Below are 72,089 nucleotides of genomic sequence, written 5' to 3' on the forward strand. Positions count from 1 at the left end.
GCTAATATACTGTAATTCTTAAAACAAAACATGAATCACTCAATCATTGCACAATATTTTACCGAATAATTAAGTACCATATATCATGCTGAGTTACCCAAGAAAACAATAAAGCCAACTAGACTTCGTTCAGCCATATGAACTAACTATTCTTTAACATTTCAGTTCAACTAATATACAGCTTGTGCAATAACAATTTGTTCAGCCACTTACTGTAGTTTACAGACTAAGTAAGTATCCTGCAGCATGCTGTGTTACGCAGGAAAACAAACAAAGAACCATATTCCATTCAACTAACAGAAATTCATGGTATGTTTTACTAAATGAACCAGACGCATGCGGAGAATCAAAAATTTATGTAAACCTGTTATGTTTCACTAAGTGAAACATACACCAATCAGTTAACAGGGATTAATCTGAACATGTTAAGTTCTACTGAATTAAACATACTCAAATTAGTATAACAGAAGTTACATAAACCATGCTATATAATATTAAATGAAGCCGACTCAAAAGATTGGTTAATCAGCGAAATAACACCAAATCAAGGAGATAAATAGGTTAGATTTTACTAAATTAACCAGACTCAAATTAGCATAACAGGGTTACATAAACAATGCTAGGTAATATTAAATGAAACAGACTCAAAAGATCGGCTAACAGGAGCATGTTAAGTTTAACTAAATGAAACAGACTCCAACACACCCAAATAACACAATAAAGAAAATCAGAAAGATCTTGCAGATCAGAACAATATTTCTAGGTATTTCTCGTCAATCAAAAATAGTATATTTTTTTTTCCATTGATTAAACCAAAAAATTAAACAAGAATTGGCACCCCTCATCAAGTTTTACCTGATACTACAATAAAAAAAAACCTTAAAAGTATGGGTTAAAATTTCGGGGTGTTACAGGCGACCTCCTGCCGACGCCTCCAGCGAGAAAAACAACAAGAGAGGTGAGAGTACAGAGAAGAGATATACTTGAAAACCACCGGCGTCGGGGTTTAGGTGAGGTGTTGCATCGAACGAGGAGTGCCGAGAAGGATTTCGGTGAGGTAGTGCCAGCCAAAGATAAAGAGAGCATCTTCGGATGGTCGGAGGGCACATAGAAGAAGAAGAAGAAGAAGAGAAGGAGAGGTAGTGCCAGACGATGTTGTCGCCAGTCACCAACGGAAGTAGAGAAGGGGAAAGGGAGATCAGGGGTGGTTGGTGACAACAGGAATACCTAGCAAAGGGGCAAGGGGGGTTAGGGTGCCCTGACGGGAGGGTGTTGATGCAAGCAGAGAGAACACATGGGGGAGATAAAGAGAAGAAGAGGAATCCAACAGGTTCCCCTAATTCACACCTAAGCTTCTTCAAAAAAATCCACCCATCACCAGATTCCGGCCATCTTTGATGCATTGATAATACCCAGAAAATTGTTCCCTACCAAACATAGAAAACCCCACCCTCTCTCAATCTCTCAATTTCGACGATGGTGGCGATGAAACTCGGGCCTCCGGCGCCCCTCCAGCGTCAGAACACCATCTTTGCAATGGATTTTGGTGACACCAACGTATTGATCCGGACGCAGAGCTCGAGCTTTTTTGTCGGCATTGGCCGCGGAGCCTTGCCCACAGAACTCGTCGATTGGAGCCTCATCTCCATCCACTCGCTGTCCTACATGAGACTCAAGGACCTCCTCCATCTGAAGCCGGCAGAGACCCAATCCCCGAAGGTCGAAGACCGGTGCCCCCGCGGTGGAGCCGCCAACAACGATGACCCAAAGATCTCCATACACAACTGGCTGGTGAAGCAGGCCGCTTGGGCGTACCTCCAACCGATGGTCGCCTTGCCGAGCACTGTCGGTCGGAACTTCTGGCGAATCAGAACAATTTTCTTCTCCGGATACATCACGGATTTGACGACCTACTGCCTCAGCTTCCTCAAGGAGTTCGTCTTCTCAAGGCGTCCGCCTTAGATTTTTTTTTACGAGCTCTACATGATGCGTACGCCTTAGAAGCGAAGCATGCCTCGACACGAGGCATGCACTTCACCCATGTAAAGCGTGCGCTTCAAGACTGCAAATGCCTCCCTACAACGCCTCGATTCCTTGAGCTTGTGCTTCGCCTCTGAGGCGTACGCTTTAGGTACTGAGGCATACGCTTCAGGTACTGAGGCGTTCACCTCTAACAACACTTATTGGATCAATAAAACTTGAGAGCTCTTTTTTGTAGTTGTTTTGGCTGAAAATTATTAGTCTTTTGAACTAAGTTCATTTGGCCAAATAAGCCTCAATTGCTTAAGTTTTTTGAAAAATATACTTTTAACTTTATGAAATTTATTTACTCCTACATTGATCATTTTTAGAAATATAATGGATTTAAAATGTATAGAGGACTCAAATGGCAACCCCTTGAGGGGGCTTGTCAATTGAACTTTGAATTTGGCTTTAACTTTGGACGGATTTAGATTTGGATTTGGTCAAGGTTAGTCATGGTTTTGATTATTAATGTCTTAAAAGTTTGACTAGCTAGTCAAGAGTCATTAGGAGCCAATATTGGGTGTGTCACCTAGATTTAATGGTTAGCCCAACATTAGATGTTGGTGAGTGCATGTAGAGCTTTACGGAACATTAATAGGTGCATGCAGGGTTTTAAAAAGCCATTATAAGTTCATGCAAAGCTTTAAGAGCAGCTATGAGGCATGCTAGATGTTGTGGTCAATGAACTTTTAAGGTCCTATTGACAAACGATTCAAATAACTATCACTTTTAAGAAAGTGTCATGGTACCTGCCTTCAAGCCAATTTGGTTGTCATCACCATAGTGGCTATTGGGATCATGCAAAATTTTTAACATTTCTAACCCAATCCAAGTTCAAATTTAAATTAGATTACGTTGTATCCAATTACGATAGATTTGGAATCTTACACACATCAGACTCACCAATGTGAATTCATTCGTTGGGTAGATCTAGTTAAGATTATGCTATATCCAGTTACGTAAGATTTGGAATACAATGCTTATGTTGTCCTGATACAAATCTCTTTCTCTCTCTCTCGCTCGTTTAAGGCTTATCAATGTTGGTTTGCAATAATTGTAGAGGATCAGAGTACTTGCTATTAATATTCCATCCCCTAGTATAAAAATTTAAGAGAAATTTAGGGTATATATATATATCAGAAATCAGTAGCTGCTCATAAGTTAGGTGCAAAACGATGTGTTAAATGAGTTTTTCTTCCTTTTTTGTGTTTTTTTTGCAGTTTTGACCCCATAAATGTGTTTGGTTGACTTACGAGAAATCTACACCTAGATCATATGTTTTCAATGAAAAAATGATATTTGGAGCCTAAAAATTTTATAAAGATTTTGGTCCATTGATTTTTTTTAACCTTGTAAAAACCCAATCGAATGCTTCAAGAGCTGATCCCTATAAAATCAAGTACGTAGATCACATTTGTTTGGTCAGAATTTAAAAATAAAATTAAAAAACTTAAAAAATCCATTTAGTACATTCATTTCGTACCTAATGCGTGAGCGCCTACCAATCACTCATATATATATATATATATATATATATATATATAGAAAGAGAGAGAGAGAGCATATTAGGCTCACTTTTTTCCTTCTAACCATTAGGCCCCATAGTTTGAAGTGTTTTATGATAGATCTGAACCGTTAGATGTGTTTAAAATGCTAGATTTAGTGAAAATCGATTCTTGAGTCATGTTCTTTTTTTACAAAAAAAAATTTATTTTTATGAGCCAAGAAAAATTGATACCTTTATAGCCATTGATTTTGGATCACCAAAAAAACTATATACAGGTCAGATTTCGATGATTGAAGCGAGTTCCCACTAAACAAAACCTATAGATCACACCTATGGTGTTAGATGTGAGAAAAAAACACAAAAAACTAGTATTTTAGCAAGAGCTTAACAGAGCACAATGAGAAAGTTTGGCGGGGGGGGGGAGGTTTAATGTGTAGGTGCTAAATGAAATATGCTAAATGATAAGTGCTAAATGTGTTTTATGCTCTTTTAGTGTGTGTTTTTCGCAGTTTTGACCTTATAAAATGATCAATTTACGAAGAATATGATGAGTTGTAGAGCCTAATTCAGAGTTTTTTCCCTTATAGGAGGGGGTCCAGGGGGTCCCCCCAACGCGGGTTTCGGGGGGGGGGGGGGGGGGGCGCCTCTGGCAGGGGGTCTTAGGGGGGCAACGCCTCTCAGAAGAAATTTTTCTTGAGCTTAAGTTTAACACTCGGTTTCTTATGCATCAGACCCAACTCGTTTAGGTTTAGGGTTGTCATCCTTACGTTGTATAAATTCTTTCTTTTCTTTCTCTCTTGTAACTGTCAAAAGGAGCAATAAAGATTTTCCTTTGGGCCGCCGTGGTTTTTTATTCTCTCTCGAATTTAAGGAGAAGTTTTTTCACGTAAATATGTGTGTTCTTACTATGTTTGGTTTGATCGTTCTTGTTTATTGTTTCTTTCGGTTGTTTCTTGGTCACAATTTTTGTAACAGAATCCATACCTGGATCATGTATTTTCGATGAAAAAATGATATTTGGAGCCTTGAAAATTTATAAAGATTTTGGACTATTGATTTTGAACGTTATAAAAACCCACCGTGTATTGGATACTTAAAGAGCTGAACCCTGTAAAATCAAGTACTTTTAAAAATAAAACAAAAAAATCCTGAACTCTCTCTCTCTCTCTCTCTATATATATATATATATATATATATATATATATAAAAGCTGGTGTACCTAACTAAAACCTGCCACTCCAATCAATCCAACCAACCACTCGCAAGTCTTATCTCGTTAGGTCTTTGTTTAATGCAGAAGTGATGAAGAAACATAGTCACCAAAATCTGGCCCAATAACATTACAATATAATCTGAATGAACCAAAAAATCTAAAAATTTCCTGAAAGTTCTTTAGTACTTTTTGTAATCTTCATTTGGCTTGCATGTGATGCACCTACAGCCCAATAGCGTGGGAAACTGAAGAACAGGAAACTTATCTTGGTAAAAAGGCTGGCAAGGAGAGGTTAGTCATCCCTTGAAAGGCTTTGATAATGATCGAAGCTGTTGAGGGCATTGCTTAACTTTCAATACACATCGCCCTCTACTATTATTAGATAGAGGATCATTACTCAAATATAAAGGGCATTATTTTTAATGCCATAATCCCAATACCATCATCACCATTCGATTGCTATATCACTTTTTCCAACTTGTAAAATATATATTTGCCCCTTGACGTCACCGATTGGTTAGGGCCAATGTTGTCAGTATCGGCATTTACCTATCGATTTGGCCAACTATTCATCAGGTGAATCGGGCCCTTACCGATACTCAAGTGAATCGTTTTAAATTGATTCTTTTTTTTAAATATTATGTATCAATCAGAACGTGACACGTGTTACCTAAGATCATTCCGGTGGCTTGCCTAGTGGGTGTCCTTCTGTGAGCTAGGGCACTCACCTGGGGTTTAGTATACATAGAAGAAGAGACACCTGGGGTTTAATATCTACGCAAAAAAGAACTCATTAAGCTATCCTGTTCTTAGGCTTGTTTGGTAGGATGCACGTCACCTTGTGTTGGGACGTTGCAAGTTCAAAACTCAATGGTACCTTGTGTAACTGGTGGGGGTCTGCCTAACCCTAGCCCGATAGAGTGCAATATGATTGCACAGAACCCAATCACCCTCCTGGGCCTCAAACCTGACAGGCCCTGTCCCAAGATGGAGGGTGATCAGGTGCTTTAATGCACAAATATTTGTGCAATCATATTGCACCTATGACCATCAAATCATGGATCCTTCTGTTTTCATTTTTTATACCTTTCCCCTCTTTTGTTTATATATATTGTTCACACACACACACACGCATTTACCTTGTAAAAGGGTTTTCTTTAAAAAAATTTACAAAAGGAAAAATTTTGTTAGATAGGCTTATGGGGTTTGAGCCCTTAAGATACTACATCCAAACTAACTCCAAGACATTTGTTTGCTGCATCTTGTTATATATCACTCTACAATTGAAGTTAGGTATTTTTCTCATTCCTACACTTTCTTCCAACTCTCCACCCCACGGAAAAAATTTTCCCATTCAAAGTGTAAATATGGAAAATAATTAAACCCAATTGCTTCAGGAATTGACTAACAAAAGATAAGAAAGATAACAGCATAACTTATTATCAAAGATTTGCTTATTGGTTGGTTCAGGCAATACTCTCTCTTTTTGGGTATAAAAAATCATTAGTACTTATTTATCTTTACATACTCAATAAAAGAAAAAAAAAATCCCTGACCCTCCATCCAAACAGTCCTGTTCAACCTAAAAAAGAGCAATAAGTAGCCAAAAGGACCGATGATAACTTATCACAAAGATTGTCTAGGATCAGTGATGTTAATCCTCCAATGCCCACTAGCTAACCTAGCCTTCCTAGCATGTTTCCTGTCAGATTGCAACTCAAACTTCCTTCTTGGTCTCAGAAGGCACACCTTCTGCAAGTCATGGGCCATTTCATCATGTACCTTCCACCAACGCCGGTGCGCCACGTCGCTCGCGAATATTGTTTGGTCAGGAATGATCCAGTTGCAATCATAGTCCCTGTAACACAGCCATGGCTTGATCCCAAGGTAGTGCACCCCATAGAGCTTAGGTGGGTCAGACCCATATAGTTGGTTCTTGATCTTTGCTTCCATTTTACTGTTGGACCATTTGTTCTTCAAGTAGTTGACTCTCCTAGGCAACCTATGCCACCATGTAAAGACTTCATTGAGGAACCCTTGGTCCCCTCCATTGTAGGACACTACCCTCTTCCTCTCCTTCATCAAGATATCGAACGTACACGTGGATGGCTCGATGACCATCACACCTGAGTTGAAGATTACACCATCGTTGCCCGTTGCAGACAGTTGGGGGAAGCCAAAGAGTATGTCCAAGTTCCTGAGGACAATTATGTCCGAGTCGATGAAAACGACTCGGTCGTAGTCTGTTAGCTGCCAGAGCCTGAGCTTGCTGTAGTTGTACTCGTTATAGCTGTCCTTCTTTGCATTCGGGTTCCGGATCCGTTTGATCTCCCGGATCCTCCACCCGGCAGACTGGAGGGCGAGACGGGTCGGAAGGGTGATGGACTTGTCGATGAGGATGACCAGGTCCCGGGTTGTGTTGGTCCCGAGAAGGGTCTGGGCCAGGGTGATCGCGCCACATGCATATTGCTCCGATGAATGGAGGACCGTCGCATACGCCTCCCTTCTCTTTTGATGTGGCTGCTCCGGTCGGTGCCGCCATCCTGTCAGGCCCACGTAGGTCCGGCCGGTGGTGCTGCTCCACAAATCCGAGATCTCGTTGGTTCCTGCATCGTAGACAACTTTGGTTAGACTCGGTTCAACTGCCGTTACACAGTCTGACTCGGAACCATGGCATTTTGTCGTTTTGGGGGGTATTCTGTGGAATTGACTTCAATTTTACTTTAAATTATCATTAGAAGCTTCTCAAGGACAATGCTTGAAATGTGTGGTAAGTTGGTAACCTAATGATTAATTAATCAATTAATAGTACTAGTATCATTAAATTTTTATTATTACAATAATATTACCATATATGAATGACGAAAAAGCCCTCATCAGACAAACCACCATGTTTGTCATTTTCTCCACCAAAAACACAATTCAATTCCACTCATCCCCAATGTCATTCCTATCTTCATATACCCCACCAGCTTGGGATCTCACCGTTGAAAGTTGTTTTGATCAAATCTTACCTCACAGATGTGATCTACAAGGTTCATTTAGTGAATATCAACATTTGAACATCTCAAATATGATATTTGTATAGGATTTTATGGTAAATTAAAAAATCAATGGCTATAGACATGACATAATTTGTTGATTTTAAATAATTATATATTTTTTTGGTAAAAAAATGAAATCCAAAGGTTGATTCTTATCAATTTGTCCACGTCTATTTCATATATACCATCAGCTTCAATCAAAACGACTTGCATCAATGAGATGAGATTATGTATGGGGTATGATGATGGGACGACTTGCATCAATGAGATGAGAATATGTATGGGGTATGATGATGGGGGCCACATAAGTCTTAGCTTTATGTAAGGCATTTAATTTTAAGTTAATAGCTTCTAAACCTAACTGCACTGAAACAACAAAACCATGGTCACCCTTTCTCTGTCATGAGCTTCTATGGATGTGTTGCATCATTGTATTATGTAGGAGGCTGAATGCTTGTGTACATGTGTGTGCATACAAGGATACAATAAGGACACACGACACGGCATTTTTTTGAAAGTTTTTCATACGAGTAGAATATAAGAGAACAGGACACGAGAGTAAATTGGAGTATCCTTGTGACATAGGAGTGTCATGTGCATGTGCATATGTATATGCTTGTATTCCAGTCAAGGATCTATGTAAACACCCATTTCACAAAAATATAAAGAAAATAAATTTATAATTTATGACAATTGAAAAGTTTCTTTTTTATTTATGTCAAATGGCATTAGGTAAGAGACCAAATCGGTTTCACTCGTCCCGTGTCATCCTTATCTTCATGACCCGCCTTGGGATTTCGTTGATACAAGTAGTTTTGATCAAGTGGAACTCGACAAATGTGATCTATATCATTCATTTAGTGAATATCGCCATTGAAATTACGGAAATCTGACTTGTGTGCAGAATTTTTTGGCGATTCAAAAATCATATTTTTCCATTGAAAAAATTAGATCCAAAGGTCCATTCTTATTAAATTGATCGTACTGAACTCATTCATAGGATCAGATTTGATCAAAACAACTTGAATCATAAGTTTTTGAGGGGTGAGGGATGACATAGGGGATGAGTGGAACCCAGCTGAAGATGAACAGCATTGTGACGTTTGGGGATATGGCTTGAACATAGATTAGAATTGTGAGTGTTTCATTAGCTATGGTTTTTGTGGAGAATTGGACAAGAGTTGAATTAATGATTTGTGATGTTTTGGTGATATGGATTGAAGATAGATAAGAGTTTGGTGTTTATCGCCATATGGTTTCAGTGGATCCTACGTGATCTACGTCCATAACATCAAGTCTTGCTGACAGTACTCATTGACCATAAACACATTTACCTCACCTGACCCTAAAGTCAAAGAATCCCATAAATCCCCCGAGAGGAAGAAAAGAAAAACAGGAAATTAAGTATAGCCACAGCTGTTAAGGGCTCGCCATCGTGGGGTTTCCATCTCATGATCTTATTTTCTAGCTTGCTGTTAGTAATGATATTTTCAATAAAAGCAAGGGCCATCTACCTAATTGTCATAAAAAAAACTTTGCAGTGAGTTGGTAGACCGACTAAAAAGCGAAAACGGAAAATGATACGGGAAGTGGAAAGCGAGAAATAAAAAATATATATATATATATATAAGAATTGAATAAGAATCAATAAAAAAAAACAATATAAGAATAAAACCGAAACACAAATAAAAACTAAAATAAAAGTGACTATTCTTAAATTTCATTATTTTTAAGTGTAAGAATTAAATTTTTAACAAAATCTAAAAAATGATGACAGTCAATTTAAAGAAAACACATGAAAATGAGTGAGAAGCATGAGAAAAAACACATAAAAAACATGAAAAATAAAGTAAGAGAACATATAACAAGAATATGTGAAACATGTGAAAAGCATAGGAAAAGTGTGGAAGAATCGAGATTCTCATCAAGTTTCAGAAGCGAGAAATATCGCGCCTCAGAAGTGAGCTTCCCATCTATTTAAAAAGTTTCCGTAACTCTGGTTTGGACTCACAAAATTGAATATAGGTGTAACAAAATCAGATAAACGCTCTCTGTCCCATGTGGGCCACACCACAAAGGCAGGTGCACTTGGAAGGGGGCCACATAGAACACAAGGCATTTACCTGGTGGGGGCATAAAGTGCCTAAAAAAATTGGGACCCTTACCTTCTCTCCAGAGGGGCAGTGCCAATTTGCAAGACCCAATTGGCAGGGACACCTTCTCTTCTAGCCTCACCAAATCTGACTCATACAGCCATGCATCTCCCTCATGCCTCACCAACTCCTCACACCTGAACATCTCCACCATTGGCCTGCAGGAACTAAAGAAGAGGAAGTTCATACTTGAGAGGCCATCCCTCCCATTCCTGACCCCCAAATTAGCAGCAATGAGATGAATCTGCAGCCTAAACACATCCCTCCTCCACCCTTCTTCTGGGAACTTACAGGGCAATTTGGCTACCACCATCTCAAACTCTCTGTGGTAGCTCTCAAAATCTGGCATTGGAATCTCGGGACAAGAAGGCTCGCTGTTTTCTTCCTCCTCGTCGATCCATTCAGGGAAGATATGTTTCCATTGGAACTGCTCTGATACTCTCTCAAAGTGGATTACGCTTGTGTCTCCTGCACTTTCCCATTCTTTGATCTCAGAGTCCTCCAAATTCACTAGTGCAATCTTCATGCCTGACTTCACCTCCACCACCCCTTCTTGGTCCTCTTTGGTGTATGCTTCTAGCTTTCTGTTGCCTTCAAACTTGGGCTGCATTGTCTCAGTGTTGTTTTCCATCTGAATATCAAAATGAGTAGCTTAGATAATGGTGTAGAAGCACTGGATTTTTATGGCTTTTTGTGAATAGAAATCATATGTTAGTTCAATAGGTATGCAGTTTCCCTTGCGAAACATGAATCAAACTAATGGATCATGTTGTTCAATGAAACCAAGCCAATGCATTTAAGAATTATAATATGAAGAACATCATGACCAGTTTGTTACTAGTATACCATTATGAAAGTCAAAATGAGAAAAAGAGATCAAAAACAATTTTGTGGTGCTTTGAAGGACACCATGTTGCATTAGTTAACACTATCACGTTTTATCTGTACATAAAACAGAATATGGAGAAGGAATTCTCAAAGTTTTGCAAAAATCAGACTGAAAAACTTGCGATTTTGCAAATGAGAGATATATGAGATACATTGCAAATATAAACTACCATCCTAATCAAGAAAGTGGATGGTTTCTAAATTTTCAATTCAAAACCAAAAAAAATTTATGATTCAAGGATTTTGTGAAGGGAAACTGTACCCAATTTCTTTTCATTAATGCACAACTATGGCACTCACCTTACCTTGGTCTTTTGACAATATTCTGATGAACATCTGATCAATATCTGCCGAGTTTGGGGATACACAGAAGACGGTCGCAGCAGCAGCCCGGCATAGACAATGAGAAAAAGTGTAATGAAAACCACATTGATCCTCACAACTACTGCCTTGGAGGCCATTATCATCATCACTTTCAATGACCAACAACAGTGTGAATTGAAAGCAATCACCTCAAGCAGAAACCTTTGTACATCAAGCTCCCACACTTCTCTTCTCTTCTTTCGTTTTATATGGAACTTGAAATTGGTCTTATTTCTGTAGGTTGGTAAGTGTAGGGGAGCAATCTGTGAGCCTTCCTTTATACCCTTCCATGTACCCTTCCTTTCCTTGAGAATTCTGTTTCCCCGCCCCTTATTTGACGCCAATAGTGAAGTAAAATAATGAAATCCAGTCTGCTTGGGGGCATCTGTTGTGGGTAGAGAGGGCCATAGGTTGTCATCCTGTCGCTTTTGATGTGAAGTCAGCGTCGCTATGTTGAAGAATTGCTATTACCATCTCATCTTACAATTTAGAAAAAAAATCCATTTAGAGACTCACCTTTTGCGTGATATTTGAAAAACAGTCTCTTGTTTTAGAAAAGAACATTTCAAAACCCACATTTTAATTGACAGCATCAAATTAGAAATGTCAATGAACCGGATTTTATCTGAATACGACCCAATTCAATTCAGTTTAGATGCATTTGGTAAGCCAAAACAATATCTGATTATAATTGGATGAGGATATGTTTTTTTTTTCCTACTGAATCTGAGAAATATCCAAATTTAACCGATATCCGAACCTGTTTACATGTAAAAAAGCAGATCCAGTATAAGCTTGTCACCATCCGAATCTGAACTCAATCTGCTATCACCACATCCCATCCGAATCCGAACTGTTCACATCCCTACATCAAATAGAGGCGGCCAGATCTAGGACTTGAGCCGAGTACCTAGCAAAGTACTTAACCACTGGATGGTGCTATGCATCTTGGGGCCTATCATACCCCATGGCCGGTCAGCTAGAGGGGTACCCAAGGGGGTCTCCTACCGGTTGACCACTGTGCTGAAAATGGTTGGACCTGTGCCTCAGGACATGTGGCTCTGTTCTAGTGGGGCAGAATACTTTGTTAAGTACTTGGCCCTCGAGCACCGGATCTGCTCTCCAAATAGAGACCTAAGTTGGAGTAACTCCAAGTTAACTTTAAGTTTTGTACAGCAAAGTCATTAACTTCCCTATTGCACAGTAAAATGGGCAAACAACCTTTTCAAACCAAAGGTTAAAAATGATATCTTATATGACCCTTAACCATGAAATTGACTTCAGGTCAAAGTTTGGCCACCACCATGATTTTGCAAATGTAAATGGGTTTGATTAGCTTCACCTATAAGAATTTCTAACAGTAACAAGCATCAATAATTTCTCTTGGTTTAACCAAAAAATTATTCATTTAATGCAATTGGCTATTGAATTGATCTCCTTACCAACTCGGTTTACCAACTCGGTTGGTATACTGTCATCATCTTAATGACAATGAAGATCATTATTTTATTGAGGAACATGTAAAATTAAAGTAAGAGATGAAAAATAAGAGGGCAATTTGGGATTGGTGATTGTACTCACCAAATATATTGATGTGTACAACCGTGTTAGCATGCTAGTGTTTTAGATTTGCTTGCAAAGACAGAGGCTTTAATGCATTTCTTATCCATGTCACTACTAGTGGCATGGACATGGTGCTCCGGGAGCACCTGATTCCACATAATAGAAATATCTTCTCAATCAGACATCATAGATGCATTCAACATAGTTTATTTGATAGGAATCATGCTTTGGATCAATGTTGTCAGTATGGGTATCGGCCCTGAATCGTTTGGCCTACGATTCAGGTGAATCAGCTGATACCGATTCTCAAGTGAATCATTCTGAATTGGCTAAAAATTAATTAAAAAATATTTTGTGTCAATCAAAACGTGTGACACGTGTTAAAATTATTAATATAATATTAAAAAAACAATTCAAGTTTTTTTACATTTATAAAAAAATAGCCGATTCTGGCTAGTATCGTATCCATTTTCTGCCGATATGCCTATACTGACAAAATTGCTTTGTATCATGTTTTTGGGACACAAAAATAAGGTTTTTTAGGTCTTGAAATTTTGGTACATTGTGGGCCATCGATCTTTAAAGATCTTGAAAAAACTAGATATAGGTCACGTTCACATGATTCAAAACTTGTTTTTTACTAAAAAGGCATGTATATCTATACAGTCCGATCAACAAAAAGCCTCAAGAATTTTGAAAAAAAAAAAAATTAGGTGGGAGTAGGTGCTCCCAGAGCACCCTATATATATAATGTTTTTTGAGTTTGGTAGTATTTTTTTTTCTAAGAGGAAAGCAGGTTAACCAACGGCTGACGATTGTGTCCAACTCACAGCTTAATATTTAAGCTGAGCTAAGAGAAGGACCTTGTTTTCAGATCGTCACTGTTTGCTTCCTACTTCTTTTTCTATGCTATAAATTCTCACTTAATGCTTTGTAATTAGTTTGAGTGGTGAATGATGAAGAAGAAAACGAAAGAACAACTAGCAGAGATGTGCTTCTTCCAACAGAAGAATAAAAAAGAAGACTAACGGATAAGTGCATTCCACATGTGACAACGTGCTATGAAGAGGCAGATGGTGACGAAAGCATTTTTTGTTGATGATGACATTGCTTAAAAAGTTAGATGGTTTTTGTAATTTTATGCAAAATAAATACATAAATTATATTTGGTGGTGTTGGAGGCGCAAAACTATTGAGCTGAAAATTATAGGTTCAAGCTTTTTCGACTCAAATTTGACTACATATAGATGTGTTCAGCAAGGTGTGTTTGCTATGGATCAAACCTTGGATCGTGTTATTTCAATCTAAAAATATGTTTTTTTGAGCTGTAAAATTTTAGTGCATTGTGAGCCATTGATTTTTAAAACTAACACCGTGCTTTGGATCAAGTCAATCATTTGGAAACCTAAATTTTTATTTAACCTAGTGTGGAAGACCCGAAATGATTTTCTTTTTTGGTTCATATGAAGGCGTAGTTGTTGTTGTGGGTGTACTGTTCATTTTGAGCGGCCTCTCTCTAAGTACACATCTAAACATAATAAAACCTAATCTAATGCTTTGATAAGAATATTCATGCAAGGTGCAATGGGCGTGATTTCCATAGAAGTCAGGATACTCATGCTAGGCATGACTTCCATAAAAGTGCTCAGACTGAATTTCATTTAGGAAACTTTAATATAGGAAGGCAAGAAGGATCATGAAGGAGGAAAGCAAGATCCTTCAAAAACAGCCAATAAAATAATGTTACCTTATCTACACATCTGAATCTTGTAAACAAAGTGACTGCAATAAGGAAATTATCCCAGGAAAAATGTTGAAAGGGGATTTTCTCTTAGATTAGATGTGATATATACTGGATATCAATGGAACACCTCCTTTAGTGAGGTGAGACGTTTTTCCTCAACCATGTTAAAAAAATTGTCTTCTTCTTTGTGTTTTGGGTGTTTTCATGGTATCAGAGCTGAGCTCCTGGTGGTGATCATGTTTCAAGGTCGCTGTGGCTGCCAAGTTTTCATATCTGTTTAAGTTATGTGTCACCAACTTCGTGTCATGAAACTCAATCATACAATTTTTTTACTGTGATAGATGCAGATGCTTGGCTTTATTGAAAGCCAAGATATGAGTGGATTCATCAATGGAGAGTTCCTTATGCCAAGTCAGACCATTCAGGCACGCAGGACGACGACGAGCAAGGTGTTGCTCAATCCAATCCTGAATTTATCGCTTGGAGGAAATCTAACAGTCTTCTCCATGGGTGGATAACCGGAATCCTCTCTATTCTCTCTCGTGGTCGAGATCCAGACCTCAAAAGAGGTATGGAATGCTTTAGTTATACTGCTTTTGCCCGTAAATATGAAGAAAGAGTCTTTTCTTGTACCAAAGATGCAATATATTAAAAAAAAATTGCACCTTAAATGGCTATGTAAGGAATTTTAAAATTATTTGTGATTGGTTGAGGACAACTGCAAAGTTTTTTGGTTGCTAAATGGGCTCGGATCAAGTTATGAGTCGTTTGTGGAATCTATGATAAAACTGCCAAGGCAACCCTATCCTGATGTGGTTGCTCTTCTGTATAACCATGATGCTAGCTAGGCGTAATACCTACGCTGAAGAATCGTCCGGGTGTCAACCACCATGCTGCATTTGTTGGACAACGTGTTGGAATCAAAGAAATTGATTCTCTAACAACAACAAAAATCGACAATTTAGTTCAAAAGGTCATGAGTTTGTGCAAGCTGGCCAATCAATGAGCAAGAACCAAAATAATTTTGGTTTCAAATTTGATCTCAAATCAAATCAAACCAAGGCCTAATGGTGATAAGGGAGTGATCGATTTGCCAAATCTGTAACAAACTAATCATCATGCTATAAACTGTTGGCATAGATTTAATCAGACTTTTCAGTATGATGATATCCCTCAAGCTGCCATGAACAGACAAGTCAAAATCATACTTGGTTCCTGAATTCAGGGGCTTCCACTCAGATATAGGTAAAGTTTCTATACTAAACTCATATTCGAACTGGAAAAAATTATGATTGGTGATGGAACTAAGTTAGACATCATACATGTTTGGTTTGTAATTAAACCTAAAATGTGCATGGTGATAAGTGATTGAAATTAAAAAATGTTCTTGTTGTGCCCGAAATAAATAAAAAAAATTTGCATTTCCATTAGCCAGTTAACTACTGACATGCCATATATTGTTGAGTTTTCATGTAATGGCTTTATGATTAAGGACAAAAACAACAAGAAGGTGATAATGACGGGCAATAGATTTGGAGATCTCTCCGAGCTCTACCCTACAGTCAAGGAAGTGTTCTTTTCTTCTAGATTTTGTTCAGCAAATGAAAAGGTATATATGACACCAATGCTTGGGACATCCTCATGTGAAGGTAGTTGATTTCTTGCACAAGAACAATTTTATTTCAATAAGTCCTATGAACAACAAAATGAATGTGTGGTAGTTGTCAAATGGAAAAGATGTGCAAGCTTCCTTTCAATCTTGTTGATGACCATTGTTGTGAGTTGTTTGAGAAAAATGCATTGTAATTTGTGGAGACTTGCCTAAGTCACATTTGTTCAAAAAAATTGATTCTATGCTGTTTTTGTTGATGAATGTTCGCGATATACTTGGGGTCTATCCTTCAAGACATAAAACTGAGCTTTTCTTGAAATGTGTGGGGTAAGTTGATAAAAAATTAGTTTAATAAAAATATCAAAATGAAAGAGGTGAATTTAACAATAAGAAACTTGCTACTTATGTCAAAGAAAATGGTATTCGGCATCAAAAAGCTTGTCCAAAAGCTCCCGAGCAAAATAGAATGGTCAAAAGGAAGCACCGTACCATTACCAAACTGGGTTTAACTATGATATTTCATAGTGGGATTCCTACTCGATTTTGGATAGAAGCCTTTATGATTGCTTGTTGGTTAATTAATCGTCTAACCTTCCCCTAATTATCTCTACATGAAAACACCTTTTGAAAATTTGTTTCAAAAGAAACTTAATTACAACAACCTTTGAACAATTTGGGTGTAGATGTTTTCTATTTCTAAACGATTATACCAAAAATAAGTTTGAACCAACATTGATTTCATGTGTTTTTGTAGGATATGATGACATTCATAAAGGATATTGATGTCTCTATCCTCCTGTTGGGCGTGTTTTTATTTTTTCTTTTGATGAAAACATGTATCCTTACAAAGATCCCGGACGATTCTTTTCTGTTGTCCAAAATAATAGCGAGGTTGTGAGTTTCAAAGAATGGGAGTCAGAAAACATTTCTGATCAACTTGACAACCATGATGGTGAGATCAGGGGAAATTCTATTCAGCTCAATCAAGATGTTAGACTGCATTATAGTGCATGTCAAAACACGTCTAGTGGGATGGCATCAACTGATCAACCCGATTAGTCTATGACTGCTGATTAGCATATAGATGTTTCTATGCAGCCTCATGGTGATGTTCAATCAAATCCTACTGCACAAGAAGTATAGTTGAGTGTTGAGTCAAAATTTTTGGCCCATGGTGAAACTGCTCAAACTGAAAATTGTGAACAAGGTAATCACGTTGGAAATTCACATTTGATGATAACTCTATCCAAGGGTTGGAATTGTTAAGCCAAATCCCAAGTATTTTTTGGCCTTTACCATTCCTCTTGAACCTAGGAATATAAAAGTTGCGAGACTCTGGTTGGGTTCAGGCCATGAAAAAAGAGTTGGAGGCTCTTGCTAAAAATGATACTTGGGGTCTCGTTCCTCGGTCTAAAGATATGAATTGGCACCAAATGGGTCTATAAAACCAAATTGAAAAGTGATGGTAGCTTAGAACGGTTGAAAGCTCGGCTTGTTGCTAGAGGCTTTAATCAAATTCTTGGCATTGATTTTTTAGAAACATTCTTTTCAATCATTAAACTCACTACTATAAGATTTGTGCTTACTATAGCCTTGGTTTACAAGTGGGAGATGTGTTAACTAGATATAAAAAATGCCTTTCTACATGGGCATTTAAACCAAATTGTTTATATTGAACAACCTCCAGGATTTGTTGATTCAAATAAATTGACTTGGGTGTGTAAACTCAAAAGAGATCTCTATGTCCTGAAGCAAGCACCTCAGACATGGTATGATCGATTCAGAATTTTTTTTATTATCAATGGGTTTCTTTTCCAGTATGGTTGATTCCTCTCTTTTTATATATCAAAATAATAAAGGTATTATTGTTCTTCTGCTTTACATTGATATTATTTTGACTGGAAGTAGTTAGCTCTTTCTTTAAGAATTTATTTATCTTGTGAGTAAAGAATTTTGCATGAAAGATCTTGGGCTGCTATATTTTTTTCTTGGCATAGAAGTTCATAATTTTTTAAAAGAATTGTTTTTTAATAAAAGGCATTATACTTACATGCTTTTGGGAATAGCTCAAATGATTGGATCCAAGCCTGTCTCCACACCTATAGTTTCAAATTAGCGACCCACTAAGGATGCAGACATATATTTTTCTGATCCAACTCTATATTGGAGTTTGGTTGGGGGTTTGCAATAATTGACATTTCTTTTTTTGTCAATTATGTGAGCCAATTTATGCAAAACCCTACTGTTTTTCACTTTGAAATGGTCAAGAGGATTCTTTGTTATGTTCATAGCACGATTGATTTAGGAATTTGGCTTTTGGCCTAATCTTCACTTGAGTTGTATGCTTTTATCGATGCTGATTGGGTTGGATTCCACCTCACTAGAAGATCTACTATTGGATATTGTATCTTTCTGAGTACTAACTACATCTCTTGAAGTGCCAAGAAGCAAGCCACGATTGCTCGTTCTAGTTCTGAGGCGAAATACAAAGCTATGGCATTTCACTACAAGAAATTTGTGGATTAGCGACAGACTCAATCCGTCGCTAATCCATCGTCAATCCATTGATGTAGAGTTTAGCGACGGTTTAGCAACAGATTAGCGACATATTAGTGATGGCTAACTTTTATCACAAAATTCTAGTCGCTAATTAGCGACAGAAACTATCTGCCGCTAGTTCCGTCGCTAATTTGTGATGAATTAGCAAATGACATGATTTGTCGCAAGGTCGTCGTTAATCTGCGGCGATTTGGTTTGGCGACGGATCAAAATCCATCGCTACAATAGCGATAGATTAAAATTCATCGCAAATCATTGGCCGATTCACTTTTGCGACGGATAAATATTCATCCCTAATCCGTCATGAAATTAGACGCCGATACTAAATAGCGACAAATAATATTTGTCGCTAATCCATTGCAAACAATAAAAAAAAAATTTAAAAATTTGTTTAAAATATAAATATCAAGAAAAAATTCTCGTGATACAATTTATATTTCCTGTGTATAAAAAACAAAGTACACATAAAAAATACATATAAAAAGCAACTAAAATAATTTATCGATCCACTATAATCCTTGCCAAGTTCTAATTATTTACAAGTGAACATTTACAAAGATTTCCTTTTGAAACAACAAGAAGGTACAACAAATTCAACACATGAATCTAATCATCGCCAAGATTTTGTGCATCATCTTCTTCATTGTCTCGATATGCCCCTTCAGCTTCTCTACGGTGATTATCTCCAGCATCCTATAAGAGAAAAGAAAGGTTAGTATCGATAAACAAAATATAATGAAATAAATTATATGCAATGCACCTAAGTTAAGGCAATCAAAATAACATAAGTGAATTACATATAATCTAGCTAGCAATAAAGTGAAGGATATTAACAAAATTCAGATGTGTTATAAGGCTGACATAAAAAATTCATAATGATTCCATCATGAAATATGTGTTCTAATCATGCATATACTAGCTTGAAATCTAACGACATGAAACAAATCACATAAAACTTTCATACCTAACAGGCACCTGCAGACGAAGTTCCCTTGTCCCGAAAAAAGCTGCAAAACTCATTACGGACAACGTCGAAAATTGTTTCATATAAATAGTCACGCATTGTGTCCTTAACAAGCTGGCAGACACCATCCCAAGAATTAGGCAGGTCAGTCGGATGGTTGGAGTTGATGTTGACGGGAGAACTCTGTGAGTCGTGACTAGAGGAGGCAATGACTTGTGAGGTGTTCATATTACTCTCAAATCCGAACACACGACCCTTTTTGGGTTCACCTGTTATAGTCACCCATGCTGCAGGATCAAAAGGCAGATGCTGAGTGGAGTTATCGTCATATTGTTCTACCATCTGTTGCTTGTATGACTCCTATAAAGTAATAATTACAATGTGGATTAATAATTAAGAATTATAATATTTATGATAACTTGTATATTACAATATTTATTAATACAATAAATATATATCATTGTCGTTCTCGCCTTCTCTGATACGAACTCTCCCGTGGTCTTATGTTTATGTGTTTCAGCAAACACATCCTTGTATGGTACAATACCTCATTTTTCTGCTTCATGCGAAGTTAAATGATAAAAAAATTATTTAACAGTTATGCAACAATACTTATAAAATTGACAATATATATTAATGAGTTACCATTTTCTTCAAATGAATCTCAAAAGTCCTAGATCCACCTGTATGTAGATGGGCATCGGGCATCTTTGCTCAGTTCTGTGCAGCCTTCATTGAGCGGTTTCAAAATTCATGCCCACCCACTTGTCACACATTGCATCCCAAACATCTGACCTCATAGTAGGAGAGTCATGGCCCTTCCACTGCAGTGGATTATCTATCCCGTCAGATGCTTTTCTTGTTGTAGTCTTCATATTGTGCAACATGTCTGCAAATCGATTGGCAATCACTTTCTGCCACACCTTCCTCGCGTCCTGCTCCTCCATCGTAGTCACGAAGTGATTTGAAGCCTATAAAAAATTTCAGAAAGTTAGTAGACATGACTATAACAAAAAATTAAATATGAAACACATTAACTATGAGAAATGATTGTATACCATAAATGAGGACTACAATCTATCCAACACCTCCTTCGGATACTCTTTTCATTGAGCAACTGATCATGGTAGATGTTAAACTAGTGAATGCCTAATCTCTCGTATTACTTCTTGTGGCTCAAACCTCATACTGCACATGAATTAGTATACATTAACTATCAATATATAATATTTATAAGATAAGTATAGGATAATTGAAAATGAAATACTTACGGTCGATTATCGATATACACTATCTGAATGAGTTGTCGCATGTCAGACTGATAAGACCCTGCATCCAGCGTTGTATCGTGACTTGTATGAACAACTATTGTAGGTGGGTCATGTGCAGGCGAAACATCATTTATAGAAAAATGAGTTAGAAATTCACACAATGCACATTTAAACTAATCAAGTATATAATTAGTTAAATGATATACCTATCGAAGCAGCCCGTGAAGATGGAGGCTGAGACTGGCTACCACTGGGTGCTCGACCACTGTAACCTCCATGAACCATATTCTAACAAATAAAAAACATCATGTAATACATTCAAACATTGCAATACCTTCAAATCATTGTAATACATTTCAATACATTCAAATCATTCATATCATATATTGCAATACATTAAAACATAAGATATGACATCACTTGATAATCATGGATAACTTATCCTTAACTTACAATACAATTGGATCAGTTACACAACTCTATATCTTCATGCATACATAATCAATTCGAAAAATAACTTCATGCAAAACATTCAAATATTACAATACATTCAAATCATTGCAATACATTCAAATCATAACTCTATATCTATCAAAGATACATAATCAAATAAAAAATAACTTCATGCAATACATTCAAACATTGCAATACATTCAAGTCATTGCAATACATTTCAATACATTCAAATCATAACTCTATACCTATCGAAGATACATAATGAAATCGAAAATAACTTCATGCAATACATTCAAATATTGCAATATGTTCAAATCATTCAAGTCATTGTAATACATTTCAATACATTCAAATCATAACTCCATACCTATCAAAGATACATAATTAAATAAAAAATAACTTCATGCAGTACATTCAAACATTGCAATACATTCAAATCATTCAAGTCATTGCAATATATTTCAAAATATTCAAAGCATTCACATCAAATAGAGGTATGTATTACAAGATGTATTTCACTAGCTTAAGAATTCTTCCTCATCACTTGTTTGACTTTCATATTCTTCTTCCTCCTCTTTGTCATCTTTTTCTTCTTCTTCATTGGGTGCCCATCCACTTGGTATATCATTTGGATCACATTCTTACATGCATGTGCCATCGACCAATGGAGATATGACATGCATACCATGCGCGACATCATGACCATAAGAGAAGTCATACATATCATCTGATTGATAGTAATCACTCTCTTCGGTTAACTTGTCTTCCTATAACTGATCATACTCGAGGTATAGTTTAGACTTTACCTTACAAATTGCCCACCATTCATTTCTATCTGACTTCCTTGTACTCGGATATGAAGTATAGTAAACTTGTTGAGCTTGCGAGGCTAATATGAATGGTTCATATGTTTCAAACATTGATTTATGATTTACCTTCACAATGCCTGAGGCTTTGTCGACTCTTGTTGCTGTGGGATCAAACCAATGACACTTGAATAAAGTTACCCTATTATTTATGCCTAAGTAAGTCAACTCCATTATTTATTCTATAACACTGTAGTAGTCATGTTCATTTTCACCGTAGTTGTTACCCTTGACACACACGCCACTATTCATTGTTGACTTGTTTATACCGTAGTTTTTTGTATAGAATCGATAACCATTTACGATGTACCCATTGTAACATTACACAACTTTGGTCGAACCATTTTGTAAATCACATATTTCTTTATCTTTAACATCACCATGGCGGACCTACAAGCATAAACAATGACTGTGATCACAACCAATTAAGTAACTTACTATTGTTGACACGAAAAGAATGTATGTCATCATCCTTACCAACTCTTTCAACCATGCTATAAACTTATTTTCACGTTCTTTTTGTATTTCTGCATTAGTGAGATATGGAAGTTCTTTTCGCAACTCCAGATCAAATCGTCTGTACTTAACAAATACTTATATTACTGAACCATGTATGCACGTATAGAACTTAGTGTTACAAATTAAGTATACTTACTCGATGTATGAGTCGATCGCTGAGCAATTAAAAATGATATAGATTTGTGTTACGTCTTGCTCTTGATCTTCCAAGAGTCTTGATCGGCAACTGCCAAAGGCATGCCCAAGTGATTGAAATATTGACAGTTTGTCTCCATCATCATTACGAGGTGGAAATGTGTAATATGTTAAAATGTGAGGTACAAAGTACATAGATAAGAAATTTGAAATTTCTTCTAAAGTGTACGCCTCACAAATAGAGCTCTTTATTCTTGCTTTATATCGAACCTTTTTTTAGGTCAAACAAGCATATGTCAACAATATACATCTCAGATTGCAATAAATTTCTCAATAACATTGAAGAGTAAAATATAAAAAAATATATATCTTTCAAATGAGTACATCCACTGATATTGCACATGACCACCAACCCTTAGTTCATATGGCAAATGTATGATCAAATGTTTCATAACATCGAAAAATGATGGCAGAAATATCTTCTCTAGCTGACAAATAGTAGTGACGACAGATTCCTTGAGATTCTTTACATCAGATACTATGACTTCCGATGTGCACAATGTTTTAAAAAATCTACTCAACTCAGATAATACCCTCCATATAGGTTTGTCTAACATATCATGGAATGTTAGAGGTATCAACCGTTGAATAATGACATGACAATTATGGCTCTTCAACCCATATAATTGTCCCTCATCTATCTTCACGGCCTGAGCAATGTTAGAGACGTATTCATCTGAAAATTTCAACTGTCTCAACCATTGACATACCTGCTTTATTTGATCTGGTCCAAGAACGTACCTTGCCTTTGGTTTCATTATTTTGTCATTGTACTCTTTGAGTTTCAATTCTGGTCTTTTACATATTACTTTTAAATCTATACGAGCCTTCGAATTATCCTTCATTTTTTCTTTCACATTCATTACTGTATTGAACACAATATCAAACACATTTTTCTCTAAATGCATTACATCCAAATTATGTCGTATCAATAAGGTTGGCCAATATGATAGTTTCTAAAATATAGACTTCTTTATCCAATTGTGATCCTTTTCAAATCTAAGGAAGGGTGTCGGACTACGGGCATCTGTCAGTCCATATGAAAAGTATCGCAATCTTCTTAAAATCTCTATGCCAGACAACCTTGTAGGTGGACCTTCCATTTCAGTTGTACCTGCTCGAAACACATTCCTTTGTCATCGAAACAGATGGTCGCTGGGTAGAAATCGACGATGACAATCAAACCATCACGACTTTCTTCTATGCTTTAATTTAAATGATTTTGTATCCTCCATGCAGTACGAACATGCCAACCTCTCATGTGTGCTCCAACCAGATAACATACCATATGCAAAGAAGTCACTAATTGTTTATAGAATAACAACCTTCATATTGAAGTTTTGTTTTTGGTGGGCATCGTACATGAGAACACCATCATCCCACAGTATTTTCAGTTCATCAATCAATGACCTTAAATATACATCAAGATTTTAGCTAGGAAAGGTCAGACCAAGGATTAATAGAGACAAGAAAAGATTTTGATGCTTCATACACAAGCTTGGAGAAAGGTTGTATGGGGTGACAAATACTGGCCAACATGAGTGTGGAGTTGATCTACCCCCAAATGGATTAAATCCATCTGTACATAAATCGAGCCTAATATTTCTCACTTCCATTGCAAAGGTCTGATGAGTATGATCAAAGTGCTTTCAAGCTTCTGCGTCAACAGAATGTGTGATCTTATCTTCATCATGTCGAACTTTATTTACATGTCATCTCATATGTTTAGTTGTCCTTGAAGATATATACAATCGTTGCAATCTAGGGGTAAGACAAAAGTAGCGGAGCGACTTGTATGACACTTCTTTTGACCTCGTGCTACCATTGCCTCTTGTCTTAGGCTTGAACCGAGGATGCCCACATGACAGACATGATCTGCTATTTTTTTTATCTTTGAAAAACAACATGTAGTGATTTGGATAAGCATCTATCTTTTGATACCCCCATATCTAGAGTGTTGACCATTACCTTCGCACAATAGAAATTTTGTGGCAATTTTTCATCTGTGGGTAACATACTCTTCACAATAAAGCACAAACGGTTAAAACATGATTGACTCAAATTATACTCGGACTTTAAATCCAGTAGTTGGAGAACTGCAGGCAAGATAGTGTGACTCTCACAACCATTCCAAAGTGGCTAATCAGCATCTCTAAGTAAATCATAAAATCTACTAGCTGCATCGTTTGGTGCTTCTTCCTCTACCCAGTTGGTACATCACTAGGACCCATAGCAGAACCCAGTTTTGGTCCTACGACATCAAATATCAAATTCACATATGGATTATTGTGCACCATATCCACCCGTGCATCAAAATTGTTCCTAAATTTTTCACCATGAAATGTCCAATTCTGATAATCACTCACAAAAACCTTCTTGTATAGGTGATGTCTAACGCCATAAGGTTCTACAAATCGATTGTTCTTACACATCATGCAGAAGCACCTAATCAGACCTGTGAGATCCACTGTACTGACACTTGTCGTTGCAAATTCAATAAAACTGTTAACATCATCCATATATTTAAGTGATACCTCAGTGTCAACTATCCTACGGTACATTCATTCATGCTTTGCAGTCATTTTATTGTATGATGTTACAGATATTATCCTAACCAGTTAAAAGAGAATCATCAGAATGCTATGATGAAGAAAATATCAAATTTATCATGCATTCATGGTAGATGTAATGATTTGATATATATATATATATATCACACATACAGACACACATATATATATATTATGTCATTCAATCACAAGAACAATGATGCATGCATTGATAATGTAATATTTTCATGTGCAAAACTATTCATTTGAAGCATGTTTGAATCATTGATAACTTATCATTCATTTTCATGTGCAAAATTATTCATAACACGATACATTCATTTGAAGCTTGTTTTCATGATACAATTTCACATGGAAGTCATAATCAAATTGAAAGTAACTTCATGTAAGCATGGATACAATCACATCAAACATTGCAATACATTCAAATCATTCATATCAAAACAGTGGCAAACATGTACCTACAGCAAACACACTCTAATATCCCGCTAACTAATACCACGACTAGCATGGAATCTGAACTCCAAAAATAAGAACATTTCTATTTTTATACATTAAAATCATGCTCAGCATGATCTTCGAACTCCATCAAAGCAGTTATAGATATTCACAACTAAGTGAGTGTGTGAACAAAAAAGTGTTGCATACAAGAAATTAAATAACTTGTGATGCACATGCATCACTTACTCACCACAAGTATTTACCTAATTTGTATTGCTTTTGTCACTTACTTACCACGAGTCGCGGGGCACAAGCGGGATTCATTGTGGAATCTATAAAAGACACTGTGTTAAAATGATTGTTGGTTACCGGATGACAAGGAGAGTGATGCCCTCTGTCGAAAATGAGCCCGGACAGGGAGACACAACTCTCTGTTAAAAGCGAGACAGGCAGGGGCGTTGCCCCCCTGCCGAGGCAAAAATTTTCGGCAGGATCCGCCCCCTGTCGGGAAAACAGACAAGGGGCTTTGGTGCTTCGCCCCTTCTCAAAATTATTGAGGACAGAGGGCGAAGCCACCCCCTGCCAGGGAAAACAAAAGGGCAAGAGGCTTCTCCCCCTGTCGATCATTCTTTCACAACGGGGTGGAGCCCCACTGCTGAAGAAGTTAAGAGGACAGGGGGGGTTGTCGACATTCGAAAGGACAGGAGCGAAGACCTCTGTCCTGCCGGAGATCGGGGCAAGGGGAGGGTCTGGCAAAGGTGGTCGGGGCCTCTGTCAGCCCCCACCGACCACAGACGGGTGGGGAGGGCCCGACAGAGGCTGTCGAACCTCTATTGGCCCTCCGACAACCATAGGGGGAAGGGGGGGGGTCCAGCATAGGGGAAAGGGAGAGGGTTACCTGCCGGTGGGCTGGGGTCGTCGGCCCTCCGACAACGGAAGAGGGATCGAGAGGTCATCAATAGAGGAGGTCACCGGTCGGTAGGCAGGCGACGGGAGGTCGACGAGCGACGGTCAGGCGGGCAATGGGAGGTCGACGGGCGACGGGTGGCAGGCGGGTGACGGGAGGTAGACAGGCAGCAGGCGGGCAACGGGAGGTTGACGGTCGACGGGCGACGGGAGGTCGACGGGCGGCGGTCGGGCTGGCGACGGGAGGTTGATGGACGACGGGCAGGCGGGCGGGCAACAGGAAGTCGACGGGAGGCAGGCGGGCGACAAATGAAACAGAAAGGGAAAAGGGATTCGCAGTAGGGATTTACAGGAAATTTAGTGATGGCAAAATTCTGTCGTGCATCCGTCGCAAATTTATGATGGAGTAGCGACAGAAAATTTATGCTGATGATCCGTCGCAAAGTTGCGACGAAGTTTGAGACAAAATATTTTCATCGTGAATTCGTCGCTAAGTCGCGATGGACGAATGCGCGACAGATGTGAGACGGAATTTGATCCGTCGCTAATTCCGTAAATAATTCAAATGTTAGTGACAGATAGTTTTCTCTAGCTAATCTGTCGCAAATTTGCGACAAAAAAAATCCATACTAAATTTCTGTCGCTAATTAGAGTTTTTCTTGTAGTGTTTGCTACTGCAGAATTGACGTGGTTAACCTTTATTCTATGTGACTTTAGGTTGTATTTATCAAAATCACCCATTTTATTTTGTGATAATATGTTAGCTCATCACATGTCTATAAAACCAGTTTTTTATTCTCAAATGAAGCATGTTGTGATCGAGAGAAGGTTGCTCGCAGAAACTTAGAAACTAAGTATGTTCCCCAAGATCAGGTGGCTGATATCTTTACCAAAGCCCTTCCTAGGCAGGATCTTGTTCACATGAGACACAAACTTGGCTTATGGGACCTACCCACCTCAAGTTTGAGGGAGGCTGATAAGAATATTCATGAAAGGTGTAATGGGCACGATTTCCATAGAAGTCAGGATACTCATGCTGGGCATGATAGGCATGAGTTCTATAAAAGTGCTCAGACAAAATTTCATTTAGGAAACTTCCATGCAGGTGGTGATGCTCACACAGAAGGCAAGAAGGATCATGAAAGAGGAAAGCAGGATCCTTTCTCTCGCATAAGGAAAGAAGAGAGAAGGGAACAACCAAGAAAATAATGTTACCTTATCCATAGGTGGTGATGCTCACACAGAAAGCAAGAAGGACCATGAAGAAGGAAATCATGATCCTTCTCTCACAGAAGGAAAGAAGAAAGAAGGCCTAAACATCCAAGAAATTAATGTTACCTTATCTACACATCTGAATCTTGTAAACAAAGTGACTGAACAAGAAAATTATCCCAAGAAAAATGCTGAAAGGGGTTTTCCTCTTAGATGTGATATATATACTGGATATAATGAAACACCTCCTTTAGTGAGGTGAGATGTTTTTGCTGGCTCTGTGGACGTAGGTGTGAGATACACCGAACCACGTTAAAAATTGTCTTCTTTTGTGTTTTGCGTGTTCTCATACATATGGTTTCTACTAAGTTTCAGAGAATGCCTTTATGAATTTGGATGGAGCAAACACTGAAAATTTGTCCTTTGAAATCATTTTGGATGCTTTAGGAGCTACTATATATATATATATATATATATATATATATATACCAATATATATATATATATATATATATATATATATATATATATATATATATATATATATATTGGGTGCTAATGAAGGTACGAAACTAATGAACTAGAAATCATAGGTGCGAGTTGTATCAACTCAATCTAACCACATAGATGTGTTCAACGTTATTTGTTTGCTAAGGATCAAGCTTTGGATCGTGCTTTTCTGATGTAAAAATTGATCTTTTGAGTTATGAATTTTTTGTACTTTGTGGGTCATTGATTTTTGGACCCCTTTAAAAACCTAATTACTTGTCATAATCACATGATTCAAAACAAGTTTCCTACTAAAGAAACCATGTAAATCACATCCGTAACTTTTGATTTACAAAAAAATAGAAATTTTTGAAGAAAAGAGTGATTTTTATTCATTAGTTTTGTGCCTTATTAGTAGCCAATATTGATCCTATATATATCTATATATGTACATATATATATATATATAGAGCGAGAGAGAATCGTTTGCTGTATAAAATTTTAGGTCACACGAGTGATCTGTTGAATTGGTCTATGCAAAATGGAGAGATGATCAAATGCAATGTGATTGCACACTTGTGTGCTTCCGCACCTGATCACTCACCATCTTTGGAATGCAGCCTGTCAGTGGTAGGGCCTAACAGCAGATGATGGGTGATCTGGTTAAGCAGCACATCAAAAGTGTGCAATCACACTGCACCTGATCTACCCTCATACAAAATGCCAGAGTCGGAAGTGTTGACTTGTGAACTATCCCATCTTTGCAAGTTCCCTTGGTAGGCTATGTTACGAGTTTGATACTCGAGGTGTGCATTCTTCGTTGCAAAGCTAAAGCAGTAGGGTTCTTTATAAGTGAGGAGGATAGTTTCAGTCTTTCAGAGTTCTACGCTGTTGCCCATGGCAACCATAGCTCTGCAGGACCTACAAGGGCTCTGCTCATCTGGTAGGAGCGGCTTGTGAATGTCACCAAAGTTGACGGGACGTTACAAATTCAAAACCTATGCATGGCATCCCTTGCAGCAAGGTCGAAGCTGGGTAAAATCTCTGGAGGGCAGGGTGAACCTCAAGGGCTTTACCAAATGGAGGCCAGCCAATGTGTAGTCATTGATTGGAAGAGGGAGGAAGTTTCCTTGGATTACCCAAAAAAAACATAGCTCTGCATGACTTTCCAGCACAAAAGGTTTCCCAAACCCAACACCAGTTTTGCCATGAAATAAAATGAAAAAAAGGGGCAGCTTTGTCACTCTAAGAGTAGTAGTATGTGGGCATGCACTAATCATACCCATTCACAACCATACCTTTCAAGGTAGTCTCTGTCACTTGTGACTAATTTTGATTTTTTTTTTTTGCTTTGGTAACTTTGGCTTGATGATATTTTATTGTTCAACCACCTTGATTCCAACCATCATATCCTTTTCTCATAACCAAAATATGATCTTGTAATCAACTTCTTATATCATTCATCAGTACGGATGCTTCCTAGCATTACTGATTCAAAGTTTGAGGAATAATAAACTGGTAGGTATTATGTCAGGGAATCTTTAAGAAAGAAAGTGGGAATGTGAAAGCTCAGCTCATATACATGGGTTGGGTCAATGGTGTCTGGGTCTGTTTTGTTTTGAACCAAGGAGCACCCTGGTCAGGTTTCTGTGGGTCAAGTTTGAGTAATTTATTTAAGATGAGTCGCTAGAATATGAGAACCACTCTGTGAACTGAGCATTTCCAACACAATTTTGCAAATCCAGCCATGAAGATGTATATACGGCATGGTGAATTTGCTTGGAACAAACTGTTGAATTGTGGATTATCGATGAAAAAATATGATTTTTGAATATTTGAATATTTATAAAGATTACCAGTCGTTGATCTTAAAGACTTAAACAATCTTGTTTATGCATCATAATCGGATGATTAGGGCTGGTCCTTATACAACCAATCATGTACGGTTAAATGTGAGATTAAAAAAAAAAATCCAGGAAAATTGCAGTTCGCACGGTAGGTCTAAAGAGTAGTTGCAAGATTAGAAAATTATTTAGTCCCTTCTTGACAAAAGTTTTTTAATAGTAAAGTCCTTTAAATACTAGGGACCTCACTACAAGTAACCTAATTCCTCAACTGCTATTAACATTTAAGTCCACCATCATGCTGGAGGAATACGTCCTCTATCTTCATCCTAGTGATAATGGCATTGAAGATGGTCCACGGCTGAAGAGAATCCATAATTGGGGGTTGATTCTTCCGCAAAATTTTCTATCAAGGATAAATACTAGCGAGTCGGACGTTCTGAGAGAGAGAGAGAGAGATGTTGGTGACTTAGATTTAACAAGCATTAAGCTCTTTCCTTGGTGGGTAGTAGGGTTGGACATCAGGACAGAGAGAGTACAGATCTCATCATTTGACATAAGATGGATTCCATCCAATCATAGCTGTCCAATCAATGGGTAAGATCTGGATGTGGACTGATCCTAACCTTCCAAATGCATCAGCTGGCTGGACGGGTATGACCCACATAGGATCTTTTGTATCCTATGTCAAAGGATGGAATTTTTTTACTGGAATATTAGCGCTGGCAAACAATCTGTGCTCGAGGTGGCTCACCATGTGCTTGTGATGAGCTGAGCCAAGCCTGAGATCATGACAAGCTCAAGTTGACTCATTTATAATAAAAATATATTACTCCAAAGTTGGAACTAATAGGATTTCAACTCCAAAATGGAGTTTAACTTATTTATAAAACTGGAGTTTAACTTATTAGTGGCAGCAGTAAACTTGGTACCTCATATTTTGTTTTTGTTGTACTAATTTTTAGTTCATTTGTTCTAATTTGCTCTTTTAAAGTTTCAGTTTTTAACAGACACACATGCACATCATATTAGCTTAGTTGCATATTTTTTTAAAAACATGACTACTTTTGGGCAATGTGCATAATTTTACTTTTTCAAAATTATGTTTAATTTTTTATTTTTAAAGATGTTCTCACTTAAAAAATAAGACTCACTTTTCCAAAAAATAGTCATGCATTTCAAGAATACCAATGTTTTTAAAATTATTTTAGTCATTTTAATCAGTTGAATGCAAACTAATACTGATATGCCTTCAATATTAGATAAACATGTGTGTGTAAACATCAAACTCAGTTCATGCAGGCTGGGCAATTTAGGGCTGTCAATGGAAAGACTCTGTATCAGGCATCCCGACCTGACCCAAATCTGAATTTCTGGGTATGGACATAGAAGTACCAGCCTCAAAATCTTCAGGTGACGCTTGTGTTGTGAATCTTGTCTGATACCTGACCAGAGTGACCTTACTCAAACATTTTATGTACAAATTAAAGTAAAAAATGAACATCTATTTTTATATAATTTTAAAGTAAAAAAGAATATACTAGCCAATCCTCAAATTCTACAGGTCTGGTTTGTGTTCGGATATTATTGACCCAACAACTGAACCCAACCACGAACCACATCCACATGTCAACTGAACTCAGCATGTTTGACCTGTTTGTTTTGAGAATATTTTTCGTATCCAAGTGTGACTCATGAACAGAGCTCTGTTGGACTATAGTAATTATTGAATGATCATTTATTATATCACAATATAATCTTGACTTCTTTTTTATCGTTGGATTTTCATGAATGGAACGTGCATTCTAATCCTTTCAACACCCTGACTTTTCTTTAGGGCCTGTTTGCTTCAGAGTTTTTTCACAAGAAAACACCACGCTATGACAGAAAAGATCAGTTTTCCCACCACTGGTGAAAAAATTGCAAATGTAAAAGAAGGGAAAAGTTCACGCTGGCTGGTGTAGACTCTAGTTTTTCCCTCTTTTCATAAAAATTAAGGGTGGGCAATGGGTTGGGCAGCCCATGGGCTGGTCTGGCCCGGTATGCGCCAAGATTTTTGACCTCCATCTGGCCTGAACCAGGCTTAAGACCAGCCTGTAATTTAATGGAAGGAGCCATGGGCAGAGCATCTGACAACGGGCCGGCCTATCAATCCGAGGAACCGACTCTTAAAGAGCATACATGGACTTTTGAGTAAACACATGATTTCACAAAGATAAAATGTAATGAAGAGTTAGCTCAGGTTACAAATGTATATGTAAAGCCTGTCAAGACTAGGGCAGCCACCCTTCCCATGTCACCAATGTATTGGCACATCCATTCCATGCCAAACTTCACAACCCCATGCCTAGCTCTGTCAGTCATTACCTTGTAGTTACCAAATAACTGGTGCCATGACTCTTGCTTCTTATCTATCTCCTACTCTGACTTTGCTAAGATGGCAAATGGACTTGTTTCACTCTTTAAAGCATCTGATTCGCAACTCTTATCACGTCAGTCTGATAGACGAAATCCTTGGCATTAAAACAACCTTGGTTATCAGACTTGCCCCTAGTCAGCCATTCTAGTTGTACTGTAACCAAGAAGCTGCTTATTTCTCCCCACCTGCTTGTGATGTAGATGCACATTAATTATTAATAAAGAAAAGATTACATAGCATTCTTGGCATAATAAATTATAACCAATTTAGAGAGAAATGGGTACATGCTAAATGAAATATGAAAAATGAAACGTGCTAAATGGTTTTTTTGTGCTCTTCCAGTGTGTTTTTGGAGTTCCAACCCCATAAATGTGTTGAGCATGGTCGATTTACGAAGAATCCACACCTGGATCATGTATTTTCAATGAAGAACATGATATTTGGAGTCTCGAAATTTTACAAAGATTTTGGACCGTTGATTTCTCGAATGTTATAAAAACCCACCCATGAATCCAACACTACAAGAGCTGATCCCTATAAAATCAAGTACATAGATAACATATGTATGGACAGAATTTAAAAATAAAATGAAAACCCCTGAAAAACTCATTTAGCACATTTCATTTAGCACATACCCATTACTCTCAATTTAGATACTGAATTGTAAGATCAGTGGCACTATTGCCACAATTATGGCTTGTGCTGATGCGCTTGCTAGAGGCATAGAAAACTAAGAGAGCTAATCACTCAGTCAAACAGTTTAGAAATACTGCAAAAAGGAAAAAATGGGGAGAAAAAAACAAAAACTATTGCAAAAGGAGAACACTAATCCAAATAAAAGTGGCTTTCCAGATGTGGATAAGCAACAGATGATTGTTTTGTATGAAATAAGTGGCAGTAGAGACATGCAAATAAATCCTGAAAAACAATAGAAATATCCATCACTTGAGATTTTGAAGAAATTGCTGTGGATAACATGTAACATGGATAATTGTAACAAAGAGGCCCAAAAAGGAAAGAGTTATATTATAACATCCTGTAAGCCTGACAAGGCTTCTCTGTACATGTATGCATTCTTGACCTTGAAGAAAAAGATCTGGCATTACTTCTAATCTTTTAATGCTGACATCTACCATCTTCTATGAGCCTTTATACAGTACCCATCGCTAAAGTAACAACTTTCGTGTCAAGAAACTCATTCCTTCATGGTGCCAATCACTAGTTTCTTCTTCCTCTTGTACAGCGCTACAATGATCCTCCTGCTTGCTTTATATTGTCATAAAAAAAACAAAAAAAAAAAAAGAGATCCTCCTGCTCGGAAAACACCAAAAACTTCCATCTCATTTTTATCCTCCTCTACTCTTAACCAGATCCAAGATCAACCATCACATCAAGCTTCTACTTTTATATGCTGGGAGTAGCTTTTACCAGGGGGAATGAAGATCAGATCTTCCCAGCCAGAATTCTTACTATTAATCTGAAGAGGAAATAGACCAGTCAACAGCTTGCAATCACAAAGCCAATTTGCAAAAAGAACTCAACATGACAACACATGTTTCCCTGAAAAAATAGCATGATCTTGAGTTTAAAAAAGAAATAGCCTGCACCAAAAAAAATAAATGAAAATGCTAATCTGCAGGTCTAGTTGACAAAGACCTATGACCTCAGAATTTAGCTTCATGCCTTTGAGCAGCCTACAGTAGGTCTTTCAAGCCAATTCATCACAAAAACCAGCCCACAGACAACCTGCTTCGTTCACTTGCTACACTTAAAAAGAAAAGAAAAGAGAAGGGAACCTAGTAAAAAACTGCAATATTTTAAAATTTTTATGTTTCCTGCACATCTGACCCTCCAGATGTGCTCTACATGTTTACATTAGTAAAAATGGGTGATTGGATCATGTTATTCTAACGCGTATGTAAGATTTTGCAGGGGTTGAAAAATCAACGGCCTAAAATGTACTAAATTTTCAACCCTTATAAAATCATATTTTTATGACAAAAATATGATCCAAGAGTCAATTTCAACTATTTTGACCATACTGAACACATTCATGGGGTAATATTTGGTCAAAACAACCTCCCACAATGAGTTCCAACTTGGGTACTTCATATATATATATTCATGGGTTTATATTTGGTACAATTGATTGTACCCACAATCTAGTTTGAATCTCGTGATGCGAGTTGTTTCGACACAATCCAACATCATAGATAGGGATGGCAGTGGACCGGGGGCGGGGGACAAGGTCTCCACCCCCGCCCCATCTCAAAATCCGGACCTCCATCCCCGCATCCATTCCCGCACAGGTTTGGATTTTAACCTTCATCCCCGGTCCAAACGGGGCGAGGCAGGGCCCCGTTTTCCCTCGGTCCATTGCCATCCTTAGAAGGATTGGGGATGGGGATGGGGCAGGGCGGGGGAAAGCGTAAGTCCATTCCTGGGACAAGGCAATAACCCACGCTAAATGGGCATAGAGTTAAATGAAACATGCTATTAGAGTTCCAGTGTTTTTTCTTTTGCAATTCCAACTCCATAGATGTGTTCAGCATAATTGATTTACTAGAAATCAACACTTGGGTCATGCATTTTGGATGAAAAAAATGGTATTTAAAACCTCAAAATTTTATGAAAATTGTAGATTGTTGATTTTTGAAACATTATAAAAGCCTATCCATGCATTGAAATCAAATTCTCCAAGAACTGATTCCTATAAAAACAAGTATAAAGATCACCTCTCTACGGTCAGAATTTAGAAAAAAAGCCCAAAAATCTAATAGCATGAATGTAATGGAGACATTACCGAATGTTATATATATATATATATATATATATATATATATATATATATATATATATAGAGAGAGAGAGAGAGAGAGAGAGAGAGTGAGTGATTGGTTCCTCCTACCCAAGTAGGAGGACAAGGATGGTTCTGATTTTCTAATTTTTTTTATCTTTTGGTTCTTTTTTTTGTTCTTTTCTAATCTAACTTTATGGATGTGATCTAAATGGTTTATTTAGCAGGAATCAATTTTTGAATAATCCAATTATGACGTGTGAGCAGGTTTTTATAAGGTTTCAAAAATCAACAACCCAAAATTTTTATAAAGGAAACTCATAAAGTTGTATTCTTTTTATTAGAAAAACACGATCCAACACAGCTTATTCCTAGCAAATAAAACATGTTGAACACATCTATGAAGTCTGATTTGCATAACATGACTTAGAACATTAAAATCAGCATTGTCTACACCATGGATGGTAGGAGGAACCCATATATATATATATATATATATTCACAAATTTTGGTATCGGCTATATCTCGGCGAGGCTATTTCTCATGATATTATAGGTTTGGTGATAAATCTCAGGGCTTAAAAAAATATAAAATATATAAAAATAACAAAAATAAGTAAGAAAATATCATGTTTAGGTAATAAAATACATATATAATAAAATAAATAAGCAAAAAATGCAAAATAAAGAAGAAAACACATTTAAGATGTAGAAATAAATAAAACAGTACGAATAATTGATAATATCACGAGAATATCATGATATTCTTATGATAATATCACGATATTATCAAATTGGCGATATTTTCAAAATATCACAATATTTTACCTATAATATCGTTTGTTGAAAATACAATGATAATATCACGATATTTTGAAAATATTGCCGATATTTGTGACTATGATATATATATGGAAAATGTCTGCTACAATATATTTATTGGGGGTTGCAAGAGAGCTAAGAATCGACAGCCCATTGAAGCTAACTGCTGCCATGTTTTCTCTGATCTTCAGAGAGGCCAGAAAATGGACCTTGTCTCCAATTCTTTCAAGTGGTGTTGCTCTATTTTAGTGGCAAGAGAGGGTTGTGATGTGAATGCTGCCGCTATTTCCCTGACTAGAGATTTTCAGTTTGATAAAGTTCTCTGTAAGGGGTCATTATTGGCAATGGGCCATATTCTTTTTATGATACGCAAGTGTGACTTTTTGTTTTGGAAGTATAAGTCACCGGATTGGCTACCCTTGATGGGAGATTGTACTTAATTGCTTTACATTATTAATAGAAAATCGGGGTAACCCCCAGCGTCCTTCATTAAAAAATACTTTTGTTCTTTGAATTTTTTTATTTTTGGGTTGTCACATAGGTGCGGGTGCAGATGCGGCACTTTAAAAAAACTTGGGTGCGGGGCTGCGAGGAGGGTACATATAATTTTTAACAGTTTTAAGTTAACACTATATATATATATATATATAATTGGACTTGGTTAGGTTTAACTGAATCTACTTTTAGACATAAATGCACCTCAGTGTGGTTGACTTCACCTGACACAGGAAGTCGTGTCCAAGTGTCACACCCGCATGGGTGCAGGTGCGACGCGGGTGCGGTGCTCTATTAGAAGAGTCTGTGTTACATAGTTTTGGGGTAAATCTAATCTTGTAGATATGATCTACATGGTCTGATTGTGAGGATCAACATTTGAGTTGCTAGATTCCAACGTGTGAGTGGGTTTTTCTGGTGATCTAAAATCGATGGCCACAAATGCTTCAAAAATTATAGATTCATAAAACCCTAATTTTTAAACCCAATACAAGGGTCGATTCTAACACACCCATGAATTAGATTGAGTCAAAACAAGTTGTATCATGAGATCCCAACTAGATTATACATACAAATGATTGTAGCAAATATAAAAAAATATATAAAAGAGACCGCTCAACTAAAGGAAGGTACAAACCGTCCAAACCACTTTAAAAAATCATAGTTAAAAGTGTCTTTTTGGCAAATCCGACTGTACAGATGTGATCTTCCCGATAAAAAAACCTAAGAACAAACTCTTACTGCAAATTATTTTGATGTATAGATTGGATTTTTATGATCTATAAAACTTCAAAAATTTCAAACGGTTTAGATTTTTAGCACATTATAAAATACTATGTACACATAAAAAAATTTGCTATAAGAGCCGGTTCTTACTTTTTTTATCATGGAGATTGCATAGTTGCCAAAAAATACATCTAAAATTGATTTTCGAAAATGGTTTGGACGGTTTGTACATTTGTTTGGTTGGATGGTGTATATATATATACAAAGAGAGAGAGAGAGAGAGTTGTTGGATCCTCCTAACAGTATGAGAGTGAAGACAGTCTTAATTTTTCAAATTTTAAACTTTTTGAGGAATCTGGCCTTATAGATGTTGTCTACATAGTCTGTTTAGTAGGATTGGGCTTTTGGATCATCCTATTATAAGTCTATGATTTATGACATGTGGGCATGTTTTTATAAGATTTCAAAAATTGACAGTAAAGAATTTTTATAAATTTAAAGTGATAAAAGCATATTCTTTACATCGAAAAAACATGATCCAACAGTTGATTCCTAGCAAAGGATCATGCTGAACACATGTGGGGTCAGATTTGCCAAACATAGCTTCAAACATCAAAAATCAACATTGTCCGCACCGTACGGACGGTTAAAAGGAACCATATATATATATATATATATATATATATATATATATATATATATATATATATATATATATATATATATATATATATATATATATATATGGAAAAAGGATAGGTGCTGATCCATTGATTTTGGACCGTTGATTTTTCGAACCTTATAAAAACCCATCCATGTGTCGGAATTGAATACTTCAAGAGCTGATCCCTATAAAATCAAGTACATAGATCACATCTGTACGGTCAGAATTTAAAAATAAAATGAAAAAACCTGAAAAACCCATTTAGCATGTTTCGTTCAGCATAGATGTATTACCCTATATATATATATATATGAAGGAACAAATTATTTGATAACCGAACTTAAGAACATGCTTGGAGAGTTGGCCCAACAGGTTGCTACTTTAAGGGTTTTTGTGGCTTTGATCAGGGAAATGGTGACAACAAACCATGCAAAGGGAGCTATGTTGAGTAGGACACTTCATCTATCCATGTCCAACACTTAGAAACACTTCTAGGCATTCAGTTTTCAGTTCCTTTGACGTTCAAGTATTCTTTCCAATCTTTAAGGTTTCCTTTTGAACAAAGTACTAATAATTTATTTGAATTTCAGTCTCATACATTCACTACTAATTTGACACCCTCTCCCTTTGGAGTTCAATGTTGAAACATGTTGTACCCATTTATATGATAGCCTGCCTAGTATTTTAAGCCTCATTGTGTCAGGGCACTTCATGCCCATGTCTGATTGTATTTGTCTGTTAACAAAGGAAAGAAGTGACCATTTCTTTGTGCATTTGCAGGGATTGGAAAATTTCACAGTAGATTCCTTAATGGCATGTTTGCTTTGGTCACAAGTGGGGATGAACATTCACAGCTGAGAAAGGAGAAACCGTGATTGTTGGTCAGAAGGTCAATCTTATTCAAGGCAAAAATAATTACAGATGGCAATTACAATCACAACTTGTACTTTTCTCATGTTTCACTAACCTTGAGAAAAGTGCTGTGATTATGATTTTCAATCACAGGATCTTGAGAAAATCTATGAACCAAGACCTTGATGTCCTTTTGGGTATACACTACTACCATCCTTCAGAACATGTTTGATGTGAAAAACATGATTCTGGATTACTATACCTCTGTTTCTCTAACACAGATCTGTTTTGTTTTAGAATACACATGCATGCATATTTGCAATGCAAACACACATGTATCTACAGACAATATTTAAACATGCATTTTCTGTATTTTAGCACTTATTTTTTATATTTCTAACATTAAGGTAGCATTTGGATGTATCCATAAATAAGTTATTTGGTTTATGCTTGTTTTTAACAATTTCTAGGTTGATTGGATACAACAACAACTACGCCTTCATCCCAAAACAATTAGGGTCGGCGATATGAACCAAAAAAGAAAATCATTCTGGGGTCTTCCACATGAATCCTTCTCCTCCAATCATTTCTATCCAATGTCATGTCCTCGGTGAGGTTCAAAGCATTCATATCCTTTCCTATCATCTCCATCCATGTCTTCCTAGGCCTACCCTGACCTCTTTTAACTAATATATTTTCCCATTTCACAATCCTTCTAACTGGAGCATCATTAGGCCTTCGCCGAATATGTCCAAACCACCGTAAACGATTCTCTCTCATCTTATTTTCAATGGGTGCAACGCCTACCTTCTTACGTATCTCCTCATTCTGAATCTTTATTGTATTTCCACACATCCATTTAAGCATACGCATCTCAGCTACACTCATTTTTTTAATATGATGTCTCTTGGCAGCCCAACATTCTGTACCATATAGTAAAGCGTGCCTAATAGTCGTCCTATAAAACTTTCCCTTCAACCGCAATGGCATTCTACGATCGCACAATACTCCAGTTGCACTTTTCCATTTCATCCACCCAACCTTTATCCTATGATTTACATCTCCATCAATTTCTCCATACTTTTGAATGATAGATCCCAAATATTTGAAACAATCATCCACCGGTATTTCTTGCTCACCAAGCTTCACTACACTCCCATCACTACTTCGTTGCTTACTAAACCAACATTCCATATATTCTGTCTTACTCTTACTCAACTTAAAACCTCTTGCTTCCAATGTCAGTCTCCATAATTCTAACTTAGCATTAACCCCAGCTCTAGACTCATCAATCAAAACAATATCATCAGCAAATAACATACACCACCGCACATTTTTTTGAATTGATCTCGTAAGCTCATCAATCACTATAGAAAATAGAAAAGGGCTTAAAGCAGATCCTTGATGTAACCCAACCGTTATAGGAAAATTGGTTGTCACCCCTCCACAAGTGCGGACATTGGTTACTAATCCTTCATACATATCTTTAATTATACTAATGTACTTGAGAGAAACACCTTTCTTCATCATTGTCCACCAGAGAATGTCCCTAGATACTCTATCGTATGCCTTCTCCAAATCAATAAAAACCATATGCAAATCTTTGTTCCTCTCTCTATTTCTCTCAATAAGTTGTCTAAGAAGATGTATAGCTTCCATATTTGATCTTTCAGGCATAAAACCAAATTGATTCTCCGATATCATGACAACCTTCCTCAACCTAGACTCAATCACCCTCTTCCAAAGTTTCATAGTATGACTCATGAGTTTTATACCACGATAGTTTGTGCAATCTTGTATATCACCCTTATTCTTATATAGAGGCACCAAAGTACTCTTCCTCCACTCATTAGGCATCTTATTTGTCTGCCAAATCTTGTTAAAAATATTTTTCAACCATTCTAAACCTTTCTCTCCCACACATTTTCAAGCCTCGATAGGTATACCATCTGGGCCAACTGCCCTTCTTGATTTCATTTTCTTCAAAGCCTCTGCAATTTCTTTCTTTTGAATCTTGCGCATGAAGTCACGATTCATCTCATGAAAAGGAATGGAGAAGTCTCCAAGATCATGAGCATGTCTTCCATTAAATAGCTTGTCAAAATAATCTTTTCATCTCTCCTTAATCTCCTCATCTTTGACTAAAACCCTTTGTTTTTCATTTTTGATACATCTACCATACCCAGATCCATCGATTTCCTATCTCTCATCTTTGCAAGCCTATAAATATCCTTCTCGCCCTTTTTAGTATCCAACTTGTCATAAACCTCCTTATATACCTTATCCCTCGCGTTTCGAACTACTTTTTTAGCTTCCTTCTTTGTTATCATATACTTCTCCAAATTCTCATTATCACGACTCTTACTTAGATTTCTATAAAACTCTCTTTTAACCTTAATAGCTAATTTTTCATCCTCGTTCCACCATGATGTATCCTTACCTAGCGGTGCACCGCCTTTAGACTCACCCAATACCTCATTAGCCACCTTTCTCATGCCACCCGCTATCTTATTCCACATTGATTCTGAATCCTCCTCGAGACACCAATCAACTTCCTTAACTACCTGCTTGTTTAGTTCCTTTCAGTGCTCACCACTTAATTCTAGGATCTATCCTATGTCTATCCCTTTTGCGACATTGTCTAATTCTAAGATCTAAAATTAAGACTCTATGTTGTGTAGCTACACTTTCTCCCGGTATAACCTGACAATCGATGCAACAACCCCTATCTCTCTTTCTAAGTAGGAAAAAATTTATCTGACTCGTATTAACCCCACTTTTAAATGTTACTAGGTGAGACTCTCTCTTCCTAAACCAAGTGTTTGCTAAGATCATATCATAGGACAAACCAAAATCTAAAATCCTTTCTCCACTTTCGTTTCTTTCTCCTATACCATAGCCTCCATGGATACTCTCAAATCCATCGCTACTAATGCCTACATGTCTATTAAGGTCACCGCCGATGAAAAGCTTTTTTCCATAAGATATCCCTTGTACTACTCCATCTAAATCTTCCCAAAATTGACGCTTAATGGAATCATCTAAACCTACTTGAGGTGCATAAACACTAATAATATTAATAATATTCGTACCTAATACTAATTTAATTAAGTAAAATTCCATCACCCTTCCTACGGACCTCAACTACATTATCTATAAACTCATGACTCATAACAATCCCTACTCCATTCCTATTCCTATTTATTCATGTATACCAAATCTTATATCCCCAAGGTTCTATCACTTTTGCTTTCTCACCTACCCATTTGGTCTCTTTAGACATAAAATATCAATCTTTCTCCTACACATAACATCTACTAACTCCGCCTCTGTATAACAATTTCTAAGTTGATTGGATACATAATTTTTATTTGTTCACTATAAATTTTGTTAGAATAAGAAAACACAGTTCCCTTTTAAAAACAGGGAAGTTGATTTATTCTTTTTACCTATGTCACACAGACTCGGCTAGGGAGGCGCCGCACCCGAGTCGACACGCCCCGACACGGGTGTGGCTTCGGACACGGCCCGGACTCGGTCAACGCCGAGTCGGGACCCGTGCCGGGGGGAGCCCCCGGACCCCCCTTTCTGCAAGGGTAAAAGTACAATTTGCAAAGTTTATAAAAACACTCATGCTGGTGCCAAACTTTAGAGGACAATATCCACATATATGCACACAGGATATATTATTATATATATATATATATATATATATATATATATATATATATATATAGTCGAGTTCCCATGTCCAAAATTTTTAAAATTGTGCCGCACCCGTGTCGCACCCGCACCCATGTGACATAGCTTTTTACTGTTATTTATTTTTCTATGGGCCTTCCCTGTCTCTCCCAAACTCATCATAGTGGTATTCCTGCCAGCACCATATGAAACTCTAGCTCTTCCAGAGCATTCTTGGCTCTGATATACCCCACACCCTAACCCTAGGGGTGGGCAACACAAATTGACTGGACCCAGATGGCCCAGCCCTGGGTAAACATTCCAGCCCAAGCCCAGCACATGGGCTGCCTGACCTGTTGCCCTGAGACCCTCTTTCTCTCCAAGGTAGTCTTCTTCCTCGTCTCCCTCACCTCTAACCTTCTCCATGAATAATATTACCAGGAAAGAGTTTGTGACAAATGGAAGTGTTATTGTGTTGCAGCAGAGGACACCTGACAGTTGGATGTGGAGAGGATCACTGTTCCCCCCTTCCCAAAGAAGAGGTAATTCTGGATTGCCCGTTTAGCTGTCACTGCTCAGATTGATGGCAATGCAAACTGCCTGTCCCCCTCCTCTACAACCAAGTCCAACGAAGGGCATCACCAGGGAGCAGGGGATTGAAGGGATTCTAACAGACTTTAGTTGAAAAAAAAATGTGCAATGCCCTAACAGTTATGTAACAGACTCTTTTAACACTGCACCCGCACCCATGCAGGTGTGATACTTGGAACACGGCTTCCTTTGTGTCAGGTGAAGTCAACCATACTGAGATCCATTTCTGTCCAAAAGTAGATTCATTTAACCCTAACCAAGTCCAGTTTTATCTATATTATATATATATATATATATATATATATATATATATATATATATATAAATACATAAATGCACATTGCACACACATACACAGTGTGAACTTAAACCTGTTAAAAATTATATATATACATATACCCTCGTCACACCCAAGTTTTTTTAAAGTGCCGCATCCGTATCCGCAATCACACCTATGTGACATAGCCTAAAAACTTGTTTTTATTTATATTAATTTCTTTTAAAATTTATAAATAGCATTTTTATCTATTTCCCATAAGGAATAAATATGCATTCAAACACGACCTAAATATGTTTACACCAGAGTTACTAGAAGCTTCTTAGATAGATGGGAAGCTCACTTCCCGGAAGCTCACTTTGAAAGCCCGATACTCCTCGCTTTCGAAACTTGACGAGAATCTCGATTTTCCCACACTTCTCCTATGTTTTTCACATGCTTCATTTATTCTTCTTATATGTTCTCTCACTCTACTTTTCATGTTTTTTATGTGTTTCCTATCACACTTCTCACTCACTTTCATGTGCTTTCTCTAAATTGGCAGTCATCATTTTTAGATTTTATTAAAATTTTAATTTTTATAATAAAAAATCATGAAATTTAAGAATAGACACTTTTATTTTAGTTTTTATTTGCATTCCATTTCGATTCTCATTCAATTCTTATATTGTTTTTTATTTCTCGCTTCCCTCTTCTTATCCATTTTAAAATGCATCGCTTCTCACTTTTGCTTCCCGTATCGTTTCCCGCTTTCGCTTCCTAGTCTGGCAACCTCGGTTTACACTTCTATATTTTTAAATTTTCTGCCCAAGGATGATGACATGAACTCCAGAACACCTTAAAATGTGGTGAACAATTTTGGTAACAGGAGACTATCGAAAAAACCAAAATCTTGACAACTGGGTTACAGAAGTGGCACAACCATTACAAGAAATGATTCTCACCTCCATTTTTTTTAAAACGTCTTCTAAACTGCCAACCTGCAGGACAGATAAACAATGTATAATATTGATCAAACGGTCCACAATAGAACTGAATTAATGGTTTAAAAATAGATAAGATCACATAATACCATGATATGCTGAGATAAATTTGAACCTTTTGATGCCTTGGAGACCTTTAAAAGCTCACTCTCTATATCTTCCTACAGGCATCGTGATCAAGTCATTGGCAATACAATACTGATTTTCTTATTAACTTCACCACATTCATTTTCCATATCCATTAGAGGAAACACACATCAGCCATAATGAGAGAGCAATGAGATTGAGCAAACCTTTTGGAAGTATATGGGGCAATAACGCCTATTTTTCTTCTTTATAACTAGAAGGTCTGACTGCATGAACAAAAGAAACAGCTGTGACTAATTACAAAATATATGAACGAACTGAATAAAAAAAGTTATGTATTATGAAAGAAGAACTAATATATATATATATATATATATATATATATATATATATCATGGAGGCTATGTCACACGGACTCTTCTAACAGGGCACCGCACCCGCATCGCACCCAGGCGGGTGCGACACTTGGACACAGCTTCCTTTGTTTTAGGTGAAGTCAACCACACTGAGGTTCATTTCTATCCAAAAGTAGATTCAGTTAACCCTAATCAAGTCCATATATATATATATATATATATATATATATATATATATATATATATATATATATATATATATATATATATATATACTCCCCGCACCTCCGCACACAAGTTTTTTTAAAGTGCCGCATCCACACCCGCACCTATGTGACATAGCGTGGAGGGTTGTGTATGTGTGTGTGGAGAGAGAGGCTATGGAATGTGGTTACAAGTACTGGATGTCATCCTGTTTTGAAAACTGGAGTAACACGCAGTTCAAAGTGTACACACAAACACACATGCTCGGATCATTTTGAATGTCATTCAGTGCCTGCAAAAAATAGGCAACTTTGGCAATTTTTCAAGCTTGTGAATCTAAATTCTCATCATTATGTGTCAATGAACTCTCTTTGGCCCCCAATTTCCATAAAGGACAGCAACCCTCTCTAACTTCCATTCTGATTGATCAAATATCACTTACATGGAGTCAAAAAATGTGATGATTTTTTCAACAAATCAAAAGAAAGAACACACACACACACACAAAGTCCAGTATTCTAAACTTGTAAAGGACCACCTTTTTTATGGTTCTAAGAATCATAATAGAACAGTAATAATGGACTCATGCACTGCTGCTACATTGCATGCCATAGTGGGGAAATACATCATAGGATAAGAATCATGAACAGGAACCACATAATGCCTGTAAAAAGTGCAGACAAAAGAAAACACCCACTTTGACAGAACCATGGATTGAACGACATGGGTCTTGCATAGGCAGTGCAAAAAACATACCTGAAAAACAGGGACCCCATCAAAAGCTTTCATGGCTGCCGAAGCTTTCATCTGAAAAGTAGGAAAATTTTGAGCTATACAGAAACTCTTTTCAGGAAAACAAGCAATTCAACATGTGTACACTATTTAATATTATATAAAAAATGCAGTTACTCTTCCCTAACCTCATGTCTGTCCATGCAGAAATGCTTTCCCAAAAGAATGTGTTCAATGGAGTGCAGTTAACATAAATAATTCAAAAAAAGACATTCTTGTTATCAGACCAACAGAGTCAAATATAATGAAGTACTTTTGTTAGGATCAATTACAAAAATTGATCAAGCATCAATTATATGATTGCCTTGATTGTGTAAAAGTTGTGGCACCAATGTTATTGATTTTGGATATATATAACTAATGGTTATCTAAAGTGACACAAACATTCAACATTATGTCATTTACTGGGATATCCTTGGTCATGATTTAATTTTCTCACCCTATTCTCTTTAACTTGGTGTTAGTACCTAACCAGAAAGGATTAAATGAGCAGGGGGGAAAAGGGAAATTTTTAAAAAAGCACCTAACTTTTGGCTAATAATAAAGAAACACTTATGTTTTTCAAAATTTTAAACACACAGATTTTCTTGGATAACTGAAAAACTCTAATGCCTTAGACCATCCAAACACTGTCAAATTTATCTTTTCATGGCATTTTCACCCTTCTAACAAATCTCTCTCTCTCTCTCTCTCTCTCTCTCTCTCTCTCTCTCTCTCTCTCTCTCTCTCTCTGAACCACCACCATTCCATTCTTTCCACCGTCCTACTACCTCTCAATGATATAAATACATAAATGCACACACATACACATAGTATTAACTTAAAACTGTTAAAAATTATATATATATCCTCTCCGCACCCCCGCACTCAAGGTTTTTTAAAGTGCCGCATCACCGTATCCGCACCCACGCCTATGTGACATAGCATGAGATACTACAATTCACGTGAGATGGGGCTTTTATAGCACCCAAGAACCCATTTTCCCCTTACACCCTCATGAAATAAGGAAAAGACTCATAAACCCCTTGCTACCTTAACCACGTTAGCCTATGTGGCAACCTACACAACAAACTATGCTTATGTGGCCACCTGCCTCAACCAATTGTGCTTACTTGGCATAACATTTAAGAAACTCATGTCCACTTGGCAAAACCACTAACAACTTCAGTTTATTTGGCACAAACCTCCCAAGTCCCAACAGCCCTTGCTTACTTGGCATTTCTCTAACTTCCTCTCTAACAACTTGTGCCAAGTGGAAATTCAGCCTAACCACTTGTCCTAATTGGCAATACAGCCCCACCAAGTGGTCCACAACCTTTCTTAGGCGGTGCCTAGTCACCTTGTTGACTTTGAGAGTCATTTTTGCCCTTAGCTCATAACCAAAATGGACCGAGCCCATGCTTAGGCCCTTAGGCAGCTTAGGTGTTAGCGACATAGTTGCACCTCCAAGTAGATTTGCAGCACGTGTGTGTGTGTGTGTGTGCACACATGTGCGCATGTGTGTGTATGTGACTGGACAGATGAAATTTGGGGTGCTAAGTTGGTGAGAGTAAATCATATAATCATATAAGCTTGTGTTAATTCGTTTCAGGAATTGTTTTTCTCACTGTAATTTCTTTAGGGGAAGTTGATTGTCTTTTTAATATTTGTATGTGCTTCTTAAAGTCGCTTTGCAAATATTTTTGCTCGATATTTAGTGTTGCTGGTTAATCTCTGTATATATTCGTTTGCAATTAGCTTGTGTAAAGGATGGTAATGCTTATAATAAAAAAAGGAACATTTCTAGTAACACAAGTTCCCAAACAAGTGGGTTTCATTACTTGGTAAGAAGAAATGCCGTTGGAGTTAGTTCTGGATTTTTTTTTTCCTTGTAAAGTTGTGCTACCATCAGCAGCTAGCCACCTCTCAACCTCCACCATTACCACCACTTATCAATACCTCTTCCACCATATTTGCAACCCCCATTACCAACCAGCCAATACTATATAGACACCATGTCATCATAACCTCCACACCCATGGAGAACTCATTTGTGCTGATAGAGAAGCTAGAATAAGATTACAGCATGACATCTCTGCTGGTGGCTTTAACCGGACGCATTGCTTCTTCCTTCTATTCCGTTGGCCATGACTGGCTACTTTCTAAAGCCTGGGAAATTTTTTGCTAAATGCCAAGTGATTTTCTTTGCAAAATTTCTAAAATAGCACCTAAAAGGTGGGCAATAATAAAAAACACACCTAAGCTTTTTAGATTGTTAAAAACACACCTAAACTTGTCAGTTAATCAAAACAAACTTTATGATGGTTTGACTTGGGTTTCTATCAACCAACTGTGGTCAAGATCTTAAATTGATGTTTTTACCCTTGATATGTTCAAATTTCTAACCCCCAATGAGACAAGAAATGACTGCCACCCTTATGAAGGTTTTTCTCCCAATTGTACTTGTCATTGGAGTTTCTTTGTCAATAGCAAGTTTGTGTTACATGAAAGGATGGAACAGAAGGGGAAGAGCAAAGGTGGGTGGTGATAGATGATAGAAAGAGGTAGATTATGGCGGTGATGGCAGTGAAAGAATGTTAATAATGATGATTGATAGGTGATCGTAAGGAGTAGGGAAATGAAATATGCATGAACATGGCCAGAAGAAATTTTGGGTGGTAAGAGGTGGTGGTAGAAGAAAGGGAAAGTGAGAATGGGTGGGTATTGGTAGACGATGCAAAAGAATGGAGAATTAGAAGATGGTGGTTCAAAAAGAAGGGGAAAATATGAGAGCTAAGTCACATGGATTCGGCCAACCAGGTGCCGCACCCGCGTCGTCGTGACGCGACGCGGGTGCGGGTGCGGCACATGGTGTGGTCAACCCGACCCTTGGTGTGGTCAACGCACCCAGGGTCATAACTGTCCAATGTTTGGACTTTTAAAAAAATGAAGCCCGATAAAAAAGGGCTGAGAGGAGGATTAGGGCAAAAAAAAATTCCCTAATCCCGACCTCGACTGTGCGACAACCCGACCCCAATGTCGGCAACGACCAGTCTCCCTACCCCAACGCCGGCGACGACCTCAAGCGACAGCGTCTGGTATGCTCTCTCTCTCTCTCTCTCTCTCTCTCTCTCATTTGGATTGATGAAAAAACTGTTATTTTAGGTGTTGAAAAACCTAGTTTTATTTATAGATGTTCACGTTGGGTTTTAAAGCAATGAGAAACAGATTTTTTTTTCAGAGGTTCACGTTTAATTTTAGGGGAAAATCTAGTGTTATTTATAGATGTTCATGTTGGATTTTAAAGCAACGAGAATCAGATTTTTTTTTTTTACAGAGGTTCACATTGGATTTTAGGGACAAATTTAGTTTTATTTATAGATGTTCACGTTGGGTTTTAAAGCAACGAGAATCAGATTTTTTTTACAGAGGTTCATGTTGGATTATAGGGAAAAATCATATATATATATATATGCCGCACCCCCGCACCCAAGTTTTTTGAAAGTGTCACACCCCCGTAGTCGCACCCGTACTCATGTGACATAGTCACCTGTATCGTTAAAGGTAATTTCTCAATGAGGGTATTTCTCGAAGAAGTTTTCAAAAGTTGATAAATCTCACGAATATCTCGAAAAAATCTCGGGAGTTCAAAAAATTGGAAAAAAAATATAAATACCAACAAAAAAGCTAAGAAAACAATAAGTTTTGCACTATTTTTCTTTCTAAAATATAAAAAAACATGTTTTAAAGGTTTTAAAATATAAAAAAAGAAAAAAGCAGGAAATGCAAACTTTAAAAAAATAAATAAATTTTCTAAAAAATATCACAATATATTCTCGATATTATTGGCTACCTTGAAATAGCCGATAATATCACAATATTTTCAATATATTGCCGATACCAGTGACAATGATTTATATATATAATATAGATAAAATTGGACTTAGTTAAGGTTAACTGAATCTACTTTTGAACATAAATGGACCTCAGTGTGGTTGACTTCACCTGACACAAAGGAAGTCGTGTCCAAGTGTCGCACCTGCATAGGTGTGGGTGTGACGCCTGTTAAAAGAGTCTGTGTTACATAGATCTCATGTAATTCCAAAGATCTGAGTAATAATTCCACTTGTGAATTGGGTTCCATTTGGGACTTCGCCCTTTGGCTAGGGGAGACCCTAGATCTCTTCACTCCTACTTCAACTCATTCCATCTCCACACTCTTCAACAACCTCCATTAGAGTTGACCCAAAGTTGTTGCAACTTGGTTCATCTCAACCGGCAACCACAACCATGTGGGAGCTACTCTTAAGGAGTTTGAAGCTCCTACATGCTCAAGCAAGTGAGCCGAGCCCATCCTTGGATCCGGTTTCATCTCACGTGATACCCAAACTTCTGGAGAACCTTTCGGTGACCAGAGGCAACTTCGGCCATTGTGCCACCCCTAGGGACCTTCTTCCATCTCTGTAGAAGGCCCAACAACTGTGATCTTACCTTGGGAGTTGACCCAAAGTTGCTGCAACTCGGTTCATCTCAACCGGCAACCACAACCAACTTCGGCCAAGTTCACACCTTCCCAACCTTCGACGGACTAGGAGAGCCCTCTTAGACTCTTCCCAGGCTTGCCTAAGGTGGAGGTGGCCTCTGACTGTCCATAACAGTTGACCCAAGTTCCTCAACGGCTGCCGGGTGCATCCCTTGTGCCTTTGGTGCAAGGTTGATCTCTGGGGCTACTTGGGTGAGAAGAGCCAGGGGTCGAGCTCCATCCCAGGAGTTCCCTTGTTCATGATCCTCAAGCTTTGAGAGTTAAGGCACAAGCTGACCAAGCCATTTGGTCATTCCCTAGCTTACCAAGTGGAGCCTCTTGGTGCATGGCTTGATCTAGCTGAACAACGAGATTGTGCTCCAATTGTGACTTTCACCTAAAGGTGCAACACATGTGTGTGTGTCAGTGTGTTTGCGTGTGTGTCACACATATGCGGGCACACACACACACACACACACACACACACACACACACACACACACACACACACACGGGCACGCACGCAGACACATGCACACACACACATGGTAGTTGGCCCCTCCTAACACCTTATGGCTTACACTATGGGCGGGGTATGGACAATTTAGCTTTCAATGGTATCGGTAGTTTCTACTCAATCTGAACCTACCAATGAGTTTATCAATGCTTGTGTAGTACAAAACATGCTTTGGATAGAAGTATTTCAATGAGAAAACCTCAAAAGCAATATGAACAGTTGTTTTTCAGATTTCTTTATATATATATATATATATATATATATATATGTATAAACATAAAGTTTCTCTAATCTAATACATGGTTTCCACTAAATAAACTATAGAGATCACATTTGTAGGGTCTGATTTGCAAAACATGTGATAAGACATTGAAAAATATAAGTGTCCATCTCACCATAAGATGTTAAGAGGATTATATACATACATAGTTAGATACATACATACATACAGACATATATATAATAAGGTGTCATATCTCAAGATATTTTCATTTTCCCTAAAACGAAAAATTGGAAGTCATGTAATTATCTTTTTTTGTGTTTCTCTCAAAGGTAACATTAAAAAGCAAGTGTAATGGTACAAATAACACAAAAAAAAATGAATTGAAATTTTTTGCAATTAAACATTTAAAAAAATAAAAACATCAAGTTAATTTGCTTAGAATTTCTCATATTCTCCAACATTAAGAAATTATTTTAGTATGCTAATATGTTGCCTTCAACATTGTTTTTTCGTTTTACAGTGTTAATAATGACCCAGAATGATTTTCTTTTTTGGTTCATATCGCCGACCCCAATTGTTTTGGGATGAAGGCGTAGTTGTTGTTGTTGTTGTTGTAGTGTTAATAAGAAAAAAAAACTGACACTTTGTCTTACCTAAATCTGTCACTAGGTAAAAAAACAACTTTATTACTATAAATGCAATGACCTCCTTTCTTGAACTAAACCCTCTGTTTGAGGATTGTTTTCACTATTTCATAGGCTTAAAAAATATACATGATCCACACGTGCTTCACAATCAGCAACCCCAAATGAAATGAGCATCCACAGACTCGACCCAGTTTATAAAGATGACAAGCTTTAGGTGGAAGACACAAATTTGCTTATCTTCCTTTTTTTAAGAGAAAACACTACCTAATTTAATTAAATGAAAGAGAAAGCAAATGTAAAATTGATGAATCAGTCTCCTTTAAATAACTGTACAAAAACTAACCTCCAAAGCATTTCTTATTTGTGTAGGATCAGGCAGAAACCTGAATGCAATCCCTTCAACCTTTAGCATATAGACCTGCAAAGACAAAGCACAAAGGCATCTTAGATTGATTAAGATGGCATCATTAAAAAAATAAAATAGATGGATAATTAAATAGATTAAGTAGGTTGGTTGAACAATGAATAAATCATGTGTTGCAGCATAAGATGTCTTCATATTCAAGAAACAATTAATAAGTCTAGAAGCATGTGGAAGAAGAGGAGGAGGAGGAAGAAGAATGCATGTTAAGAAAATGAAGATAAACCTCTCAAGGCTTCTACATGTGGTGGATGGGAGACTCATATTTAGGGGGAAGTTCCTTTTTCCCCTGTCTTTGAAGAATGAAAAGAATTCTTAAAGAAAAACAAAAATGTACTGATATATCGCCTATAGTGGTAAAAATAATAAGCGATGATTGCATTACATGCTATCTACTTAATCTAGGATAGCAACATCAGATAAATAAATTTTCAAGCAAGATCACATGTTTCACCAAAACTTGTCAAACCAGGAAACACGAAGAATGTGCTCACCCAGTTCTTTCAGCTAAGATAGCTCTATCCAAGATTTCATTACATGCTATCCACTTAATCTAGGACAGCCATACAACATTGCATAACTTAATTTCTCAATCAAGATCACATTATTTAACAACGTCCATTAAGACATCTAAATAAACATTATAAGCTAGGGACAACACTACTTATTGAACAAAAATGTAACAAATTTAAGCAAAATTTGCTTCTAGAATCCCAATTCTTATATCTGCAGTCCTGGTTCTTCACTCTCGGGAACATGGATTCCTGAATATGGTGAGTTGGGATTCTTAGTAACAAGAACTGCAGTTCGTAACTGCTTCTTACTCATTCGGGAAGCAGTCGGCTTCCCACTCTGCTGATCTTATTTTGGTACCTATGCTCCAACCATCAACAATCAAATATACATACTATTTAAGCTTAAAGTCGAAATCCTTCGATCTCAATTGCAAGTTGGCAACATGTTTTGGTTCAAGTACTAATCAATATACATTCCAAACTTGCAAATTTTACATAGAAATCTGAAGAAAAGGATGGCCTACCTGATCAAGTGTGATGGGCACCACCCTTGCGCCCTTCCCTAAAACCGGTTGGCGCAATTGAACCTGCAAATACCAGTACTCTTTCTCACATAATCGTGGTGACGAGAATGAAGGAAACGACAATAGCGTATCCAAAGCCGAAAAGGAAAACAAGAAAAAAACGAGAAAAAGGAAGGAATTGGAGAAATGGGTTACCTGAGCAAGAAGGGATTCTGCATCCTCCTGCCTAAAACACAGCAACCCAAGGGATCTCTGCCCCTTAGGGTCCGAAATGAGGACAAATTCGTTGTTGGCGTTGCTCACCGTGTAGACCGCGGTCCCTGCGAGGGTCCTCGCAACGTCCTCGGTGCTCAGAGAGATATCAAACACGTGCTTCGGCTCGAATTGATCCTGAGAGAGCGCGGCAAACGGCCGCAGCGGTCGCCGGAGAACGGGCAGATTCGTCACCAAACTCCCAATTCGCCTCTTCTCTTCTTCGATTCTGCAAGACGCCTCGGCTCCGCATTGCATCCATTGCTCACGAAACTACGGTGTTTCCAAAAACGACGGAAAAATAGGAATCAAAGAAAACCCTAGACACCAACAACCATTCGGAAAAGAAGAATTCAGAGAGAGAGAAAGATTACTCTGGAGAGGGAGAGTTGGAAGAAGCCAGAGAGTGAAGAGAGGAGCTGAGGCAATGATGGCGGTGGTGGTGATGATGATGGCTTTGGGGTTTTCGGGGAATCCATAGCCGAGAGAGGGAGCGAAGCTTTCTGCATCTCTCTCTGCTGGATATGTGGATTTTGGGATTTTCTTTGGTTCTTCTTTTCGTCTTTTTTGGGTTTTCTGGGATTTCAGTTTCTTTGGGTTTTGTAGGAAATGAAGGTGAGAGAGGGCGAAATTCAATTAAAAAAGGATGCCCTAAGTGGTCTTTTGTGAGTTCCGAACAAAATATCGGCGATATTTTGATGAGGATACGATATTTTCAGAAACTATATTTTGCCAAAAAACATTCGTAACGTTATGAAAATATCGTGATTTTGTTGCGATTCCTAGCCAGTTATATCTCGAAATCGCTTTGTTGATGTGTTTTATCGTTTTTATTTGCTAACAAAAATGCTTTGGATTGAATTAGTTCCACGAAAAAATCATCTTTTTTAATCATAAAATTTTAGTTCAATATGAGTCGTTGATTTGTTATCCCTTTAAAAACACATCTAGGAATGTAAACAAGTCGGACTGAGCTCGGATCTAAACATCACTGAATCTGCCCACAAGGGCTCAGTTTCATCTTGTAGGGGCAACTTGTGAATATCACCAAGTTGATGGACGATCACAAGTTCGAAACCCATGGGTAGCGTTCTTTGCCGCAAGGCCGAAGCTAAGAGTACTCCCCAGTGGGCAGGGAGGACTTCAAGGATTTTACCAACCAAAAGCCAGCCAATGTGCAGTCAGTGATGCAGAGTTTTCCCCTCAATTATCAAAAAAAGAAAAAACATTAACAAGTCTGACTTAACCAGATATTGCCCAATTAGATTTCGATTGAGTCATGATTTTAGGCCAGAGCTCGTTAGGTACGGGGCCGAAACCCGGCCCATTATATATGTGGGCCGGGCTTGGAATGGACCTGAGTTATTTATTAAATTTTTAATAATATAAAATTTTTAAAAAATGACTATTATATAGTAACTTGAATAACTATTATTATTTATCTAATTAGTTACATGAAAACTTGTTATTTGTTAATTATTATTGTTTACCTAATTAGTTACATGAAAACTTGATATTCTCTCAATAACCCATAATTTCAATCAAGCATTTATGCATTTTAGGATTGGGCCAGGCAGGGCAGGGGGTTTCACATTGGCTCACTGGGCCAATGGGTGGGCCATGGGCTTCTCTTCAAACATGAGCCCGTTAAGAACTAGGCCGAAACCCGGCTAGTTAGTAAATGGACCCCTACACCTGACTGCCCTCCCTCTCACTTTTGGGCCCCACAACTGACAGCCTGTACCAAGAGATGGGGGGAGCAGCACACCCTTGATGGCAATGTCATTGCACCTGATCCTCCTTCCTTTCTTGTGGGTGTGCATGGGGTACCTCCATTATTATAGAGTTACGACAAGAGACGCAGGTCAACTTGATGGTGCTTATATGGCGAGGACAGGGTGTTTCTATAGCAGAATTCAACAAATATCTAGAACTTGTTCACGCAAAAACTTGAATGACAAGTTACAAATTTTATAATTAATATTGATGCAATGTTGTTCTCCCTGAAGAAACCTGAAATCGGGTTTTACTAGGGAGACCAATTGGAGAGGTCAAACAGTTCACCCTCACACACGGTTAAATGGGTTTAATTAGGGATCCAGGAGTGTTGAACTTTATTGTTCAACAAAGGGCTTGAAAATAGAAAAATGAATAACACACATCCCACCAGAATCTGATCATGACAGAATCAACTAGTTCATTGGGATGTGTCGCCAAACAGTTGGTGAGCATCCTTAAACATTATATGAATAGTGTATGGATTGTTTAGTACTAACACGAGAATGTCGCAAAACATGAATCCTTGCATATCATAATAAAATATATTTATTGTGTTATGCAAAAATCAAATTCACATGTGTCAAATTAATGCAACTTCATAACGAATCAAACTCAGTTTAGACATAAATTGAGTTAGCCCCTAAATAGATTTTAGGCAGTTCCCAAAATAAACACCAAACAAAAACAACTATTTATGCTTAATGATAATCCCTCTTGGATTTATCAGAAAATTTTAGATTCACACTTTATATCAGATTAGACACAAAAATCATAATGAAATGAAACCTGACTTGACGCCAAAATAGATTTTAGCGCAATCCCAAATTGAACATGAAATTTGTGAATAAACAAAATGATCATGAACTAAACTAAAACATGATTAGCTAAGTTGTTGGGACATTCCACCGAACACGTGGACGACATCCTACATTCAGCTGAATGACAGCAAATACAACACAACAACCACACAAAATTCGTGAAAATAATTCTAACGGATTCAGTTAATCGTGAAAGCAAAAATGTTGAATGTATTGCAAGTTCAACAAATAAGACGTTTATGATCACAAGTGAGTACTTGTCCTAAACGATTTCTAGATAATTATTTAAGCATGAAACAAACTCAAATTTGCTCAAAAAAATAAAATCAATCACGTGTAAATAGAATACATGTTCTTACGACCCAAATTTCAGAAGATGATGTGAATCCGAGTTTCAGGATTCATCCAAGCTTAAGTAGGACCCATAAGAGTGATGTGACAGCTCAGGTACTCTCTTCATATGTAGAAAAGTCAATTGACACATGTTCATACGAGAAGAAAAAAGAGCATAATACTTGTCCATGCCAAAAGCAAGGAGAGTCAGCCGGCAGGGCCAACATGAGAGGGCGTTAATTAATAAGTCCAGTGTGGGATGTCCCCATCTCTCTAAAAACAAAAATCACCTTTCAAGAAGGTGATTAGGGAGTGTCTAATCAAGTCTTCTCAAGTTGGTTTTGAATTAAGACTTTTAATTAGAATATGAGTCATAACAGATATAGGACTTTATAATTCTCTTTCTAGTCTAGTTCTTGTTTCATATTAGGACTCTTTACAACTTATGTGATTAAGTAAGGACTATATCCCATGCCTCCCATCTATAAATAGATGGTCTGGAGTTCCCCTTTTGGGCAATTGAATAAATATTGGAGTTTTCTCATAACCTCCTTTTTTCTCTCTCTCTCTTTCCTATATCCTCCCTCACGTTTCTCCCTCTTCTCTCTATGATTCACGTGAGGCTCGACCCCTAGGCTAGTCCTTCATCCCTCCCAAGTCTTTTTTGTACCATTCTTTCAGTGGAGCACATACTTACTTGCGGAAGCTGACACTGGAGCATTGTCAATCATGGTTTTACTAATTAATGATCCTCCAAACTTTGTCTCAAGTATTTATATAATCTCTAGACCCCTATCATACCTTAAGATCAATCTCTAACCTTCCCTAAAGTCAAACGTTAGAGCTCTGTCAATCATGGTTCTGATGATTAATCATCCTTCTAGCTTTGTCTCAAGTATTTATATACTATCTAGACTCCTATCATACCCCAGCATTCTACAAGAGAAAAGAAATGTTAGTATTGATAAACAAAATATAATGAAATAAATTATATGCAATTCACCTAAGTTAAGGCAATCAAAGTAACATGAGTGAATTACACATAATCTAGCTAGCAATAAAGTGAAGGATATTAACAAAATTTAGATGTATTCTAAGGTTGACATAAAAAATTCATATTGATTCAATCATGCAAATATGTGTTCTAATCATGCGTATACTAGCTTGAAATCTAACGACATGAAACAAATCACATGAAACTTTCATACCTGAGAGGCACCTCCAAACGAAGTTCTCCTGTCCCAAAAAAAGTTGCACAACTCATTACGGACAACGTCAAAAATTGTTTCATGTAAATAGCCATGCATTGTGTCCTTAACAAGTTGGCGGACACCATACCAAGAATTAGGCGGGTCAGTCGGACGCATGGAGTTGATGATGACGGGAGAAGTCTAAGAGTCGTGACTGGAGGAGGCAACGACTGATGATGTGTTCATATTACTCTCAAACTTGAACACACAACCCTTTTTTGGTTCACCTGTTGTAGTCACCCATGCTACAGGATCAAAAGTTGAATGCTGAGTAGAGTCATCGTCATATCGCTCTATCATCTGTTGCTCGTATGACTCCTATAAAATAATGATTATAATATGGATTAATAATTAAAAATTATAATATTTATGATAACTTGTATGCTATAATATTTATTAATACAATAAATACATACCGTTGTCATTCTTGCCTTCTTTGATACGAACTCTTCCGTGGTCTTACGTTTATGTGTTTCAACAAACACATCCTTATATAGCACAATGCTTCCTTTTTCTGCTTCCAGCGAAGTTAAATGATAAAAAAATTATTTAAAAGGTTTGCAACAATACTTATAAAATTGACAATATATATTGATGAGTTACCATTTTCTTTAGGTGACTCTGAAAAGTTCTAGATCCATCTGTGTGTAGATGAGCATCGGGCATCTTCACTCAGTTTTGTACAACCTTTGCTGAACGGTTTCAAAAATTTTGCCCTGCCCACTTGTCGCACATTGCATCCTAAACATCTGACCTGATAGTAGGAGGGTCATGGTCCTTCCACTGCAGTGGATCATCTATCCCGCCAGATGTTTTTCTTGTTGCAGTCTTCATATTATGCATCATGTATGCAAATTGACTGGAAGCCACCTTCTGCCACACCTTCCTCGCATCATGCTCCTCCACCGTAGTCGCGAAGCGATTCGAAGCCTACAAATAATTTCAGAAAGCTAGTAGACATGACTATAACAAAAAATTAAATATGAAACACATTAATTAACTACAAGAAACGATTATATACCATGAATGAGGACCACAATCTGTCTAACACCTCCTTCAGGTACTCTTTTCATTGAGCGATCGGTCCTGGTAGATGTTGAACTAGTGAATGCCTAATCTCTCGTATTACATCGTGTGGCTCGAACCTCGCGCTGCACATGAATCGGTACGCATTAACTATCAATATACAATATTTATAAGATAAGTATAGGATAAGTCAAAATGAAATACTTACGATCGATTATCGATATACACTATTTGAATGAGTCATCGTGTGTCAGATTGAGAAGACCTTGCATCCAACGTTGTCTCGTGATATGTATGAACAACTGGTGTAGGTGGGTCATGTATAGGCAAAGTATCATCTATAGAAAAATGAGTTAGATATTCACACAATGCGCATTTAAACTAATCAAGTATACAATTAGTTAAATGAAATACCTATCAAAACAGCCCGTGAAGATGAAAGCTGAGACTGGCTACCACTAGGTGCTCAACCACTGTAACCTCCACGAATCATATTTTAACAAACAAAAAATGTCATGCAATATATTCAAACATTGCAATACCTTCATAGCATTCAAATCATTGTAATACATTTCAATATATTCAAATCATTCACATCAAATATTGCAATACATTAAAACATAAGATATGACATCACTTGCTAATCATGGATAACTTATCCTTAACTTGCAATACAATTTGATCAGTAAAACAACTCTATATCATCATGGATACATAATCAAATTAAAAATAACTTCATGCAAGACATTCAAATCATTCAAGTCATTGCAATACATTTTAATACATTCAAAACAAAACTCTATACCTATCAAAGATACATAATCAAATAAAAAATAACTTTATAAAATACATTCAAACATTGCAATACCTTCAAATCATTCAAGTCATTGCAATACATTTCAAATCATTCACATCGAATATTGTAATACATTAAAATATAAGATATGACATCACTTGCTAATCATAGATAACTTATCATTAACTTGCAATACAATTTGATCAGTTACACAACTCTATATCATCATGGATACATAATCAAATCAAAATTAACTTCATGTAATACATTCAAACATTGCAATATATTCAAATCATTCAAGTCATTGCAATATATTTCAATACATTCAAATCATTCACATCAAATAGAGGTATTTATTACAAGATGTATTTCACTAGCTTGATAATTTTTCCTCATCACTTGTTTGACTTTCATATTTTTCTTCTTCCTCCTCCTCCTCTTTGCTTCTTTTTTTTATTGGGTGTCCATCTACTTGGTATATCATTTGGATCACATTCTTCTATGCATGTGCCATCGACCAATGAAAATATGATATGCATACCATGCGCGACATCGTGACAATAAGAGAAGTCATACATATCATCTGATTGATAGTAATCACTCTCTTCAGTTAACTTGTCTTCCTCTAGTTGATCATACTCAGTGTATAGTTTAGACTTCACCTTGCAAACTTTCCACCATTCATTTTTGTCTGACTTTCTTGTACTCGGATATGAAGTATATTAAACTTGTTGATCTTGCGAGGCTAATATGAATGATTCATATGTTCCAAACCTTTATTTATGATTTACCTTTACAATGCCTCAGGCTTTATCGACTCTTGTTGTTGTGGGATCAAACCAATGACACTTGAATAAAGTTACCCTATTATTTATGCCTAAGTAAGTCAACTCCATTATTTCTTTTATAACACCATAGTAGTCATGTTCATTTTCACCGTATCTGTTACCCTTGATGCACACGCCACTATTCATCATTGACTTATTTACATCATAGTATTTTGTATAGAATTAATAACCATTTACGATGTACCCATTGTAACATTGCACAACTTTGGTCAGACCATTTTGTAAATCACATATTCATTGATCTTTAACAACACCATGGCAGACCTACAAGCATAAACAATGACTGTGATCATGACCAATTAAGTAACTTATTATTGTTTACACAAAAAGAATGTATGTCATCGCCCTTACCAACTCTTTCAACCATGCCACAAACTTATTTTTACGTTCTTTTTGTACTTCTACATCAGTGAGATGTGAAAGTTCTCTTCACAACTCTAGATCAAATCGCCTGCACTTAACAAATACTTATATTACCGAACAATGTACGCACGTATAAAACTTAGTATTACATATTAAGTATACTTACTCGATGTATGGGTCGACTGCTAAGCAATTAAAAAAGATATAGATTTGTGTTGCGTCTTGCTCTCGATCTTCCAAGAGTCTTGTCCGGCAGCTTCCAAAGGCATGCTCAAGTGGTTAAAATATCAATAGTTTGTCAGCTACAATAAATATGTTCTCCATCATTATTACGCGGTGGGCATGTGTAACGTGTTGGAATGTGAGGTTAAAAGTACATAGATGAGAAATTTAAAATCTCTTCTAAAGTGTACGCCTCATAAATAGAGCCCTCTGCTCTTGCTTTATTCAGAACCTTTTTTTTAGGTCAAATATGCATCTGTCAACAATATATATCTCGGATTACACTAAATTTCTCAATAGCATTGAAAAGAAAAATATAAAGAAATATATACCTTTCAAATGGGTATATCCACCGATATTGCACAGGATCACCAACCCTTAGTTCATATGGCAAATGTATGATCACATGTTCTATAACATCAAAAAATGCTCGAAGAAATATCTTCTCTAACTGACAAATAGTAGTGGCGACAGAATACTCGAGATTCTTTACCTCAGATACTATGACTTTCGATGCGCATAATGTTCTAAAAAATCTACTCAACTCGGACAATACCCCCCATATGGGTTTGTCTAATATATCATGGAATGCTAGGGGTATCAACCGTTGCATAATGACATGACAATCATGGCTCTTCAACCCATATATATGTTCGTCGTCTATCTTCACAGCGTAGCAATGTTAGAGACGTATCTATCTGAAAATCTCAATTGTTTCAACCATTGACATACCTGCTTTACTTGATTTGGTCCAAGCACGTACCTTGCCTTTGGTTTCAATACTTTGCCATTGTACTCTTTGAGTTCTAATTCTGGTCTTTTACATATTACTTTTAAATCCATACGAGCCTTCAGATTATCCTTCGTTTTCTCTTTCACATTTATTACCGTATTGAACACATTATCAAACACATTTTTCTTCACATGCATCACATCCAAATTATGTCGTATCAGTAAGGTCGGCCAATATGGTAGTTCCCAAAATATAGATTTCTTTGTCCAATTGTGATCCTTCCCAAATTCAAGGAAGGGCGTCGGGCTACGGGCATCTGTTAGTCCATATGAAAATCTTAAAAATAGACGGTGACAATCAAACCAGCATGATTTCCTTCAATGCGTCAATCTAAAAGATTTTGTATCCTCCATGCAGTACGAACATCCCAACCTCCCATATGTGCTCCAACCAAATAACATACAATATACCGGGAAGTTACTGCTTGTTCATAGAACAACAACCTTCATATTAAAGTTTTGTTTTTTGTGGGCATCGTACGTGAGAACACCATCATCCCACAGTACTTGCAGTTCATCAAACAATGGCCTTAAATATACATCAAGATTTTGGCCTGAAAAGGTCGGAGCAGGGATCAATAGAAACAAGAAAAGATTTTGATGCTTCACACACAAGCTTAGAGGAAGGTTGTATGGGCTTACACACGTATTGAGTTGATCTACCCCCAAATAGATTAAATCCATCTGTACATAAACCGAGCCTAACATTTCTCACTTCCATTGCGAAGGTCTGATGAGTACGATCAAAGTGCTTCTAAGATTCCACGTTGACAGGATGTGTGATCTTGTCTTCATCATGTCGAACTTTATTTGCATGACATTTCATGTGTTTAGCTGTCCTCGAAGACATACAATTGTTGCAATCTAGGGGTGAGAGGAAAGTAGCGGAGTGACTTGTATGACACTTTATTTGTCCTCGTGCTATCATTGCCTCTTGTCTTTGGCTTGAACCGAGGATGCCCACATGGCGGGCATGATCTGTTGTTTTCTTGATCTTTAAAATACAACATGCAGTGATTTGGATAAGCATCTATCTTTTGATACCTCATACCTAAAGCATTGACCATAACCTTCGCACGATAAAAAATTTGTAGCAATTTCTCATCTTTGGGCAACACACTCTTCACAATAGAGCACAGACAGTCAAAACATGATTGACTCAAATTAAACTCAGAGTTCAGATTCAGTAGTTGAAGAACTGCAGACAAGATAGTGTGACTCTCGCAACCATTCCAAAGTGGTTCATCAGCATCTCTAAGTAAATCATAAAATCAACTAGCTGCATCATTTGATGCTTCTTCCTCTACCCCAGTTGGTACATCACTAAGACCTATAGCAGAATCCAGTTCTGGTCCTGCGGCATCAAATATCAAATCCATATATGGATTATCGTGCAACACATCTACCTATACGTCAAAATTATTCTTGAATTCTTCATCATGAAACATCTAATTCTGATAATCACTCACAAAACTCTTCCTATATAGGTGATGTCTAACGCCATGAGGTTACACAATGTGCAAGGGCACCTGATCCGACCATTGAGATCTACTATACTGACACTTGCCGTTGCGAATCCAATAAAACTGTCAACATCATCCATATATTTAAGCGATACCTCATTGTCAACTATCCTACGATACATCCATTCACGGTTTGCAGTCATTTTGTCGTATGATGTTACAAATATTATCCTAACCAGTTAAAAGAGAATCATCAGAATGCTATGATGAAGCAAATATCAAATTTATCATGCATTCGTGGTAGATGTAATGATTTGATATATCACACACACACACACACACACACACACACACACACACACACACATATATATATATATATAATCATACAATCACACGAACTATGATGCATGCATTGATAACTTAATATTTTCATGTGCAAAACCATTCATTTGAAGCATGTTTAAAGCATTGATAATTTATCATTCATTTTCATGTGCAAACTCATTCATAACATGATACATTCATTTGAAGCATGTTTTTATGATACAATTTTACATGGAAGTCCTAATCAAATTGAAAGTAACTTCATGCAAGCATGGATACAGTCACATCAAACATTGCAATACATTCAAATCATTCATATCAAAATAATGTCAAACATATACCTGCAGCAAACACACTCCAATATCCCACTAACTACTACCATGACTGGCATGGAATCCGACTCCAAAAATAAGAACACTTTTATTTTTATATATTAAAATTATGCTCAACATGAACTCCGAACTCCATCAAAGCAGTCCTAGATATCCACAACTAAGTGAGTGTTTGAACAGAAAAGTGTCGCATCCAAGAAATTAAATAACCTGTGATGCACATGATATCACTTACTCACCACGGGTATTTACCCAATTCGCATTGCCTTTTTCTTTGCATTTTTTTTATTTCTTTTTACATTTCATTTTTAACTGCATGCGATGCTTAGCACTAAGCATCATGCAATTAACTCAGCTACATACCTACAAAGCACAAATATACAAAACAATACAATACAAAACAATCTACTGGCAAGAGAAAGACCGTAAGACAAAGAAACAGGGAGGGGGCTTGGCCCCTCAGTGGCGAAAAAAGAACAGGGAGGGGGGCCGATCTCCTCCCTCGCATTCTCTAAGACAGGGAGACAGGGAGGGGGCTTGGCCCATCCCTGGCAAAAAAAGAACAGGAAGGGGGTTGAGCCCCTCCCTCGCATCCCGTAAGACAAGGAGACAAGGAGGGGGTTCGGCCCCTCCCTGGCGAAAAAAGAACAGGGATGGGGTCGAGCCCCTCCCTCGCATCCCGTAAGACAAGGAGACAGGGAGGGGGCTTGGCCCCTCCGTGACGAAAAAAAGAATAGGGAGGGGGCCGAGCCCCTCCCTCGCATCCTGTAAGACAGTGAGATAGGGAGGGGGCTTGACTCCTCCCTAGCGAAAAAAGAACGAGGGGGCATGGCCCCTCCCTGGCAAAAAAAGAACAGGGAGGGGGCCAAGCCCCTCCCTCGCATCCCGTAAGACATGGAGACAGGGAGGGGGCTCAGTCCCTCCCTCGCATCCTGTAAGATAGAGAGACAGAGAGGGGGATCGACCCCTCCCTAGCAAAAAAAATAGGGAGGGGGCCGAGCCCCTCCCTCGCATCCTGTAAGACTGAGATACAGGAAGAGGGCTCGGTGAAAAAGGAAACTGAAGGAAAGAGGCTCGTCGGCCGACGAAAAAGAAAAGAGAGAGGGGAGTCAGGGGTTACCTGAAATCTCTCGGCATTGGTGTCGGTTGACGAGAGAGACCAGAGTCGGGAGAGGGAGACGGGGTGAGGTCAAAAGGGGCTCGTTGGCGAAAGGGACGACGGACAGCGGGGTGAGGTCGGAAGAGATGACGGGCAGTGAGGCTTGCTGGCGAAAGGGACGACAGGTGACAGGGTGAGGTCAGAAATGATGATGGGTGGCGGGGCTCGCTGACGGAAGGGATGACAGGCGACAGGGTGAGGTCGAAAGGGACGACGGGCGATGGGGCATGCTGGCAGAAGGGGCGACGGGAGATGGGGTGAGGTCGAAAGGGACGACGGGCGGCGGGGAAAGGTTGACGGGCGACGGGCGGGGAATGAAACAGAAAGAAAGGGGCTGACATTAGGGATTTATGGGAAAACTTAGTGATATAGTAGCGACAGAAAAATTCTATCATGAATTCGTCGCCAAGTAGCAACATAAAATTTATGTCGTTGATCCGTCGCTAAGTTGCGACGGAGTTTAAGACAGAATGTTTCCGTAGTGAATCTATCGCCATTTAGAGGCATATTAGCGACGCCATGTTTTATATCGCTACTTTTGCAAAAAAATCGAATGTTAGCGACAGATAGTTTTCTCTCGCTAATCCATCGCAAATTTGCGATGAAAAAAATTTGTTACAAATTTTTGTCGCTAATTAGAGATTTTCTTGTAGTGTTTTTTAAAAAAATATCAGAGTGCAGGAGGCGTATGATAAAATTCTATCAACACATAAACAAGAAAGCTTAGAGGGTATCAAAAAGAAGATTAAAGGGGAGGCGAAGAACAAAAATGAATCACTACAGAAAAAAGACAGTATGAAGGACAATGAAAAGGTGGAGGTTGAGGACACATCAAACAATAAGGTGTTGGCTGGTGAGGTCTTGATAGCTAAGCTGTGAACAATTCTGGAGAGCTTAGTTTGAATTGTCAATGTAAAAGTGTAGTATTAAATTTGTATGAATTTAATTTTGGAACATAGTCTGTAAATTATGAGTTTTTGCATGAGATTCATGTTCTGTACAGTTCATAAATTATGAGTAATGTATGAAAATCATGTTTATTGTAAATTATGAAATTCTTTAAATATTATATGATTCATAAATTCATAATTAAATTTGTATGAATTTGAATTGTTAATGTAAATTTCAATTGAGCAGGTTTGGATTTTGTAAATGATATATTTTATATGAATTGGGTAAGTAAAAACTATAATTGTGTGAAAATCAAACAAAATTTGCACGGATAAGGAAGTCCTTAAAAAAGATAAGCTAAAAATAAAGTCCACAAAAATATAGTCGAGATTGAGGAGGTCCGCATAAAATATAGGCGAACGATGAACAATATTTGCGATAATGAGGAAGTTTGCATAAAATATATGAGAGGATGAGAAAGTCTGCATAAAATGTAGGCAAGGATGCGGAAGTCTACAGAACTTCATTAAGTATTTGCGATATTCTGAATTTTCAGTTTAAGAGAAAGTTTGCAATATGTTTATGCGAACTTCGTCAGCTATTTGTGAAGTTCTGATTCAAAATTCCAAGTTGAAAATTTTTGGTAAAGGAAGTTCGCATATAATTTTATGTGAAATTTGTGAAGTCTGCAAAAAAAATGTACATACTTCATTTTAAATAGGAGTTTGCGGCACCCGACGAATAGAGCGATATATCACACAAACTTCATCAGTTTCGCACATGAGAAGAGTAGAAAGGACTTCATTTTAAGTAAGAATTTGCAGCACCCAATGAATGGAGTGATATATCATGCAAACTTCATCAATTCTGTGCAAGCGAAGGGTAAAAAGGACATTCAATGCTAGCTATTTATGATTTTGAAGATGAGGAGAATATCACAAATTGTACAACATTTCAAAAAATATGTCAAATTTGTCATACATTACTGTCATTTTCCGTTTATTTTACACCTCTTAAGTTGAGCAAGATGCCAATGTACAGGCAGAAAAATGCTAAATTTGCATCGTGTGTAAGATATGTGACAGATTTTGAGCAATGTTCACAAAAGGGTTGTTAACATGAACTTATTTGATGGTCAAATAGCGTTATCGGTGTTTGTGACTTCCATTTGATCCTTTAATTGTTCTTTCATTATAGATTTTTTCATGGGCTGAATGTTGCTCGGCTTAAGCCCTTAGAATCTAGGGAAGCCTTTTGCATAAAATTAGTACATGCAATAAAAAAGATAGGTCGTATATAATTTAAAGAGAGAAATTGATAAAGCTGGATGAGTGGAGGCCAACCATGCATGTTTTATGAGATTGAATATGCATAGGCTCTCATGCCTTCCCACATCTCTTTCATAATCTCATGACACAATCGAGCCTCAATAGTTTTATCATGTATTTATTCCTACATTGGAAGAAACATCCATAGAGAATAGTACAATAGATGAATAATAAATTAATAATCGAAACAATTACATGCTAGAGAACATCAAGAGAATTAACACACACAAAGACAGACGATTTAGTGGTGAGTTTTAAAAGTTCCTCTCAGAAGAAAGGAGACCAATATTCAGCATCTGGATGTAGCAAAATGTATATATAAACCAAAAGATTGTGTTGATTAGACTATCGTAATGCCAAAAAAAAGAACCCCAAAAGAGGTTTTGGACTAAATTAATGATATTAAAAATCACCATTGATGGATTGTTTAGAACCGGACACCAAATTCCACAAAAAATCTTTTGAATGGGGGATTTGGCATCTGGCCTATATTCCACCTGCATGGGCTGTGATTTTTAATCCCATCTCCAGAAATGGTATGTATACCTCCTATAATTATGATGCCGCTTTCTAATCTTTTTTTGGATTGATAACTCGAAGAAACCGCACCTGGCACAAAGGCCTGGTTGCACTGGCTCAGCATGTCGTACTTACAGCTATCGTGCCAGCATCATAAAACTCAAGGCTAGGACCCCGACCACAGGACCTATGCTATGTGTTGGCTTGCACAAAGGGGTGATGCCCATGGGAATCAAATCTTGACTGCTCATCTAGCAGCCAAGGCCCCACCCCACTAAGCCAACCCCCCTTGAGGCATTCCTCTTTCTAATCTACACATCACTCTAAAAAAGTACATTTTTTATGCCCATGTTCATGATTTTTTTATTCCTGAACAAAATTATAAAATCGGAGAGGTGTGTATCAGATTGTTGAACTTTTAAGGGCAATGTATAACAAATTTTTTTCTTTCTTATAATCATAAAAAAATTATCATATTATACAACTAATTTGATGTGATTCCCTAAAAACCCTATAATTTTTTATATTCTTCCAATGTCTAAAATCACAAATATTCAACATCATTAGGACACTTTTACCCTTTGCAACTATGAATTTATGTATTTTTTACGATAAAATTGTACCGCCCATCGAATATGTCCAACACCCACTTAAATCTAGAATCACGGGGTTTTTTATGCGAATTTAGACCTCATGAATTCACATAAATTTATTTGTGAAATCTCGGTGAAACTAAAACCACCAAAATCTCAAATATCATACTCTTTCACATATAATAAATATTTTTGCATAAAAATATTTATGAAACAACTCACGCAAATAACATACTTTCACATATATCCTAAAATCACATAAATTTATGTGTGAAACTCCACTTAAAGGGAACCAACGAAATTGCAAATATGCTACTTATATAATTATGGAATTTTTATTATATGTGATTTTCTTTAATAGTTGTGATTTTGTCGAATCATATATATACTTATTTTTATGCAAGGGTTTCTTCTTCTCATTTTTGTCTGCAAATAACTTTTTTATAAAATCCTTGCGATGATTCCTGCATTTCGTAAAGGTCGCGGTATCATCCTTGTGACCGACTTCTCCATCTATGATTTTCAATAGTGAGTTCCATACAATATATACCTATGTATCCTTATGCATATTTCTTAGGAGATTGTGGTATCATCCTTGTGATCGACTTTCGTTTAGGATTTACTATGTTTATAGTTTTTTATAGAAATATATATTGTTGTAGATGGTTTATGATTGTTTGTTTATCCTTTAGATAATATTTGTTATTCTTATATTAGTGTAATGGGGCTAGGATTCACTGTAAACAAGCATTAAATGAGATAAAGTACATTATCGTGGTTGTTGTAGGCAGTCAATGATGACCTCTAAAAAGGCTAAAGTACACTAATTAAAAATATTTAGTAGTTTACAAAAATATTATCTTTAAGGAATTTATGGCTTTGATGTCTTATAAAACTGGATATACGGCTTTGACCCTCCGATATAGTTATTCTCCAAACAACCAAGAAATGTGGATAGATGTTGAGAAGGCTCATAATCTAGAATCGATGTTATACAATGGTGATGTTTACTTGAAAGTATGCAAAGTTAATGGAGCAGTTAAACAAGTAGTTTATCAATAAAATGATGTAAATCTCGTAGAGAGAGTGTATCTATCTCAGGCACTATCTATCGATATGAGTCCTTTATCAATTATCCAACTGTCCCAAACAGTGAATGATATTGATGTTGTATATGATCAATGGATCACTACAAAGGATGTGCAACCACATGAGCAAACCAGTGTCAGTGATCTTGATCTCAGTAATCTGAATGACACGCGGTCTTCCCGGGCGTACGACAATGCTAGTTACAAGTTATAATTTTGATGTAATTTATGGTTGAAATGTAGGTGTAATAGTGAATGTAATATTTTAATAGTTAATCTTGAATGTTAGAAATGCAGAAATGATGTATACATGAAAACAAACGAAGTGATAGATACACTGAATTTTAATATAGTTGGTAAAACTGAACAGTCAATTAGTGATAGCAGTGATCATGTTGATAGTGCATAATTGGATGATATTGATGATGATGAGTATGCAATATTGATAGGAGAGGGTGAAAGCGGTGAAACCGATGCACTGATGGCATTGGAGAATGTGAACCCTCAGTTCTTGTTCAATGGGTTCACATACAATGAAGAGCAATTGAAAATCATTGAAGTAGAGACATCTTATTTGTATGAGCAATTATGTAATAAAAGGCTGAACGATTGGCAACAGTTCTAATGGCTATCAACACACTCAAATGATTGAGAAATTGCTTTGGACAAAAGGTTTAATGATCTTCAATACTACCACAAGTTTTTGAAAGATCATGTGATCAGGAAAAACTATAAAGCAAAATTCTTAAAAAGCTGCAATGACAGAGTTACTGTCATATGCACAAAGAAGAACTCGCATATGAAAGTTGATTTCCTCTGAAAGATCCATTATACAAAGGTATGTGGAGTAGGTTTCTTTCAAGTAAAAAAGTATGAAAACTAGCATACATGTGATGGATCACTGAGCAACCTTGTAGTAGAGAAAGTACCTTCCAAGTGGATTTTATGTATTATTCACAAACACGTGCATGATAACCTGAAGATAACTCTAAAAGAAATTATGAATGACGTCAATCGCAAAGAAGGTATGGAGGTTACTTACAAACAAGCATGGCATGGAAAGGAACACACTAAGGTGGCATTATATGGTTCATTTGAAAAATCCTTCAATATGCTTTCGGCATATTTGGATCATCTAATGAAAGCTAACCAAGGATCGCTAGGGTATATTAAGACCGATCAAAAAGATCAATTTCAGTATTTGTTCTTATCCTTTCAACCAAACATCAGTGGTTTTTTAAAGGATGTCCTCTAGTTCTTATGATAGATGCACATTCATAAAAGGAAGATACATGAGTATATTGTTGTCGGCCTGTAGTATTGATCTTTGTAGTGAAATGTTTTCAGTAGCATTTGCAATTATTGATAAGGAGTTCAAAGATTCATGGGCATGATTTTTAGAGGTATTCAAGCATTAATTCATACACTTCGATGAGTTTAGAAAGATGACTATTGACAATTATCTTAAATAGGCATCGAGGTTCAAAGTATGTTGTCCCCCACACATGTTCTACATATCATGTGAGATTTTGTATAAATCATTTGATGGAAAACTTTTCAAAAAAAGTTGGTTTACCACTCAGTGTACTTTGGTAGAGTGCAGCTCGAGCAGCCACAAAACAACAATACAGTTATTTTTTTGACAAAGTTAAAGAACAAAGCACAGACACATACAATTATAGTCACTTACGTGGATCTGAAGAATTGGGCTAACTGTCACTTTCAAGTGAAAAGATATGGTTTCTTAATATCTAATATAGTGAAGAGCTTTAATTCATGGATTTTTGTCATACGTGACAAGCCCTTAATTTCGCTTATTAAAAAGTTTTATCTCATGCTGATGAAACCTTTTGAGAAAAAAAAGATTGCGAAGCAGCATATCATAATCGTTATGGTGTCGAAAGTCAAAGAAGACCTAGAAGAATTAAAGAAAAAGGCACAACAAATATATGTGCAAGTAGTTCATTGCCTCCAACAATGGTACAAAGCTCATGATCGCTCTCACAATTGCAGTATTGATCTTCAAAGGCACTTGTGCTCTTGTAAAGAGTGGCAGGTTAGCGGGACTCCTTGTGAACATGTGATCGCATGCATTTTGTATGAGGGCAACCTACTAGAGGATTATTGTGATAAGTGGTTCAAAGTTGAATCATACCGAGCTACATATAATCAATATTCATTCTTCTTGATGGCAGATAATGTCTCACACATCGCTCCACCTACTCTTATAGTTGTCTATCTATCAAAAGTAGTTCGCAAAGCAGAGCGACCAAAGGTTAATAGACAGAGAACATAACACAAAGATGTTTCATACAAGTATAGTGTATGTGGTGAGGTTGACACCAATAGGCGATACCACGAATAACAGTGTCTATATATATCCAGTGTTGTTTAATGAATTACTTCTTCATAT

At 37.2% G+C, this 72,089-nt stretch overlaps 1 protein-coding gene and 1 pseudogene across 2 annotated transcripts; both read right to left on the reverse strand.

Moving 5' to 3' along the window:
* Positions 1–6,371: 6,371 nt before the first annotated feature.
* On the reverse strand, positions 6,372–11,291 carry LOC149846787 (UDP-glucuronate:xylan alpha-glucuronosyltransferase 2 pseudogene; annotated as a pseudogene).
* A 21,543-nt stretch (positions 11,292–32,834) lies between these two features.
* On the reverse strand, positions 32,835–54,306 carry LOC149846788 (protein TIC 22, chloroplastic-like). Of its 2 annotated transcripts, none has more exons than XM_089998151.1 (9): positions 54,124–54,306; positions 53,693–54,022; positions 53,498–53,560; positions 52,381–52,455; positions 46,114–46,164; positions 45,004–45,063; positions 44,800–44,871; positions 44,672–44,707; positions 32,835–33,008 (listed from the first exon to the last, which is right to left on the reverse strand). In XM_089998151.1, exons 1-9 carry the CDS (start codon positions 54,256–54,258, stop codon positions 32,955–32,957), a joined length of 876 nt encoding a protein of 291 aa, XP_089854277.1. In that variant the 5' UTR covers positions 54,259–54,306; the 3' UTR covers positions 32,835–32,954. The 2 variants fall into 2 exon arrangements, with proteins under 2 accessions (XP_089854277.1, XP_089854276.1); XM_089998150.1 differs by lacking the exon at positions 32,835–33,008 and adding an exon at positions 33,833–34,300.
* Between the last annotated feature and the right edge of the window lie 17,783 nt (positions 54,307–72,089).

The sequence above is a fragment of the Nuphar pumila genome, chromosome 2, assembly GCF_984573655.1.
Source record: "Nuphar pumila chromosome 2, dmNupPumi1.hap1.1, whole genome shotgun sequence".
Taxonomy (NCBI): domain Eukaryota; kingdom Viridiplantae; phylum Streptophyta; class Magnoliopsida; order Nymphaeales; family Nymphaeaceae; genus Nuphar; species Nuphar pumila.

Coding starts and splice junctions, on each gene's coding strand:
- LOC149846788 (XM_089998150.1), bottom strand. CDS start 54,258: ATGCAGAAAGCTTCGCTCCCTCTCTCGGCTATGGATTCCCCGAAAACC. Junction 44,872..45,003: donor GCCCCATATACTTCCAAAAG/GTTTGCTCAATC, acceptor CGATGCCTGTAG/GAAGATATAGAGAGTGAGCT. Junction 44,708..44,799: donor ATTTATCTCAGCATATCATG/GTATTATGTGAT, acceptor TCTGTCCTGCAG/GTTGGCAGTTTAGAAGACGT.